The 64978-nt window shown below is 44.9% G+C and overlaps 2 protein-coding genes across 3 annotated transcripts; one reads left to right on the forward strand and one right to left on the reverse strand.

Moving 5' to 3' along the window:
* Nucleotides 1-328: 328 nt before the first annotated feature.
* On the forward strand, nucleotides 329-21407 carry GSN (gelsolin). Of its 2 annotated transcripts, none has more exons than XM_069032068.1 (17): nucleotides 329-351; nucleotides 12686-12887; nucleotides 13428-13582; nucleotides 14412-14573; nucleotides 14778-14927; nucleotides 15185-15274; nucleotides 16186-16318; nucleotides 16537-16625; nucleotides 16946-17161; nucleotides 17745-17878; nucleotides 18368-18458; nucleotides 18618-18788; nucleotides 19415-19589; nucleotides 19860-19984; nucleotides 20150-20227; nucleotides 20658-20718; nucleotides 20955-21407. In XM_069032068.1, exons 2-17 carry the CDS (start codon nucleotides 12695-12697, stop codon nucleotides 21122-21124), a joined length of 2193 nt encoding a protein of 730 aa, XP_068888169.1. In that variant the 5' UTR covers nucleotides 329-351; nucleotides 12686-12694; the 3' UTR covers nucleotides 21125-21407. The 2 variants fall into 2 exon arrangements, with proteins under 2 accessions (XP_068888169.1, XP_068888167.1); XM_069032066.1 differs by lacking the exon at nucleotides 329-351 and adding an exon at nucleotides 11333-11557.
* Nucleotides 21408-23066: 1659 nt separating this feature from the next.
* On the reverse strand, nucleotides 23067-31730 carry STOM (stomatin). Its single transcript, XM_069032069.1, has 7 exons — nucleotides 31564-31730; nucleotides 28214-28317; nucleotides 27296-27368; nucleotides 26292-26374; nucleotides 24304-24507; nucleotides 23680-23814; nucleotides 23067-23261 (listed from the first exon to the last, which is right to left on the reverse strand). The coding sequence occupies exons 1-7, from the start codon at nucleotides 31610-31612 to the stop codon at nucleotides 23067-23069; spliced, it is 843 nt and encodes a 280-aa protein (XP_068888170.1). The 5' UTR covers nucleotides 31613-31730.
* Between the last annotated feature and the right edge of the window lie 33248 nt (nucleotides 31731-64978).

Raw genomic sequence — 64978 nt, forward strand, 5'->3', positions numbered from 1 at the left:
ATGGCAGGACTGGGGGAACACGCGGGTGGCTGAGGGGCTGGGCAGGTCCAGGGGGGGCGCGGGCGGTACCAGCATCATGTCTGGCCTCACCGCTGGTTAACTGGTGGTGCCAGGTTAACTGAGCCCAGGGTACCTATGCCGGGGTACCCGTGCCCAGGTGAGCCATGCCCGTGTCCCGGTGCCCGTGTCCCGGCGGTCCCGCAGCCGCGCCCAGGGAGGCGGGCGGCGGAGCGGAGGCGGGGGAGCTCCGGGTCCCGCCCCTGGGGCTGCCCGGCTCTGCCCGGCCCTGCCCTGCCCTGCCCTGCCCGGCCCGGCCCCACAGCTGCCTCTGCCCGCGAGTGCCAGCACCAGGTAGGGCCGGCAGCGGCTGCCGGCGTTTTCCCGGCTCCTCGCCGCACGGCCGGGCGGAGGGAACTGGGCTCGGAGGGAGGGGGCCGGGGTCCCGGGTCCCGTCCCGGGGCGTTTCCTGCGGCATCTGCGAGGATCTGCCGGGCTGTGCCGGGCTCCGCGGGAGCGCTGCCGCCGAGGAGCAGTTCCCGTCCGGCGGGCACCGGCGGGGCCGGGGAGCGGAGGAGCCCCCCGCAAGTCCGGTGCGCCTGGGAACGCCGGTGAAAGCAGTGCGAGTGGTGATGGGAACAGTGGGGGCTTGTTTGTTTTGTTCTTTGCCTGGGGGAAGAATGTTTGAAAGCTCTGTTTGAATAGAAATTCAAAAAATGTAGACACTGAAAACATATTTAAAATGTTTCCTAGGAAGAGTGTTAAAAAAAAAAAGTTATGGGGATGACTTGTTTCAAGGAGGCCTCATTAGTAAGTAGATCCCTCTTGGAATAAAACTGCTTTGAATGTTATTTGCTTTTGGATGTAAAAAATCCGACTTTGCTAACAAGGATGATACTAGCATTGTTTCCCCTTAAGTCTCTTATTTTTCTTACTGATAATTACAATTTCCATTTTCCACTACCAACTCTGCATGATGCAAGTTTATCAGCAAAAAAAAAAAATTCCTTTATTTCCTTTGTGGGAGTAGAGCATGGCTCAGCTCAGGGTGTCCTGCTCTGGAGTCAGAGGGGGTGGGGGTTCCTTAAATGTCTCTCCTCCTTTGGGTTTCTCAAACTATTTTACGGAATACCTTATAGCATCCATCTGGAAAAATGAAGCAAAACCTGAGTGCTGAGGAATGAGTCTCTCACAGGCTATTGCAACTGGTTTATTTTGTCCACGAGACAGTTTATTCCATAGTTTCTACCACAGAGAGGTGGGAGATGGAAGCTTAGCCTGTGCAGGAGCAGAGAGAAGCAGAAGTCAGCCCTGTTTAATATCTGCTCCATGGGATGGGTGCTGCTGGCATCGCCACCGCCTCCCTGCCCGCCCCACTGCCTGGGCTTGGTGTGGTTTCAGGCTCTGGTTGAACTCTGTCCATCTCCAGAGCGGATAATGGGAATGCTGGCCCATGCTCAGGCACCATCCCAGGGTGTCAGTGCTCATCTGTACCATCATCAGACTTGCTGGAGTGGTGGGAAGTCCAGCTCCGAGGATTTCACTGGAATTCAGCATGAAGACAGGGTGGGAATTTTAGTTACACCTCGTTGGTGACAAGGGTGGATGGTGAGCGTCTGAAATGTTAAATGTTTAAGGACAGGGAGAGATTTTTCCAGTGGTTATTTGAGAGTTTAGATGAGTTTTAGTGAGAGCTGAGTACCTGCAGTGTCCCCAGAGGAATGACTCCGGCTCTTGGCAGAGTGGAGGTTTTCTCTGGCTGGATGAAATTCCCGTGCTATGGGGAAAACAGTGGGGAAATTGAACCAGCCATAAATCTTTGGCTGCTTCTGAATGTCGAAAGGGTGACAAAGCAAAAATGCTACTGGTACTGCTAGTTTAACTTTGATTTTACAGGCAAAAATCCAACATGTTTGTGAATTTGTTCCTTTCATCACCAAAGCAGCGATGGGAGCACTCTGCAATCCAGGTTCATGGCTCTGATAATGTTACCAGGGGGATTGCTGCCAGTTCTGGCTAAAAGGCTGCCTGATGTGTTCCAGTACAGGGCTGTTTTTGTAATGCTTTATATAATTTTGGGAGTGCTGCAGCCACGTCCTGAGGTGGTGGTGTGGGCAGCAGTGTCACTGAGCCTCTGTGCCAGGGAAGGGGTAGGGACCTTCCTCTGGAACAAGGAGCAGCAGGTTCAACTGCTGACCCAGACTGAGCCAATGCTTTCCCCCATCCCAAATTCAGATAAAATAACTTTTTGTTGTAGCTTGGATGTTTTACAGAATTCTGGTGGGAACCAAACTATTTTTAAAATAGCCCTGTGACGTATGTAGTGCTCAGGATTGCTATCTGCTTTCAGCTCACTTACAAATACAAGCTTCCATTTTAATCCCAGTCCCAGACATTAGTGTTGCTACCGAGTGGCATGTATGGGAAAGAGGATTTGGGGCAGAAATGTGCCACTTCACAAAACAACTATTGCCCTGTTTTACTTTGGAATCTGGAGACCTAAAGAAACTTTTTTTTGTTCTTTAAGCTGAGGTGATCAAGTGTTGCAGCTTGGTTGCAGTAAAGAAGAACATGGTTAAACACAGATACGAAGTAGCTTGGGCACGTAACTACTGCCTAGAGAGAAGCTCTTGATTTCTGTTCCCTTCCACAGCACTCCGGAATTATCATGTGAATAATCAAGTTCTGAGTGTGTCTCTGCCTCTGCCTGATTATTATCAAATGTTTTTCTGAAAAGGCAGAAGAGTCTGATACAGACAATTTGTCTGTAACGAGATGTGTATTATTTGTGTTGGTTAGTGATTGTCTGGTTCTCCGGGCCGGGTATTTGATATGTCTTCTAACAATTTCAGCTGAAAAGAAAATTGTACATATTGATATTTCGTATGTTTACTTCTAATCTCTTTTGGATCCTTTTAAACTCAAGACTCAAAAGATGTCTTGTGCAGTGGCTTTCAGAGGTCACTGAGGTTTTGCATTAGGAAGAAAACCTCAAGTTTTTTTGTGAAGCTTTTGTGCAGCTCTTTTGTGTACCTCTGTCACTTCATTTGTTCTGCTTCTCACAGCATTAGTTCAAGTGTGTGTCTTTTCAGTCTCTTGATCATTAATTAATCACTTCAGACACTAAGAAGCCTGAGGGAATCGGAAAGAAATGCTCTGGATGATTAATCCTTTTCCCTTAAAAGCACTAAACTTGCTGGAGTTCTCAGCTCTGAGCCATGCCGGAACTATTTTTCCTGTGTCAGACACAAGCTCCCTAGGTGGGGATAGTGCACAGCTATTGAGCTGAACACTGGGGTTTGGCAGTTCGGGAAGTGTTTTACTGCAGGAGGCTCCACAAAGCAGTGGGAGAAGGGAATGCAGCCGGAGACAGCCCCGGGCCACAGGAGAGCTGTCACGCTGGTTCAGCACTGTCTCACAGCAGATGTTTGCACAAAGAGAATGGAAAAGTGCTCAGGCAGTTTTCCTCAGGCCTGTCCTTGTGACTTTGGCAGTCGGGAAGTGTCGTGATCAGGGATTTCTGACTTGAAGGTTCGTTCGGATATTTCAGTGAGGAGGACAAAGGTAAATGAACCGGTGGTGGGAATGTCTGAGCGCTATGTGTGCCCCAGGTCTGGATTTCAGAGGTTTTGCCTCTGCCTCATCTCTGCTTCCCAGGAAGTCGCAGACGTTGGCAGATTTTCAATATTTACACTGCGTCCTACACCCTGATAGCAAACTGCACCAACTGCCAGAGCAGATTCATCAGGCCGCTTATCAGCTGTCAGACACTGCTGGGTGCCTCTGTTTGCCCCTGCAGCAGTGTGTTCCTACCCTCCAGATCCAGCTGCACTGCTGGAACGTGCCCATGGCACAGGGAAATGCTGGGAATGCTTCCCTTGGCCAGCACAGGGCCGGCTGTGTCCATCAGTGTGTGCACCCTGCTGATCCAGGGGTGTATCCAGGGCGCTGGAATGGAGCTGCCTGTTAATGTGGCACTGATAAATCCCATCACAGACGAAATCAGGCCAGACAGCGTCCATTCAATGTCAGCCCCGTACTTCACACCTGCTCAGGGAAGGAAAGTGTGGTCGGAGAAGTTAGGAAAGGCAGTAACAGCCTGTCTCAGCAGGATGGCCAGGTATTTATCTCTGATTATCCACTAATGATGCATTTGCAAGGTTAAATAGAGCTCTGACATTAGTGGAGTTAAACAGAGCTCTGGGGTGCTTTGCACTGCTGGGCTGTCTGGAAATGCCAGCGTGGAATGGCCGTGCTGGATCAGGACGCGCAGGGAGCCTGGAGGTGCCGCTGGCATTGGGAGTGGTTGATTTGGTTGATATTCTGGCGATCTCCCACTGCCCTCTGGAGAACGACCTTTATTTTACTTGGTTCCGTTTTCCCAGCTTTGAGACTTGGTGAGCAGTTGTGTTCTCAGTCAGGATATTCCAGGTTGTCAGGTTTTTGTGATCAAAATTTGGGATGTGATGGTGTCTGGATGGAAGGTTTAGATGGTATGGACTGAAGATTTATATATTTTTTTCCTTTTGCCTGTTTCAAAGTGTTTTTTTTCTGACTATAGACTGTGGTTTTGGTCTTTCCTTTGCTCTTTTTTGTTCCTCATTCACCTCCCACTGAGAACCTGGAGAGCTGGAACCGATCTCAGCTGAGGTCCCAGGACAACTGGAGTGGGAGAAACAACTGTTTGTCTGTATTAGGGCAGTCAGGCAGTGGGACACCGTCCAAACCCAAAGTTTAAACATATGTTATTTATTCAGTGTTTCCACATGCAGTAAAAGTACAGCTACAATTCAAAACAGCATCTTTAAAACACTGGAGGAAATGAATCATCCCGGGATCTCTCAAGATGGACGGAGGCTGCTGCAGTGGGCACCGACACCGTGAGGACTTTCCCTTCTCTCAGGCTCTCTGCTCTGACAATGCTTGTGGTTCCTCCACACCAAAGCCTGAATCCTGCTTGAAATGAGATAAAATTAAACCCTCTCCTGTTAATCACTTAGCTCCGAGGAAGAAGGGATGGTTCTGGCGTGTGTTTATAGCATTGCCCTCTTGTGGCTGTGCCGGCGGGATGGGAGCCGAGTGCTCCGGGCATTCCTGCTGCCAGGGCTGTGCTGCTCCCACGGGTTGTGTTCTCTGGGTCTGGAGCTGGGAACAGCCTGAGTGAGAAGATCTGCATCTTCAGCCACAGTCATTAACACCTGGCCACACCTGCATGTGTCAGGAGAACTGGGACAGGATGGAGAGGGGGACTGATAACTCCATAACTCCGTTTCCACACTGATACACCTGGAAGTTGGTGTTTGTGAAGGAAGCCACATCATGGGAAATGGGGAAATGGGGGAGTCCTGTCTCCCCCTGAAGAGGAGGGTGGTGGAGATGTGCAGAAGCTGCCAGCACTTGTGTGTGCTGGGGCAGGACTGGAGGAAGCTTTGGGTCACACAGGTCTGTGACTGTTCCCTGCCAGCAGGTGAGCACGGGAGCCTGGAACCTTTTCTGAGCTAGAAGGATTGATTCTGAATGTCTATTAAGTGAACTGATTTTTATTAATCCTGAGTTGCTTTGTGTCTCATGTGGGTTTTTGATGTGGAAAGTTGAATTCTGCGTGGAGCTGATGTGGAAGGCAGGAACTGAAGGACTCCCACTGGCCCCATGGTGACACCAGACCTGCTGTGCCATGTCATTGTGACAATAGCAAAATTAATTTATGTGCTTTTTACTCACTTATACTCAACCCTAACGCCTTCCTGTACCTCTCCTGCCCTTGTCCTATGTGTAGCAATGACTCCAAGTCCTTTCACCCCATTGCCTGGGCCTGATACTGCACGAGGAGTGCAAGGCCACGCTCTGTGCTTCCCTTTTGGACTTGGTTTAGGCCATCTCTCCTGGTTTCCAGCCTTTCTCTGGCAATAATGTATTACTCCATTCCTCTTTGGGTTATGGATCACGGATTGAACAACTTCTGTGCTGCAGAGGAATGTATCAGCTTGTTCTCTGGGGAAAAAGAGTTTGCATAAAGTTGCAGATGATTTCCCCTGAACAGGCAGGACCTGGAGACTGGAGGAAGAACATCTGTGTCATTTCCCTGCAGCTGACCACAGGCATGTCTTCACTGCCTCCCTTAATGTGTTCTGGCTGTCACCAGCAGTTCTCTCTCTGGAACATAATTTGGGGAGGTAGCCATATTTTAATGTGCTGGTTTATGTCTTATGTGTTACATAAGCACTCCTTAAATATTTTTTCAGCACTGAACAATGATCTGTGTTGGAGCATAATTCAGGATTTATTTTTGCTCCCCAGTGAATGACAGTGGTCGGTGGTTTCCACTGATCCAGCCTTCCCTGTGCTGTGTGTGTTTAAGTGCATGATTCAGCTCTCACTTATGCTCAAGGCAGGACTCTTAACCAGCTGATTTTATCAGCAGATTTTCCCTGGGTGTGTTTCAGATGGCAAACCTGTCTAATCTCCAAAGCTTTCTCCCATGGAAGTAATATTCTCCCCAGTTTACATCACTGCAACTGAGAAGAAACTCAGGTTTTTGTGTTGAAGTTTTCAGCCTGGGTGCATCGGGCTGAAAGCTCTGTGTTTACTAAATGGGTTGTATTCAAAAGGTACAGAGACCAGAATAGAACTGATGTGACTCATAGTGCAAACAAACAGCTGGAAAAAGTGAACAATACTCAAATCTTCTGGGCCTTCTAATTTGCTAAAGTGGTTTAGTAGGAATCTTAACATGCAAAAAAACTACTTGCCAGTCGTACAGCTAATGCTGGACTTTGTGTCCTGGACTCTTGATCTGAGTTAGGCAACTCAGTTCGAATTTTTATGGATTTGTGGCTTTTCTGTTAAGATGTAGCTGCTGGGAATGCCATTAACTGTGCTGATTCTCATACAGGGAGCTGAAATAGTTCATGGAGTCACCATGGCTGGGGCAGGGGAGGCTCTCCCATGCCAGTTTTTTCTTATCCCAAATAACCTTTGTTTGCTGGCTTCTTCAAGGGATGGAAAGAAAGGGGTTGGGTTTAGTTTTGTGTATATATGAATTTAGGGCTGTCTGGAGACTGAAAACTGAGCTAATCCATCACTTTAGATATTTTCCAGTGCCTGTCCCCTTGGTAACAAAGCTGAAGTCCTGGCAGAGTTATTTTCAATGGTTTACTGAAGAATTATTGATATTCTATACTGGTTTGGCAGGGAAGCTGAAGGAATAAACAAGCATTTCCATTTTCAGGGTGTGCTGTCATCGCTGTGGATCCTGTGCTAAACTTCCTCTGTGTTCAGCAGCATCATGTCCTGAGTTTTGGATTGTCAGAACTTGAGTGATCCTGTGCTGTTCATTCTCACAATCTTTGTTAATTCATCAGAGTTTTTACGGGTCAGCAGCAGATCAGAGAAGAAAGAAATGGCTACGTGGGTAATCAGGCAGTGTGGATTGTGTTCAATGTGCATAAAGAGCTGAACCTGAAGCAAGCAAATAACTTTACTGGGGTTTTTGTTTGTGTGATCTCTTCAGTGTCACTATTTCAGACCTGGAGAATGCAGCCCTTGCTCTGGGGTGTTACTGTGGCAAGCACAACCTGTAGATTTCCTGGGATTGATCATGCCAGGAGGATTATACTCCTTTGCCTCTTGCAAAACAAGGATTTAGGGTTTTCCTGTTGTTGCAGCAGAAATACAGTGGTGATTTACCTCTTCTAGCACTTGGTATAGGAGGTCTGGAATGCTGTAAGATAAGGGAGGCTTTCTTATTTTGAGGATGTATATTGTTATTTATTTGGAGCAGTTCACATTCTCCAGACAATGTTTGGCAAATAAATAAAAGGAACGAGAGAGTTAGTTGGGTGGAAATGCAAACGTTTGCCCCCAAGGTACAATAAGGATTGGTGCACAAGGGGCATTTTTGCAGCATGACTGTAATGTGGATACAGACTCTACTCAGATTTACTGTTCTCCTCATATTTAAGAAATTCAGTCTGCATTTGCAAGTTATTTTGATATTCTGCAAGTGTCATCTGTTAAAATAAAAAATACAGCCTTTGCCATGTAGAAAGGCATGAATTGGTCCAGCAGTGAGCAGCAGGTGGTTTGGATGCTCTGTGGTGAAATGTCATGTTGGCTGCAGCCCTTCCTGTGTGGGGTTTGTTTATGCAGCAAATTTAGACAAATTATGTGAACCCATCATGAGTTGACACCAGAGCTGCAAATGAGCACAATCACATGGGGATGTGGCCTAGCCTTGTTTCTGTCTCATTTAATTCAGCCAAGCTTTCCTGAGCAGCCCTGTGCAGGTAAGTCCTGACTATATTTGTGGGTATATTCAGGTGTGAATTGCCACAAATTATTACAAGTTAACTGGGCCTCGCAAAAAATGCTGTGCTCATTTTTCTCTTGTTAGTGGCTAGTTACTGAATGAAATAAAGATTTTCCTTCTTTCCCTGCTGTGAGTATTGGATGATATTATCTTGTAGAAAGTTACTTTAGATACATCATTAAGCTTTAGATGGTGGTAGGTGTGAAGATGTGAGAGTGTATTTGATGTGGAGGAACCACACATTAATTATTCCCTGCAACGGATTTTGCAGTGTGATGAGGTAGAGTAAGAGATTCCAGGCTCAATGTGCACAGGTTACTCCTGAAGGGAACAGGACATTCCTCTCAGTATGGTTGTGCGGGTGGTGCAGAACCGGGCAGCTCCTTGGCAGAAATTCGGAGGAGGGTAAAGACAAACGGCCAAAGTGCTGCTGGTGTCAGTCTGTGAGGGCAGAGGTGACTGTGACAGATGAGGGGGAGGCACAGCCACAGGGATGAATAAGCAGAGCTGGGTTGGATACAGGACAGACAAGAGCTGAGGCCCAGATCGGAGGTGGTGGAAGCAGCAGCAGCCGCCAGGGCTTGCACAGCACGGGGAGGGTGCACAGCAGTGTCAGGATTGCTGAGCAGGGGGACTGGGGGCCTCTCTGCCTTTTCTGGCCTTTCCCCTGAAGCAAACAGCTTCCAGCTTCGAGGAGATCATTTCACACTTCCCTGGAGCAGCAGCTCCAGGCTGCCATTGGTCTGTGACTTTTGCTTCCCTCGCATTCCGAGTGTCGCCTTTCCTGTTGGGTGCCCAGGAGCAAATCCCTGGGATTGTTCCTGCAGGCCAGACTCCATCCCAGGGCATTCCCAGGCTGGCCTGTCCTGGTGGTGTGACTGCACATCTGGAGACCATAATGAACTTGCTGTCTTCCAATGGTTGCTCAAATCGTTGGACCAATTTTCCTAAGTTCTCGGTTTTATCACTGTGCAGCCAAGTGTCATTTAGCTGATCCATCTGCACTGAAATCCTGTATTCCAACCCCTTTCCTTGTTTTCCTTAAACAATTTTCCTTTGCACAAGATGTTGGCTGTGTGTAGCACCCTTTCTGGGACTGAGCTGGACACTTTTATTATCAGCAGCTTGAAGAGTGCCTATTTGCCATGTCTCCATCAGGAGACACCCTTTTCAGTAGGGCCCTGGCGATCTCAGCTGGCAAATGCCCTCAGAACAATGTCCAGAGCAAACATTTCTGGGGCTTGATTTAACAATGCAACACTTGCTGCCAGCAGTGATAACCCAAACCAGCTGTTGGGGTAGATTTACACCTATTCCCTCCGGGAATGGCTCCGATTAATTAATTTTACGAAAGAGCACTATAATATACAATTTATGCACTGTAGCCCTCTTTCCATTTTTTGCCTGTATTTACGTACTGCAGCTCATTGGCAATGCAAGCTTGGACTTACAAAATGCCAAATTAATTAGAAGACTAAATAAATTGTTTTTCAAAAATATTGTATCTGCATATATCTGCAGATTACATTATCTCCTACAGTGGGATGTTAACAAAGAAGATTATCCCGGGTCTTTTTGCCTTCAGTCTGTGAGGTTTGCCCAGGTGTGGCACTATACAGGTATTTAATTTAGTAACAAAAAGTCCAGAGTATTTTTCCATTTGGAAAGGACCCATCTCTTTCTAATGTTATGCAACCCAGTTATTTTGGTTTGGGTTTGCTGCAGCTGCCAAAGCCTTTCCCAGCTGCCTTCCTTGGAGTCAAGGTCCCAACATGTTTTCCACTGACTTAGACCTCTGACACTCTGAACTTCCTTCACAGAGATCAGAAATACCAGCAGGACTAGCACATTGTTTTTATTGTCTGTTTCAGTTTGAGAATTTCCAGTGAAATTTTCAAAGGTACATTGCCAAGGTGACATTTCAAATTAAAATGCATCAGCTTGGATAAGAGAGCAGCAGAGTGTCCTCAGGAGAGAGGGATAGAAAATATCCTCATGGAGAGTGGAGAAAGCACAAAGCAGCGTCTGCTCTTTCCTTCGTGGAAGTTTTGTTGTGGACTTCTGTGGGTGGAGAGTTTGGCCCCTTATTTAAGCATCTTTTGAGAGATTCTGGCAGTGGGAAGCTCAGCCTGTCAGTAATTCTCCCCTGGGTGTGTTGAGAGCAAAAGTGCCCAGGAGCACAACCCCACATTGTGTGGCTGCTCTGTTCCTGAGGGCCACAGGGAAAGCTTCCTGCACAGCTCGCTCACTGCAAACACTTGGGAAATGTGATAGATGAACTTGCTGAAGTGTGAGACGGTTGGGAGAATAATCTCTTTATTGGTGGCAGATCGTTGGGATGCTACAGTCGCCCTGTTGTAATTCCTTTGGGCTGAGTAGGTTTGATGGCTGTTGTGTTCCTGTCACAGGGTGTTGCTACACCCTCAGAAATACCTCGTCGTGAAATTATTGAATTACTGAATGAGCTTTTGTTCTGTCACCTACCAGACTCTGAATGCTCTGTTGTGAACCTGGGAGCTGAAATCCATCAGTGCATCCCCAACCTCCCCAGAGCTGCTACTCTGACAGTGGCGTGTGTGGAGGTTCATTCAGGTGCAAAGCAGGGGCTGAACTCTGCTCCTCTGACAAGTTCAGGGAGCTGAGGGTGCATTCCCCCATCCTCAGGTTGCTCAGTTGAATCCTTGTCCTCTCCAAAGTCTCTTTCCCTGCATCCACTGCCAGCTGGAGCAGCCGTGCTGTTCCTCTGTGTCTCATCAACTTCCCAGCTCTCAGCTGACAAAATGTTGCCTCTGTTGCTGATGTCTCTTAATTTCTCCCTGTGAGTGGATGTTTGGCCTGTGTGACCCCCACTGCGCTGTCGGTAATGGATAGCACATTGTGTGGAGTGAGTGCCTGCTGGGCTGCAGGCTCTCCGAGAGGCTGGAGGAGGCTCTGGGATTCCAGCAGGATTGTTTGCACAAACACGTTACGCCCCTGTGCTGCCGAGGGGGTGGGTGTGTTTGTCCCCGATAAAAGATTGGCTTCTGCCCTTCATCTTCCCCAGCAGCGAGAGGAGCAGGGAGCTGGGACTCCCCACAGCCTCTGCGGGAGAAGGGAGAAGCCCATTCGCTCGTAGAAATGGGCAGAAAGGACTTCAACTATCTTTTCCTCACCATTTTCTGCACAATGGCTCTGAAGCTGAGCTGTGTCAGCTCCATGTCTGTGGCAGGGCTTGGATATGTTGTTACAGCAGCTGTTGTGCTTTCAGCTGTGGTAAGTGATTAACATCACAATTAAACACTGAAAAACTTCTGGTTTCCAACTACTTACAGGAGTCACTCTCCTTTAACTCTTTGTCAGGGTTTTGTCCAGGTTTTAGTGGGAATTTCGGAGGATTCAGTCTGACTGGAATCTTGATGATAAAGTTAATTATTTTCCATCTTTGATACTTTATTTCAGCTTAGGAATCACTTTGGTACCTAACTTACTATTTTGCTTTCTAGTTTGTAACATTCTTTGTTTCTGCCTTGAAAGCTGAGCATATTTTACTTTTGTCCATCAGCTGCTGTGAACCATCTTCTTTGTCAAAGTACTGAATGCTTCTGCTATAATATTGCGATGTTTTCTTCCCTGCTACCTGATAGCAGTCAAAGGTGTGGTGTGATCGATGGACAGACTTCATTGTCAATACACCAGAAATGTTCTATTTCCTTTCAGAATTATCAAAGTGAATTCTTTTACAAGAGAGGAAACTGTTCATTATGTTTGTTTAAAAAAAAAGGATATTGCACCATGTTAATATATTGCATAAGTACGGCAAGAAACGTATTAAACCAAAATTGCAATGTCCTTAGGACAGGATGTTGTGTAAGTTAGTGTAATTCCTGCAAGGGAGCAGTCAAAGTAACAGGTAAGAATGGAAGAGCTTTGAGAAACCTGTTAATTACCTAAATCTTCGATGATACTCACAGCATTTTCCATTTGGGTTTAGAAAACCTGTAAATCATGTTTGTGCAGGATGTACAACATGTGGAGTTAAAAGGGGATTCTTTCCGACAGCCTGGAATGTCAAACTTCATTTATGTGCCATACTGAAAAGTTATAAATTAGTAAGGAAAATATAGAGATTAAAATCCAGAGAGAGAGACAATAGAGTCTAGAAGAGGAAAAGTCAGGAATAAACCAGGAATTGGAGGTGATTGGAAGCGAAAATAAGCTGAGCAATAGAGAGCGATTCTTTCCACACCCAGCCTTTTTTTCCCCTTCAAAACTCAGTGCACGAGAAAAAAGGAATCTTTCCACTTTTTGCTTGGCACAACAGATTAAGAGATGAGAAGCAACTTAAATTAAATCCTTCCTTGTGTCCTGCACGCTGAACAGCATCCTCTGTCTCGCCCCCAGCCTGTCACCATGGTGGAACACGCAGAGTTTTTGAAGGCTGGGAAGGAACCCGGCCTTCAGATCTGGAGGGTTGAGAAATTTGATTTGGTCCCAGTGCCAAAAAACCTGTATGGAGACTTCTTCACTGGAGATTCCTACCTGGTGCTGAACACCATCAAGCAGCGCAGCGGGAACCTCCAGTACGACCTGCATTTCTGGTTGGGTGAGTGCTGGGAGTGTCCCTGTGGAACTGAGAGCCCAGAGTGACCCCTGAGCCTGACTGCACCACCATGGCCAGTTTATGTTACCCAAGGAAATAAAAAGCAGAACAGTGAGAATGCAGTTCTGGCTGTAAATAGCCCTACTCACCTCAGATATTTGCATGGTCTCTGCAATAGAGAGTACAGCCACCTCTGTTTGTGAAAACAGCTGTTCCTGGGCAATAGGACAGGTAAGTCCCTGTTCTCCAGAGGTTCACAGGGAAGACAAGATCTCAGGGGAAAGGGCTGGCTGAAATAATTTCTGCCTGAAAGGAGGGAGGTCAGGTGTGTTCCTCCTGATCAGGGAGTGGGATTTTTCCCTCTCCTAACTGCCCTCTGCAGTCCATGTCACAGAGTACCATGCCAAGGCTTTCCCCACAGGCTGCAAACCCCGGGCTCTTTGACAATATCACAGTTAAACCTGCTTTCTCCGTGTGTGTTTGCACAGTTGAATGCAGAGGCAGACCCTGCATTCCCTCCCAGTGTCTCTCTCAATGTTTCAGGTGATGAAAGCTCTCAGGATGAGCGTGGGGCTGCTGCCATCTTCACTGTTCAGATGGATGAGCACCTGCAGGGAAAGGCTGTGCAGCACCGTGAGGTGCAGGGCCACGAGTCCCCCACCTTCCTGGGCTACTTCAAATCCGGCATCAAATACAAGGTGGGTGACAACAGAACCTCGTCTGCAAGAAATGGTATCTTGCCCAATTCCCAGGAGAGTGAGAATTGCCTTTTTTCCAGTTGTTCAAAACCCATTCTCAGCCAGATGTTTTCATGAGTTAGAACTGCACAGGGTGGAGAACAGCAGATCCCAGTGGGAGAGATTTGGCTGAATTAATATTACACAAGAAAAGCCCCAGAAAGTTTTAGGAATCAAGGTTTGTTTTTCTTCGAGAGGCAGAGGAAAGAACAGTCCCAAGGCACCTGGAATGAATTTAAGAAGCAGCAAAGTTAATGGGAAACGCCTACCCGGGAGATTTGATTTCTCCCCACTTGCATAACAGTTTGACCTTGCAGTCTCTGTGCTGAGCCCACCCTCTCAGCATGTGCAATGTTTTGGTAAAGGAGATGAACAGTAGTGGGAGTTACTCCTCCCTGCCATCACAATAAAGTGGGATAGAAGTGAAAACATGCAGTCGAGCAATTGTATCTGTTAGGAATCCAAAGGCCCAAGCAAAGTGATATCAGGTCACATGCTTGCAAAGTGCTCACATTGCCTCACGTCTGAGACTTTCCTGATCTTTCTGTTTTATTTCGCACTCATTTGTTGTTATTTTCATTCATTTAAGCGTAGTTGTGCTTTTTTTGAGGATAACTGACATGGGTCCTGTTGCCTGCACTGATAAATAATTCCCAGTGTCTCTTTATCAGCAGAGAAAGTGAATCTTGAGCTTGGGATAATTTCTGGTAGGCAGGACATGTTATGCAGATGGGAATACACTCTTCCCTCCAGTCCTAGAGTGAATCCTTGCTCCTGTGTTTCCCCTCAGGCTGGTGGTGTGGCTTCTGGCTTCAGACACGTGGTTCCCAACGAGGTCACTGTGCAGAGGCTGCTGCAGGTCAAAGGCAGGCGAACGGTCCGGGCCACAGAGGTCCCTGTGAGCTGGGACAGCTTCAACACAGGGGACTGTTTCATCCTGGACCTGGGCAGTGTGAGTACCATGTCAGAGGCAGGTTTGGCAGAATCCCGGGGGCAGGAGGTGTCTGACATTTTACGGAAGGTTTTTTCCTCACTCAGTTGAAGCCATCTCAGTGCTGAGCATCCTGAAACACTGACACTGTTCAGTCCCAGCTGAGTCCTGTCTCATCTAGAGAGGAATTGTCAAGCTCTGACAGCGCCTTTCTCTTTCCCCCAGAACATCTTCCAATGGTGTGGCTCCGACAGCAACCGCCAGGAGCGGCTGAAGGCCACGGTGCTGGCCAAGGGAATCCGGGACAACGAGCGCAACGGGCGCGCCAAGGTCTACGTGTCAGAGGAGGGATCCGAGCGGGAGGAAATGCTCCAGGTTATTCCCTTTGTCCATTTGTCAGTGCTGGAGTGGGAATTGCGGTGTGTGGAGGAAAGGGGAGGTGTGTCTGTACATGTGAAGTGCTTGTAGTGTAAATACAGCTCAATGAAGACCTGGTCCCCTGCCCCACTAGGACATCAGAGTGTATTTACATGGTTGGTATGGAATTCTCTTCTACTCATTCTCTTGACTGGAGGACCTGGGAAGGAAGATCCTCTTGGACTGGCTGGTAATGATTTTTCTCTCCCTCACAGGTCCTGGGACCAAAGCCCAGTTTGCCAGCAGGGGCTTCTGACGAGACCAAAACCGACACAGCCAACAGGAAGCTGGCAAAGCTCTACAAGGTAACAAGGAACCCTGACATAACCCTGGGGAGAATGGACTGATCTTTGTGAAATTAGATGGAGGTGGAATAGCAGAGAGGAGCTGAGCTGCTCTGAGTCCTACTCTTGCCTCACTCTGCTTCTTAACAAGTTTTGTGTATGAACCTGGGGTGCTTACACCACATGTCCATGTACTTTCTGTTGTGTTTGTCACCACTTTTGACTAGTGAGACAGCTGGGACTTTCAGGAATTTTTGAGAGAAAGGTGGAGTGTGAAACAAATGAGGGAAAAAGGGAGTTTTCCTTTTTTGCTGTCAGGCATTGTGTTATGAAGGTGACAGGAAAGAACCAGAAACAGTGGGCCTGAGAAGCAGGACCTGCCCCTTTCTAACACTCAGATGAAGCAATGACTTGGAAGGTGCCACTTGACATCAGCTGTGTGAGTTGGAGAAGAATGTCCAAGACTTTTTGGAAGGAATCTTCTCTAAGCAGCCTCTGATATCCATGGGGTGAATATCTGCCAGGATGGTTTGTTATGTGGCACTTTATGCATTAGTCAGTAGAGGAACTCAGACTTTTAACCCCACTTGATACAGGGAGGCTGGTCTCAGTTACCCTCCAGTCCCTGTGTGCAGTTGGTTTGCTTTAGAAGATACTTCCTTTGTGCTGAGGATATTTACCATTTTGGACCAATCTCTGGTTGGTCCCAGCAGTATCTGCTTTGCTAGAAATACTTGAAATCTTCAGTGTAAGTGTTATGTTTTTGCTATACTGTTGCTGTGTCAGAGGTATCCTGTTTGAAAACAATAGTGCCTGCAGCAGCCAGTGCATTCAAATGGATTTCCCTTCCCCTCCCTGAGTTCTGAGCTATGGCCACGGAGCAGGAGGAAGCACAGGGTTCCTTATGTGACCTCCATGCTGTGTTGTCACAGGTCTCCAATGGGGCTGGGAACATGGCAGTGTCCCTGGTGGCAGATGAGAACCCCTTCTCCCAGGCAGCCCTGAGTACTGATGACTGCTTCATCCTGGACCATGGCACAGATGGAAAGATCTTTGTTTGGAAAGGTACCAGAGAGAACCAGGGAGAAAATAATTAATATCATAAGTAGAAAGGCAGTTGCTCTCTCTCAGCCATCACAACAGGCACGAAAGAGATTGAACAATTGCCATTTGCTATTTGGCATCTGGAAGGCTGGGCCTTCTACTTTTGCAAAAGGAACTTGGGACAGTTTCTCCTCTGGGTAAAAAAAATCAGACCCCTTTTCTCTCTATTTTCTTTAAAGGCAAAGGTGCCAACTCTGAAGAGAAGAAGGCAGCACTGAAAACAGCCTCAGAGTTCATTGACAAGATGGGCTATCCCAAACACACCCAGGTAAGGACCTGTAGCAGCCCCAAGCACTGGGGTCACTTTTCTGCCCCACGGGCCAGGGGCTGCAGAGCAGGGATGGCTCAGGTGACTTGGCCCTGTCAGTCTCTCAAGTAGCTCCTGTTGTGGGTGATCTGCTCTGTTTTGGGAGATTCTGCAGTGGTGCTCCTGGCCTAAACCAGCATTTACCCCACTACAGCTGATAGTTAAAGTTTCTTCCTCTTGGACACTCTTTTACCTTTTCCATGACCCCTCCAAAGAGGAAAAAAGGAGTAGATAAACCTGCTGTTCTTAGGGAGATGCTTCTAAAGGCTCATTCATTTCAGATCCAAGTCCTCCCTGAAAGTGGTGAGACACCTTTGTTCAAGCAATTCTTCAAGAACTGGCGAGACAAGGACCAGACAGAAGGGCTGGGGCAGCCTCACGTTTCTGGCCACGTTGCCAAGATCGAGCAGGTCCCTTTCGACGCAGCCACCCTGCACAGCTCCAAGGCCATGGCTGCCCAGCACGGCATGGAGGATGATGGCTCTGGCAAGAAACAGGTCAGCAGTGGCACAATCACTTTGGGAAGGTTTCCAAACTTTTCTTTGCTACTTAATGGCATTGCTGCAAGAGCAGCGAGACAAGTGGGGGCTGGAGAGTCATCAACACTGAGGTCTTGTAACTGCTGGGGGAATTTCTGACACCAGAAATACCATCAGGGTCTTGAAAGCCCTGCAGGTAAGGGATTGATTCTGACTCCACGATTTCCCAGCACTGTGGACATGGATTTATTCCTCCTCCTCCTGGTTACTCTCCCTGTTGCCATCACGTGTGTGAGGGGTGAATGTCTTGGAGCACCTGGGTTCATGACTTTGAGCACAGAAGCAGGGCTGGAGTTGAGCTTGAACGGGCTGGGGGCTGTCCAGAAGCCCGCAGAGGTCCCGGCCGAGGTTTGCCTGATTAAACCCGCCCCGGAACGCCTCAAAGCTGCGTTCGGGACGAGCTGCTGGAGCCGGTGGGAATTGTCCTGCCAGGTTCCGGCAGGGGGCGCGGCAGCACCGCCAGCTCCGGGATGCGGAATTCAGGGATAACGCGCGCCGGGAATGGGCTCGTTCCGCAGCGCCTCTGCTTCTCTCCCGCCAGATCTGGAGAATAGAAGGCTCCGAGAAGGTGCCGGTGGACCCCGCCACGTACGGGCAGTTTTACGGAGGGGACAGCTACATCATCCTGTACGATTACCAGCACGACGGGAAGCAGGGACAGATCATTTACACCTGGTAAGGGACTTATCCTGGGGCAAGATAGGAAACCCTGGGGCTGCGAGTCCACTTGGAAAGTCGGTCGCTGCTGGTTCCCTCTTTCAGAGGAACCTTGGGAGATAAAATTTCACCCTGGATAACTTTCCCTTGCTAACAAAACAATACCAGAGGTCTGGGATGTTTCATTTGAAGTAGAACAATGGAGGGAACAACTGTGTGAGCTTTTTTTAGTTTTTCCTTTTTCCCCCACTGGTAGTTACTCCCTTCTTTGGATCAAGCTGTGCTTATCTAGGAAAGTGCTGCTTATCTAGGAAAGGTTCTTATCTCCCCCTGTACTCGATGTGCTACAATAGAGGATAAGGAGTTTCTCCTTTGTATTGAATGAAGTGCTGCAGAGATTGGGTAACACAGGATTTCCTTACCTCCTCTTGATCTCTGTAAGGTGTGTGTGGGAGGGGGGAGAGAGAAAGGCTTAGAATAAAGCTGGGATTTGGCCTTGTTCTTCAGGCAGGGTGCCGACTCCACACAGGATGAGATTGCAACCTCTGCTTTCCTCACAGTGCAGCTGGATGAGGAGCTGGGAGGCAGCCCTGTGCAGGTAAAGAGACAAACCCAGCAGGGATAAAGAATGTATATATAGTAACACCTGGCTCAGCTGGGTGCTCTGTGAATATTCCAGCTCGACAGTGGGTTGTAAAAGCCATTTCTGGTACATCTTGTGCTCCTCAAAACTGACAGCAAGTTTCTTTTTCTCCAGAAACGAGTAGTGCAAGGGAAAGAGCCCCCTCACCTGATGAGCATGTTTGGTGGAAAGCCCTTGATTGTTTACAAGGGTGGAACCTCTCGGGAAGGAGGCCAGACAGCCCCTGCGGCAACGCGGCTGTTCCAGGTCCGCTCCAGCACCTCCGGAGCCACCAGAGCAGTGGAGGTATGTGGAGGGAGAGTCAGCCTTGGTGATGTGTGGACAGCCCATGATGGAAACATGATCCAGTTGAAGAGTTCAGTTCCCTCTATGGAAGTGGAACTTGGGCCAGGACACAGGTTCAGAGCCCACTGCTCTGAGAGAAAACACACACAAACCCCTCTGTGCAACAACAAGGGGGAAATTAAATCCTAGTGAGGAGAGGGCAGTGGTTTGTGGCTGCAGTAACTTCCCAAGTTTCTAGCTTCAAGAGGCCTGTCCTTGTTGACACAGAGGAGTTGGTGTTAATGATTGATCAGCATTGGCAGCAGGGACTGCTCTGCCATGGGCTCCCTGGTGAGCTCCTAAAGCTGCTGCCATAACCACGAGGACTGGCACAGTGACAGCCAGACACTCCTGCCATAGGTCGTGTGTACCTGTAATCACACACTGAAACAGTTATTTACTCTTCCTGTGTGGAAAATCTAACTCATCGCTGGGATACAGGGAAGGTACAACGCATCTGACAGCCTGACCATGCTCACATGGAGTATCTTGTTTGCTGTTTATTCAACTATAGGCTCTGGTTTGAAGTAACAGGCTCTGTGTAGAGGATGGTTACATCTGACACCTGCAATGTTCCTTCTTTTCAGCTGGATCCTACAGCCAGCCAGCTGAACTCCAATGATGCCTTTGTCCTGAAAACTCCCACTGCTGCCTACCTGTGGGTTGGCCAAGGAGCCAGCAATGCTGAGAAATCAGGAGCACAGGAGCTGCTGAAGATACTGGGAGCTCGCCCAGTACAGGTTGCTGAGGGCAGAGAGCCAGGTGAGGGGCCACGGTGGAGTCTGGGATCGTTTCTGTGTAGCTGCACATCCTCAGCAATTATTTCATGGATATTTTGTCTCCCAGAACAAGATGTGGACATGGGCACAGAGGGGCTTCTCCAGGGTATTCTCGTCGTGTAACAGTGCTTTCACGTCTGTAGGCCCTTGGGACTTTCTGAGCCAGAATAATGCTTCAAGTCCTACCCAAACTACAACCCCGATGTGGGTTCCATGAACAGGAGAAGCACCAGTCTCTCTTTCTGTTTTGCAGACAATTTCTGGGCAGCCTTGGGTGGCAAAGCTCCGTACCGCACCTCGCCCCGGCTCAAGGACAAGAAGATGGACACTCACCCCCCGCGTCTCTTCGCATGCTCCAACAAGAGCGGGCGCTTCACCGTGAGTGTCTGGGGGCATTTGTTCAACATCCACCTGGCAGGGCTGGGAGAAGCTCAGGCCCAGCTGCTCTGAGCGCCCCACCAGGGCTTACACCTGATCTTTCTTCATGTCAGTTAAGGTAGTGATTCTTGAAGCCCATGCTCATCTTAACCCTCTGTTTTCCAGATTGAAGAAGTTCCTGGAGATCTGACTCAGGATGACCTTGCCACAGATGATGTGATGCTCCTCGACACGTGGGATCAGGTGCGTCACATTCCCAGGGGAACAAGAGGAGCAAAGAGCAGGCACAGATTGGCTCCACATGGAGACCTGAACCACAATAGCTAGAAGTGCTGCTGTATTACAGATTCAGCACAAATCAGCCACAAGGCAACTCGGAGATGAATTTTGATGTTTTATGGAGAAATGTTCAAACATCTGCTACTTTCCCCTGATGTTAAGCTGGCGTAGAATTTGTTCAAGGATCTACAATTCATGGAGATAAAATGCAGGCAAAAAAAATTCTCATTATTGACCAATAGCTTTGGTCATGTTGGTCAACAACCCAGGCACACCAATATGAGAATTTTCTGTTTTGCGTCACACTCTGTTCACTGAGGCTTCGTCTAAATTATCCCTTCATAAAGAGATTGGTTGTTGCTGAAGTAATTAATATGCGTATTTTTATCTTTAGGTCTTTGTATGGATTGGGAAAGATGCCCAAGAAGAAGAAAAGACTGAGGCACTGAAATCTGGTAATGTCACGTTTTCCTCTCTGAGCTATCCCTTTCTCATTTTCCCACTGTCTGATCATGACTCAGGCAATTTATATTCTAACAGGCATAGATAAAACCACAGGGTACAAAGTTTCAGTGGGTATTTTTGTTTAAATGGCCAGTGTGAAGCTGCCTCTCTGGCAGCCGTTTAGGCCCAGTTTAGCTGCTGCTCTGCAGGCCTGGTGCTCAGTGAGATCCCCTCTCTGTGTCCCCAGCCAAGCGCTACATTGACACAGACCCATCCACGCGGGACAAGAGGACCCCCGTGACCATCGTCAAACAGGGCTTCGAGCCTCCCACCTTCTCGGGATGGTTCCTGGGCTGGGACGACGACTACTGGGCTGTGGATCCCCTGCAGAGAGCAATGGCAGACGTGGATGTGTGAGGAATGTGTTTGAAACAGAGCAAGTTCAGTGCCTTCAAGAGCTCCTTCCTCCAGCAGGATGTATGTTAACGAGGAAATGATGTTAATAGCCAATTAGTTGTGCAATAATTTCCGAAAACAATCATGACCAGTCATTGACCCTACTCCTTGCTTTGATTATATTTAATGCAATAAAGCTTGTATGTAATATGGGAAGAACACAAATGGTGGGGTTTGTTACAAAGAAGAAAACATTAAACGGCAGCTGTAGATCCCACGTTTGAACACATCTTAGAAATCAAAACCTTCTTTGTGCCATCTTTTGCACATGGACTTTTTACTAAATGGTTACAGAAATTATTTTGAGGAGTTTGGGACTGCTTTGCTTTTCTCTCCTCAGAATTACACGCATTTGAGACCCTGACAAACAGTATTTTACTCTTTTAGAAAGTCACTCATTAGTAAACAGCATGTTTTTTATTCAGGATGAGAGCAAAAAGCATCTTGTGGTGTCAACAAGAAGTCACTGGGGTGGCACCTGCAGCAGCAACAGCAGGAGTTACAGAGACTCATCTTCCCTAAGGATTAACCTGGAGCTGTGCAGTTGCTCTGTTTCCCACTCCAAGGTCCTGAGTACAGCAAAGCTAATTATTCCAGCTTTGTTAACTGATTCCCCCCTTCCCAGCCAGAAGTTAAGCTCAGTTTACATGAGCTGCCACCCTGACAAACACAGAGTATATTGCTTTGGTGATGCAGAGGAAAACCTGCCCAGCAGCCAGGCAGAAAAGCAACAGCACTTGGGCATCTCCTGCCAGTGACAAAGGCACTGCGTGTCGAGGCACAGGTGACCAGGCCTAAACCACCAGAAAATACAGAGCTGATCGGAGCAGAAAGGGCATAAAAAACAACTTATGGAGTTTATGCTGGCCAGTGGGAGAAGGGCACTTACATCATTGATCTTGGCTGTTCTGTTTCATTGCTACCTCCCAGAATTTTAAGATGCTAGACTCAGTGTTGGTGGCAGCCTGGAGAGCCTCCCCCCAGGCAAACTCCAATTCTTCTCATTTTAATCTGTAATTACACCTAATACAGAGGTACAAACCAGGAGGTTTAACAGCTTGGGTTATGTGAGCTGAGGCTCACCTGCTTTGGGGATGAAGCGTAAGGCCTTACTGACTCAACAACCACTCCAGGTCTGCACAGAGCAGCACCAACAGGTGAAGCACCAGTGCAGCATCTTCTGTTAACACCACCCCTCCCTGCTCGTTACAGACATCCTACTTCTTAGAGAAATAACGTTTTAGACCTGGATAAAATGCAGCACTTTGGCTTTTAAAAATTCTTTTTAAGAGAAACAGATACAGGCAGAGCCTTTTCAGTGCTTTGAAGTAGCATAACTATGCAGACACAGCCCCGTAACAACAGCAGCCCATCAGTGACCACAGGCACGCTGTATCCATAACTACAGCATGGTTGTGCCATTCCTAGGTGGCAGAACAGACAGAAAGTTCCACTAATAACTCTTTCTCATGAATGGGGACTGGTTTAGAGAGCATGAGCCTGATTTTCAGGAGTCCCCAGGACACTATTCCACTTCCCTTGCAGGGCTACAGACCCATTTTGTAGAAGGAATAGTTCCAAATGTTGGATCATCTCTACCACAACCTGGTTTTCTATTCTATTTGAAAAGGAGGTTTTGGATTAGAGGTGTCCCATCCAGGACAGTATGGATAAATCTTATTTAAGATCACAACCTGCTTGTACTCCTTCTGAGAGGTTTTCAACTTCAAATATTGCAATTGTCCACATTCACAAACATTACATACAAGTTCTATAACACACTTAGTAAAACAAAAAGGTTCCTCAGCAAACCCACTTTGCTAACACCGCCACAAGCTACACTACAGAGGGAATTCAGTGCTGCAAACATGGGCTGACCCCGAGCTCGCCCCTCCCACCCTCCCTACTCTTTCCCACCTAGGAGGCCCTGCAGGATGTTTATGGGCAGGGGGAAGACGATGGTGGAATTCTTCTCGGCAGCGATGGTGGTCAAGGTCTGCAGGTAGCGGAGCTGGAGAGCAGCGGGAGACTCGGTGATCACCATGGACGCCTCCTTCAGGGCCCTGGACGCGTTCATCTCCCCCTCGGCCGCGATCACCTGCGGAGGCAAAACCAGCGAATCTGAATCCATCCTGCACAGCAAGGACGGGAATCCACAGGGGGATTTCAGTGCTCAGGCAGGCACCAAAGCCACTGCCCAATGCTCTGGTAAGTGACCTGCCCTAGGCACGTGCTTTCACCAAGCACAAGCTACTCCTGGTTGCTCCTGCTTTCCTCCCATCCAGAATGCAGGACCACAAAAGCTGGCATCAGGTCTTGAGAATGCAATGCAAGTATTTATTCTACCTTCAAAAGCTTTTGTGCTTCTTCCAGCACTGCCTCTCGAAACCAGAGGCACTCCCCACAGCTGAAAACACTTCAAGCTGTACTTTTTTGTATCTACAAGGGCTTGAGAGGGAATGGTGTATTTCTTACTGGGGAAAACCCAAATCCAGCCCCTGGGCTGCTGTCATTACCTTGGCTCTCGCCTCCCGGGCAGCCTCTGCTTCTGCAGCCATGGCTCTCTGCAGCTGGACAGGTAACTTCACATCCTTGATCTCCACACGTTCCACCTTAATGCCCCAATCGTCTGTTGCATCATCAAGTGTGACCTGCAGAAGGCAGGACAGGTAAGTGAAGCCATGCACCTGGCTCAAACTAATGCCCAAATTTGAACAATGACCAATAAACCAAATGAATTATCTTCAAATTCTCAGACTTTCAAGGCTTTCGTATTTCTAGCATGATCTGATAGCTGTAAGAGCACAACTGTTTCAAACTAACAAAAACCCCCAGAGCTTGATTAATATATTGAAAGAATTCTGTGGCACAGTTTCCTTCAACAGCGAAGTACTGACACAAGGATCCAGGGAAGCCCTCCTCTTCTGTATCCCTTGTTGCCACTTACTAGCCCCACTGGCCATTACTGCTTTAGTTCCTCACTCTTATTTTACAGAGTGGCCTCCCAAGAGATCTTAGCTTTGCCTACAGCTCCAAATCACAGCTTATCACTTAGAGGTGAAATAAATCCACACCCTTCATTTATCCATGGGATTGCTACTTAACCTGCTGTTTGATGGATTGCTCCAAACTGCTCATACCTGCATGCTGTGTGCAATTTCCTCACGATCAGAGAGGATCTCAGAGAGGTTTTTGGTGCCCAGGACATTCCTCAGGGTGGTCTGTGCCAGGAGCCGGGTGGCTGAGTCAGCGTTGGTGATGTTTGCCACGGCCAGGGTGGCATTCTGCACCCTGTAATAAACCACTCCATCCACATTGACTGTCACTGAGTCCTTGGTCAGGATCTGAAAAGCAGTGGGGAAAGTACAGAATATTCCATAAATACAAGGTTAATTATTATGACAATCACGTATTTGTTTTACTACACCAAGTCCTGGTTTTCCACTGTCTTGAAAACAAAAGTCCTCATACACATATGCTGCATGTGAGTGTGTCCCAGTGTTCACTAACCTCCCCGTACAGCTCTACAAAGCTGAGACTAAATATGGAATTAGAAACTTCTCAGTGAAAAATACATTCCATTAGCTTTGCCCTAATGTTATTTTTAACCCACTTCCTCGAATTCACAGAGGGATCTGCAAGTCATACCAGTGACAGGAAAAAGAAAAAAAGCAGAAATTTTTTACTCTGAAATTTGTCTTCACCTGGGAAGGTTTAACCAGTGATTCTGGCAAGGAATCACACCCAGGCAGGTCTCTGTGCTGCATTTCAGTGAGGTTATACCAGGGCTGCATGAGGCAGCCTGACAGCAGGGCCATGGGGACTGTGCTGCAGAACTGCAGCCTCCTGGGACAGAAGGGTGGCACTGCACAGGGGAGCTCAGAGAGCCAGGGCCATGCCCAGAGCTGCCCTCGTTCCGTGGTACACAATTACTGTTGTGTTACTTGACAGGAGAGAGGGGCATGTGAGTTACTCAACCTCCAAGGCTTACCTGCCCTGTCCCTTCCCAAACTACCTCTTTTAGCAAGCTTTTCATAACACAGAAGCTCAAGAATGAGTAACGTGCACAGAAATCATATTGTACAAATAAAAATGGATTTCTGCCTCTATGTACAGAACACAAACAAACCTAAATCCATAAGCGTAATTTAATCAAGTCAAAAGAAAAACCGGATTACTGATGGCCTCACTAATGGCACATCAGCAGCTGCAAGCACATTCTGCCTGCCAGTGATTAGGTTTCTCCCAATTACCCTTTAGAGTGTACCAAGACAGCTGCCATTTGTCTCAATCTACAACTAACGATGAGCAACAAACCCATGAGCGGATCTGACAGGAGACAGAGGCACGACACAGGCTGCATGAAGCATCTCTGCCTTGCAAAATACACAGATACATGAGGGATACAGTTAGAACCATCAGGATACAATTGCTCACTAACTTATTTTTAGAGGGACAGTTGGGTTTTATTCTTTTGTTATCTATCGAGTTGGCAGCACTGAGTTCAGCTGGCCTAATGCTCTGGAGATATTCTGCTACAAAGTTATGATGTCCAAGGAAAATCAGACTAGAAATCAAAGTAATTTTTTTGTTCTTTAGGACCTGCCATGAGTGGTACCACTTTCTTCATGTTCCTGTGCAGGGCAGGGCACAGAAGCCACGTGCACAAAAACCCAGCAAAGGGAGCTGACCACTCATTCCCCCAGCTGCTATAAATTGCATTTGATGTATATACCAATTTCATCCCATTACTTGAGCCAGTTTATACATGTAGATAAATTGGCACAGGACAGATCACTGCTGCGCCTGGAAATCTTCCAGATTTCACAGAAGCAATTAGGGAATGTTGTATGAAGCCCAGCAGCTTTCGTTCCAAACCCCTCCCATTCCAGCTCTCAGGCAGTATTCAATTATCTCATTTGGTCCTCAGAGCATCATCTGTTTTCTTTCAGTGCTCTTCTCTTACTGGATGACATTTCTAAAGGATATATGTATTCTTCACAATACATTGCACCTGCAATCTGTGTTTAAACAGCGTGTTACCCAATACTGAGAGGGGAGAAGGAAAACCAAAGTGCACTAAATTCTGCAAGTACTTTAGTAGATGCAAAGGCAAATGCAAACTCACCTCCTGAGGAGGGATATCAAAAGAGATGGTTCTCATATCAACTTTGATGAAGCTGTCTGTGCAAGGCAGGACAAAAAACAAACCTGTGCCAAGAAATCCATTCAAGAAGATGTGAAAATGGGTCATTAAAGCAGATGAAACTTGTTACTGCAATAAACTGACATCCAACTGTTGTGGCTGTGCAGCTCTTTGTGAGGAGCTCAGCAGCACAACACTTGTTATTGGCTTCCAAACCAAGGTAAGATTCTCAAAAACACATGCTGAGAAACTTCAATTTATCAGGGTATCACTTACTTAGAGATTTTTAACATTTGAAAAAAACCAACCCCAGAACTGTTAACAGCTACTTTTAAAAATGTCCCCCACATAGTTACTTGTGGGGCCTAATTCTGGCAAGCATCAGCCTCCTTCCATTCTGGTGGCTCACTGAGATTCTTCAGCTTTACAGCAATGGGGAATATTGCAAAGCCTGGGTGAAAACGAAGCAAGAAGCTATTGCCCCTTTCTGTCACTGTGAGCAGCAGAAGCAACAGCTGAAAATAACATTCTTCCAGATCTCAGAGTTTCTAATATACACAGGCAACTTCTCAAAACTATCAAATACTCTACTGGCTTCTGTTACTTTTGAAGGACATCAGGGCTTCCAGACTCATTTGGTTGAACCGATACCTCAAACTTCTTTTTTCAAATAACCCATTCAATGCCCTTATTCCTCCCTTTGCATTTAGTGCTTTTGATTCTGCCTTCAGATCATACATTAACAAAGGAGAGCTTTGAGAGGGTAAAATTAAGTTTGCTGCCTTCTCAGTCCACAGTATGAATCAGAACATTCTGAGCTGGAAGAGACCCATGAGGCTCATCAAGTCCAACTGCTGTTGTAACATATCCTCTTACTGGAAGTTACAGAGTTCTTGAGAAATCCACTTGCCACTTTAATGCAATGTCTCTACACAATTACTGTTTTGCTGATGACTAATTAGAACAAATTGCTGTGCAGGACATACCTGGTCCCTTTGCTCCCCCTTTTAGGATGCGTCCAAGTCTGAAGATGATGGCCCGCTCATACTCCTTGATAATCTGTAACAGATTGTTGGATGTCATGCAGGGGTTTCCAGAAGTCACATGATGGATTCCAAATTAGCTACACATCAGTCTAAGACAGTCTTGACTCTCAAATTTAACACACATTTCTCTACTGGCTGCTTTTGAGAATTTTAGCCTAAACTTTAATGTCAAAAAGCAAAGAGCAAAAGGAAAAATCAGGACAACAGTCCACAAGAAATATTCCTCAGACTCTCAACAGGACAGCACCTGGGCAGGTCCAAGCACCAGCAGCAGCCATCAGGAATATCCTGGCAACACCACAACAAAGTGCAGTATTTATGACCCAGCAGGGATTTTTCCAGCTCCAATTCTGATGCTACACATCAGCCAAGCCAGGAGGAAAAACTCCTGTCTGGAAATTGAAAAGATCAACCTCAGAGTGACCACAGATGACAGTTTGTGTCTTCAAATGTGTCACATGCAACCACATAATTACAGATGTATATTTACATACTTCATATTTAGACGTGATATGCACAAAGAGATCTCCTTAAAAAAATAAAATATCAGTTCTCTAAGAGTAGTTACGGGTTCTTGCAATTATTCTGATCCTTCAAATGAGTTTATTTACTAATGACAACTGGGCAGATGTAGTAAAGATGTTAATGCAGGAATTATTTTGATCAAATATTGTAATAGCACTTTTATTTTTGGTTTGAAGATGAATGCACTGAAGTGCTATCTACTGTCTGCTATAGCTCAAGAAAGAACAGAGTTGGATTAATTTGTGTTTAGAACAAGTAAATCCAATTGAGAACAATAACAGCCACTCTGCATTACTTAAAATTTTAATCCAACTTAGCAGTGAACGATTTTACCTTTATGCACATCCATATCGAGATAGGAAATGTAAGAACAGTGAAAACAAGTGAGGTGATCACCAGGATCCATCCACACACACCAAGGCCAGTATCAGCATCATCTACAAAAGAGCAGAAATTTTCATTATTTTAACCCCAAGAGTGCCTGTTAAAGTGTCTAAATTGCATATTTATGTTATATACTATTCCTTGAAATAAGTCTCTGTTAGCACTACTCCTTTGGCCAAATGCATTAGGTTTAGTTCAGAAATCAAATTAAAAGCCAAATTCTGCTTTGATTTTCACCAGTCTCTCTAAGCTGTGCAAGATAGCTGAGGGCAGAATGCTGTCCCAGTAGCATTTTTGCAGAAGTGTACCAACATTTAAGTTTCAATTCTCAAACACTTTTCTCTTCCCCAGTTTTTTCTAGTAGAGGGACTCACAGGCTGCAGTGGAAATGCTGTTCCTTTGTTTCCTGAGAAGGCAGAGGAACCTCCCTTAAGGAGTAAAACGCTAATACCCCGAGGCCTGCCAGCTCTGGGACAGCATGGTTAGAATTGGGGTTCTGTTCCAACCATCGGGTGCAGATCTAAGAAAACCACAATCCTCAGACCTGTTGGACCTGGGAAGTTGGATAAGATGAGGTATAAGATTAGCTGGATGTGAAATAAAGCCTCCATAAAGAATCTTGGCCAGAAACTCCTCATGCCTTATTTCTGTGTCAGGAGAAGACACCAGCTGAAGGTGTCTCTGGGATCAAATAACGAGCTGCTGGTTTCAAATGCTACCCAGCTAAAGCCATGACAAAATGTGGATTGGGAGGCATTCACAGAGCTACAGGAAGTTTCTTATCTTCCCAGCTAAGACTCGTAATGGGTTGCCAGGAGCCTGCTGCCAAGCAGGGATGTCCCAGGGTAGCACTCAGCACTCACAAACATCACATTCCTACCCTGGACAAACTGAATTTCATGTAGAAGTCACACCTCAAATGATGTAAAATTTCAAGACTGCAAAGAGGATACTTTATTCAGCACCAGTGTCCCACGATGGGGTGTATTTCACAATACAAGAAGGGAGAGAGATGCTGTCTCGTGGAAAACTGTATGAAATACAAGAAACATGCCTGGCATTTGTGGAATGAGCTAGTTCTGAACCATCTCATCATGGCACATGGCATCATTGGACAACTTCATCAATAGGCAATTCTTGCTCGATTTCTCAGTGAGGCTCATTGACACTGGATCCTGAGAGCAGCCAGTTCAAAGCACTCGAGTGGGACTGACAGAGGTGGTGCAGAGGTAACACTGAAGCTCCTGCAGGTGATTCCTATCCCTGCCCACCCCAGAGGCTGAAAATAAAGACTTTACCCCACACTAAGTGATGGCTGACAGTATCCCTAAATATGCCACTGGAATTTTCTCCTGACCTAAAAGGCAGGCTAGCCCAAAACTTGGATTTATAGCCTGCTGTGGTGGGCAAATCAAGGCAGGCTATGAAAAAAAAGCAAAAGTTCTTGAGCAACCTCTTTAAGAAGTAAACCACAAGGAGAAAGACTATTAAAAAAATAAAAATCGTAACTGAATCAGGCTTCAATGCCTTGAAGGCTGACTGGAACAGTTACCATTAGTTTAGCAAGAAATTATCACTTGGATCATCAAACTGTATTAAGAATTTATAATATACACTTAGTGCTGGAGGCTAAGGTGAAAGTGCAAAGTTTTCATTACCGCTTGAGGTGTGGCACATGCTTCATTTGTGATTTATTTTCTTCTGAAAAGACTCCACAATCCAAACAAGCATATTACTGTCAAACAGCAAAAATGTGCCCTGACTGAAAACAAAACACCAATTTCAATGTGAACTAGATGTCTTCAGAGGTTCTTCTCAGAGCATTTCACATGGGAAACAGCCAAAATTGCGACATCTAATAACCAAACCCAGGTCTAATGCCATTTACTCCATCCTTTATTGTGATCACATGCGAGCTGCAGGAGAAACCACCTCAGCAGCATGTTTGGGAAAGGCTCGCAGAGACAAGATTGGAACCGATGTGACCATGGCAAGGTATTAATAACTAACAGAGTTACAGCATGAAATACAGATCCTCTCCAAGGATACCAGAACCAGCATGTGCCATTGGGCATGAGGCCCAAAGAGATCCACAGTTATTTATACAACAACTCAAATTACCCAGCCAAAGGCTTCGTACACAAAGCAACATATAAATACATTTCCTTCTCCGGTTGCAAACGAGAAAGGCGTAAAATAAGTAGTGACTTTTCCGTTGTTTCTGAACAATGGAAGTAAAAGGAAAACATTCCAGCTTCCAGTGAGTGAAACTGTCAGTGTGCTATCTCAGTGTATCATCTCTAAAATGTCCTGACCCATGTCACATACTCACACCTCCTAACTGGAAGGTCAAAACTCACATCCGTAACGATACCAAGAAGTAAAAATTCAGCACAACTCATTGCCCCACCTGAGGACTTCAACCACTTCCTGCAGTCACACCTATACAGGATTTGGCTGCAGTGAAAAGCCACAGTATTGTCAAAAACCAATCCCTAAGTCCTCCTTGTTCTCGTTTACTGGTGCAGCGCCCCAGGGGTTACTTCTGTTGACTATGCTTGTCATTATTTGCATAGTTTTCCCGTTAGTGATCTGAGCTGCCGCACAGGGAAGGAAACCACACGCCGAAGAAACGCACCCGAGTTACGCCACCGGGGCAGCTCATGATGATGCTCTGACACGTTCCCGAGGCCCGTGTGAGGAGCTGCCGGGAATCACCACCTGCGGCCCCGTTACCCGAAGGGGCAGCAGGGTCAGCACCCGTTAGCCAGGGCTGAGGCTCATCATCCCCCGTTAACCGGGACTGGGGACTCGGCATCCCCCGTTATCCAGGGCTGGGAGTTCAACATCCCCCGTTAACCGGGGCAGCGGGTTCAGCATCCCCCGTCAGCCGGGGCTGGGGACTCAGATCCCCGTTATCCGGGGCGGCGGGCTCGGCATCCCCTGTTAGCTAGGGCTGGGGGCTCAGCGCTCCCCGATAGCCGGGGCAGCGGGCTCGGAACGACCCCCGGGCTGCGCTCGCTCCGGGGCCGGCAGTGACCGCTCGGCAGCCGGGGCTCAGGGAAGCGGAGGCTGCCCGGGAGGCGAGGCACGACCGCTCCTCGCTCCTACCGCGGGCTTCACTTCGGTGAAGCATCATCAAACTTTTCTCCGAGACTAAATAAAGCAATGATTGAAACCGAAACAAAAAAGCGGAGAGAGAGACACGAAGGCGCCCCCCGCACACGGAGCCCGCGAGGAGCGGCCGCTGCGGGGCCGTTTGGAGACAGCCCCCTGCCCGCTCCCCCTGCGGCAGTTACCTGGCGCCCGCCGGGACTTGGGCGGGTACCCCGCTTCGTGGTCTGCCATGGTCCCCGCGTCCCTTCAGAGGCGCCTCAGAGCCCGTTCCGCGTCCCCTCAGAGCCCGTTCCGCGTCCCCTCAGAGCCACCTCGGCGCTCCCCGGCAGCCACCGCCGTCCCCTCGCGCCTCCCTCAGCGCCGCCGCCACGCGCCTCCCCCGCCCCGCCCCGCCCCGCCCGCGCGCGCGGGGTGTGGCCGCGCGCGACCGCCCCCGCCGCCAGGGGGCTCCACGGGCGCGGAGGGCGTGAGGGGAGCGCCATGGAGGGACAGCGCAGCGCCGGGCTCGGGGGCGGCGGACGGGCAGCAGGCGGGACAGGGAAGGCAGGAAAGGCAGGAAAGGCAGGAAAGGCAGGAAAGGCAGGAAAAAGGGGACGGCACGGAGTGTGCGACCGGCCCGGCGGGCAGCCATCGCCTGAGGTGAGTGAGCCCCGGGCATCCCCTCCCGAGGGGAGCAGCGAGGAAAGTTCCAGGTGCCCCGGCCTCGTGTGTAGTTTAAAGTGAGGATGGAACAACTGTTCCATGAGGTTTCATTGCTTTTCTTCCTCACACTTTCTTCCTCTCGCGTGGAGAGTTTGGATCTTTCATCCCTTTTGGAAGAGGCCACAGTAGTTGGCTGCTTTCGTACAAGGTCCGTCCACAGAGACAAGGTCTATGCAGAAGCATGCGTCACACACACAGACGTTGCACACCGGATTGTAAAGGTTGTTAAATTTGATAAGAGTTCCAAGGTTGAATTCTATATTAGTACAAGTTGTGAGGACTGTAAATGATTCCTGGATATTCTTTAACCTTTATTTCTCTATGGGATGTTGGCAGTTAGTGGGCACATGCAAATGCACATCTATCACGTTGCACTTCGTACTGACGAGTGTAATTGCTTTTTCTTCATAAAACACATTGCAGCCTATGAACAAAAATGGTATTGGACTTCTAACATAGATTTATTTTCGGTGTTGATGTTATTCTGTATTAAACTGTTCCTTTGAAGAGCCTAAATGGACAGCCTGAATCTTGCTGTCCATTATGTGCCAGAGGAGCAAAGATTTTGGTTTGGTAGCACAATTGACTGAGGCATGAGGTAGGAGTGGAGCTGCATGCTGAACGTAGTCCTGGTTCTTGATGTCTGGTTCTTGAAGTTGTTGAAGTGACAAGAACAGCACTGGAGAACGACCAGCACTTTCTCCAGTGAGTGTAAGACACCTCATGAACGCTCTTCCTGTTGCCGCTGTGAACTCCTCTGCCACACTTGTGCCAGTTGATTTCAGACTGATCCAGATGAGCAGTACATGAAACTAAAGACTAAATCTGTCTCAAGATCCCCGAGTGACCTTTAAAAATTCCTTCTGTCTGTTATCTTTACTCGCATGTTTGCTATCAATACATTTATGAGTGCTGACACCTGCTGTTCTCGTATTAGTAATTCCTCAAGCTTTTTGTCCTGTTCTCTGCAATTTCGTGAGTTTGCCTATGCTCAGTATTCAACACACAGGGCTAATTTTTTAAATAGGTGGAAGGGAGAGCCTTTGAGCTGTCCAAATGATAAATAATCATTCTGTGCAGACTCAAGTTGTCGCCTGCACACAGCTCTCAAATGCTATGAAGAAACTTAGAATGCAATGTGATATTTGACCGTGAGTAGTAAGTATCATGATGCTGTAATTGAATTAGAATCCGTGAGATTCCATGGGCTGGTTCACCTCAGGATCTTCTGGCAAATAGGCTGGTTTAGAGTGTATCAGCATTGATAAGGAAGGAAGGATGTGCTGGAAATGGGAGGGACAGGCTCTGTGAAAAGAGTAGATAAGCTGTGAGGAACCCCCGTCATCCACAGCAAATTTGGCACTAGAAAAATCTGAGCTGGTGCCAGTAATAGAATAATGGTTCTATGATTCTATAGGTGCTTTGAAAATTTATACAAATTGCTCATTAAAAGATGTGCAGCATGGGTTTACCTTATTTCAGCAAGGAAGAGGAAGCACCTGTTCATTTCCCTTCTCTAAAGTAAAAAATAAGCAATTAAGACCTTTGTCCTCCATAAACGGGGAACCTTGCTTCAGCAATATCTCAGCAGCACTCTGTGTACTGATGTGCAAATTTATGTTGGCATTTTGCTTAAAGAAGAGGAAGCTTCTCTCTAATTTTAGATGGGCCTGCCTTCCATTAATTTTATTCTTTGGCTGTTTGCCAGGGAAGTTGGACAAGCCCCTGGCTGAGGTGGGCAAGGACACCGCTGTCCTGTGGGGCATTGCTGCCATCTGCTGCCATTGGGGTGCTCTTCCACAGGGCATTTATAGGACCTTAACCAGCGGGAGAGCTTCCCTTCCCCCCCCTCTCCCCTTCCCTTCTCCTCTCCTTCTTTGCTAAATAATAACATCAGAATATCTTCTAGTTTTTGGTTCAATGACTCAAGGAAATAAAGAACTTGATTTCTCTCCGCCTAGAAGAAAACAGTGGACCTGAAAATTGATTTATTAATCTCTAGGTCTTATGAAGAGGAGAATTTAATTGGATTTTGGCTTTATTATTTCCATGTCAGTGTCATTTCAAATGTGGGAGTTCCTGGCAGCAGGAACTCATTGGTAGTGCTCTGTAGTGAAGCCTCATTTATTTAACCTTTCCTTGAATTCCAAGTTGTCTGGTGGGCAGTTAATTAAAAGGAGGATTTGTGTGAGGTGTATCAGCCTTAAAAACGGAGGCAATACTCTACGCTCAGGATATTTATTCACCAGATGTGCTTTATCAATGCGGTTTTTCTGTAGTGTACCAAGCTGCCGTTAGATGTCAGCAGGATATTGAGCACAGCCTCCCCTGACAGCCGTGTTTGAAGCTTGTATTGAGTGCACTGATTTTTGTCACCTCAGTGTTTTTTAAAAACACTTACAGTAAAGTAAATGGTAGTCCCTAATGATTATGGAATAATAGCAAAGGCTATTCCTGAAACTGTCTTTGATTCTTACCTTAAAAAGATCCTGGGTGTGGAATGTTCAGCTTCAGAATTCTGTTTGGAGCTGGTTTACTACACTAAATTTTATGTGAAACCTCAGTTTTACTCACGGTCTTCTAAATCCATGAAGTGCTGTGTGCTGTCAGCTTCCCACAGGGACTAGACATGGCAGTTTGGTAGTGAGGTGTGATGGTGTGCCTTGTTTTAGTGTGTTTTTCCCAGTTTACAATACATTTTAAGCAGCTCTTGCGATTGTTTTCCATTGCTGTTTGCCATTCCGAGTTTTGAAGGGTGAATTTAAGTGTGTCGGGACATCTGCTGGGTTCCTGCTATATATGTGTTTAAATATTTTGTTGAAGTTTTAGTTCTCTGGAGAACTTTTTCACTTGCCCTTATACATTTGCAGTAGGTCTGTCCCCATATATTTTGGCTTTAATCTTAAAAGCGCTGCTTTGGATCAGTTTCCCCTAAAACATCTAAAAGTAATCAAACCCAGAATGCAAGTTCCACAAACATTTCCCACGCTATAAAAGCCTGCATTTCATTTAGTTGCCTATTTTTATCTCATGGGACTGTTTGTTTTCAGTGGAAATAGATTATGTACATGTTGGATAATAATCCCAAAATAGGAATCAAAAAAAAAAATCAGTTTTCTTTAAACAGAGTAATTTCTTCCACATAAAAAGATTCATAGTTTAAAATAGCTTTGAGTCTGGGAGGTTCGTTATTTTTATGTTGTTTACACTTAGAGAATACATATGAAAGACCATTTGAAGCAAAGCTTGTCCTGAGGGAATCCTGAGTTTTGGTGGTTGCTTGTACATGTATTTAACAGGAGAAACCAAGGGTCTCAGCAGTCTGCCTCCCCCATGGCGTGCTGCTGCTGGGGGCATTTGAGCTTTGAAGCAAATCATTATGCATACATATGCATACATATTTTTTTCCTGATTTAGGATGCTTTCATTATTACAAATATCAAGAAAATCTGGTCAAATTTTCAGCAAATACTTTTACTGCCAAACTATCTATGAGTATTACGAGTATTTTAGAAATCTAGGAAATTCTACACAATGAACTCCTTTGAATTCTCCCATACATCCTGTTAAGGGATAGTTGGGTCCACAAATACAAATCAAAGTCAAATTAAACTGTCCTTGCTGATGGTATTTGCTTACAGAGAATATTTTGGAAATAATTCTTTCTTTCTGAAGTGTTTCTTATGGTTCAGAGAGGCAGAGGCCTGAGTTTCCAAGACTTTTAGCAGTCTAAGAGCTCCTCCAGCCCTGGAACCAGGTTGGGGGAGGGGAAAAGAAGAAAAAGGGTGTTGCAGTTGTAAATTTCCAAGTTTCCCAGAGCCCTCCAGTCAGTTTCTTGAAGGAGAAGCCTTCCTCCTATTGCCTATGCTGGTCGTGTGCACAGAGCTTTTACTTTCCAGTTTACTTGTCATTTCTGGGCTTACCCAGGATCCATCTGGGCAGCCAGGGCTCTTTTTGATTTTTCAATATAATGATTTCTTTACTTCTCTAGGTTTGGCAAAAGAGAAAATTTGTGTCTGACAAAACAGAAAAAGCCTGAGGTAACACACACAAACCCAGCACATGTGCTAGAACAAGTCCAAGTCATCAAGGTGCCTCAAAGCAGCAGTGGAATGTCACTTTGCTATTCCAGAAACCCAGGCTCAGAAGGAATCCTCTTGCATATGTCACTGAAATTACAAGTTTGTCTCTCACTTAGATAGCCTGGGGGTTTTAGCACTTGTAACTGCTCCATCCCTGGAATTAAGGAGCAGAGCTACATTCCAGAACACTGGCATGCTTGAAAGATTTAGTTGTGGAATAAGAGATTATGTTACTGAAAAAACAAACAAAAAAAAAGATACTGAAGGGCTGCACATTTCAGTCTATTTAATAGTTCTATATTTTAAACCAGAATAACTGTGTGAGACACTGAAAGCAGTTCTGGACAAACAATACAACCTAAATCTGATGATAAAAGTAACAAAGCTCTGGGGCCTTTGTAATAAGAATGTATTTTATTGCAAATACATTTCTGGCAGCAGTGATTGAACTGTACTGGATGCAGAAAAAGAACTAAAGGAAATGTTAAGAAAATGAAGTCAAACATTTGTATTCATGTTTATTGACAACAAAATTGGCTCTGAGCTAGGGGTCAGGGGCAGTAGACTCTGGTGAATCATATGTTCGTGTCAGAATATTCCTGAAATGTCCCAGCCCTGTGTTCATCATTTGCATGACATTATTTTTTTCCATAGTCAGGGTTCCTAGGAGGCTCAGATTTCTGTAACAACCTTTGACAGGAGATTTTAAGTGCAAATGGGAGTTGACTGGCACACAGAGATTTTACTGGATGACCCAAACCCCACAATTTTCCCTGTTGTTTCCCTGTCCATGGCAGCTGTTCTTCCCTTGCCTTTTTATAGAATCATAGAATCATTTAGGTTGGAAAAGACCTCTAAGATTGTCAAGTCCAACTGTTACATGAAATGAAAGAGCTAATTGGTGTTTTTGAAAATCTAGTATTAAGTAAAGCTGAAAGTTTAAGAACAGGTTTGATAGAGAAACCGAGAGCCCCATGATGTGTTTCTATGGAAACTCCAGTTTAAGGTTTTCTCTGATGGATTCTAAAACGAGTACAATCTGCCTCTTTTTTGTGATTGGGTAGACAGAGGAGAAATACAGCAAAATAAGTATTGCAAAGTGATCTTTGGAAAGATAGTTAATGAAGTGCTTCAGGATGAAAACTGCTGTATAAATGAAAGGTGACATTTCTGTCTTAATCACTGCCTTTAATGATGAGATTTTTAGGGCAGATTGCTGGAGAGAAGCTGCAGCTCAGCAGTCAACGTATGGGTGTAAGTTTCCATTCAGCTGCTGTTGTTGAAATATTTAATTGTTTTTGCTGAGTCTGAGAGCATTAACTTCTTGCTTAGAGTTGGTCATAGGACGTAGGCATTTCCTGTGCACATCTCAGGGCATTTCCAGTCCTGACTCATCACATTTCTGACTTCCTCATTCTCTGCTATGTCCATCCTGCCCTGCTGAGCCATGTCCCTCCAGTCCCAGATTCCCCACAGCTCTGCCAGTGGCTTCTTTGTTTCTCTGGTTGTTGTGGAATTCCAGAATAGTTTGAGTTGGAAGGGAACTTAAAGCCCATCAATGGACCACTGGACTAGGTGGCTCCAAACCCCATCCAGCCTGGCCTTGAACACTTCCAGGGATAGAGCAGTCACAGCTTCTCTGGGCAACTGGTGCCAGGGCCTCCCCACCCTCACAGGGAAGAATTTCTTCCCAATATCCCATCCAACCCTGCCCTCTGTTCGTGGGAAGCCATTCCCCCTTGTCCTGTCTCTCCCTGGTGCTGCAGCACCCCTTGCACAAGCCCTGTGCCAAGGGTTGTGCTAACGAGGCCAAGACTGTACGATTTATTCATCGTATCGTAAGCGGAACGTGCTGGTCAGAGATGAAAGCTGTGATTCACTGAGCCCTTGTGCTATTTCTGTCCATGCTTTTATTCACTTGATTTCTCTTTCTTAATCAACACAGATCAGTTCACAGCCTTAGAATTCATTATGCACCATCTATTCATCCTCACTTTCTACCAGATCTTTCAGTAGTTCACGGCAGAGACTGATTCTCACTTAATCAAGTTTTAGTTCAGAAGTCAGTGGCACCTTGTGCTGGCTGTGATTAATTCCCTCACAATTCCATGAGCCATATAAATGGCTTCATTGGGAACATAGCATATGCTCATGTTTATAATTGGTTGAGACTGAAATATCTTCATCTTTGTCTTCTAATATTGACTTTTAGAGCAAATGAAGTAACACATGTATTTTTACTTGTCTCTAATGAGTGCAGGAACTTAGACTGTTTTACACCAAGTATAGATTCACTTCTGAATTGATGCTTTGAATTGAAGAGTAATATGGAAAACAACAGCAATTTGTTTCCAATTTAAGGAATTTTCTTTCTTCCCACCTCCTTGGAAAGCTCAGAGCTACCTGCAGTTTCTTTCCTTTTGATTTGGCTCTTCAATCTTTTGTTGAACTATTTCCCGTGTTTGCTGCTACTCTCCTTGGGGGAAATACTGTTGCACAAGTAAAATGTGGGATATAATGTAAAGAACACTGTTTCCAACAGCAGCTAGCAGGCAACCCTAAAGTTCAGGATTTTTCATTCTGACACAAGTGCTTGATACTGGAAATGAAATATTTCTGCTTTGGCTCGTTTGATTTATTCCTTTAAATAGATTGAGTGGAATGCACCAGGTGTTTGGAGCTTTACCACAAAATAAGAGGAGAAATTAATAAGGGTTTAGATAATTTTAAAGATAGTGAGAGTGGTTTAATGGGAGAAAAATTTACTGTCTCCATTGTACAAAACCAAACAGAAACAGGCTGGTGCCAGCAGCTGAACAATGTAAAATAATGACTGGCTTTGGCTCTGTGAGGCTGTTCAAACCAAATGACTGAAATTATCCCAATGACGTGTTCCCAGTTCAAGAGATAAAAATGAATTCATGAGTATCGTGCATTTCTGGCCTTTGTTATTCCACTCTCTTTTCACTTCTGGCTGCATTCTCCCCAGAATTTGGGATAGCAGTGCAGGGTTCTGGAAAGATAAATTGCTGTCAGAGGGCTTGAAAAGGATTAATTATCACCATGCCAAGTTAGAAGAGATGTTTTTTCCTTCCTTGATTTATAACATGGTTGCAGAGAGCAGCAGTTGCTGCTCTGAGCAAAATCTCCAACCCCAGAGAGGTCAGCTCTGTTCTGCCCATTTTGCAGGTGGTTGAAGAGGAGTTCACATGGATTTCAGACACGTTCTATAGATTACTAACAAGACTGTACTAAACAGAATCACTGAGCTTAACATCCATCTGAGCTTCACTCTGAGCAGCTCAGACTCCCTGTTTTGTGTCAAAAGGACACTCCTTAGCATCCAAATCTTCTGTGTTCAGCTCTGTATTTTAGGAATTGCAGCCACACTATCAATATGGTTAACTCCAAGTAATTCCAAATACATTGTGTACAATATTCTACAGCAGAACAGGAGAGCTGCAACAAACTGTTTATCCCCTAGGGCCAGCAGTAACATTATTTGAAAAGAAAACAGAAATGATTAAACCATTATGGCCTCTGACTTTCTCACTTGGTTGACAAGATCTAGTTGGTTAGAAGGTTAGATAAATTTGATGACTATGTTTAAATTACAAGATATGATGATACACTTTTCAAGAGGATGTTGCTATATTTAGTAAATCTCTCTAATAAAGCACTGCTTGTAGAAGCTTTTACTCAAGCTTTCTTTAGAGCTGTCAAGACAATCTTTAGTCAGTGACTTTTACTGCTTGTCTCTATGCAGTGTTTGTTGTGCAGCTGATTATCTGATCATATAACAGTTTCTGTTGTGCTTTGTGAAAGAAATATTTTATTTTTATTTCTACTGTTTCAGCAGGACAATTTCATATTGAGTGCATCTGTTCTTATTAGTCATAGCTAACGCAGCTCGAGGGAGCCCCACAAAGCTATATAGATTTTTAAAAAACTTTTGTGACAGATATATTGCTTTATGAGCCCCCACTGGGCTGATTTTTGCTATTTTCTGAAACTTACTTAGTAGAAAGCCTTTTTTAGGATTATTACTGTTAATTATTTTCCTTAAAGTAATAAGATGGTATTTTCATTTACAACATGAAAGAAGTTTGGTGTATACATAAAACGTCGTAATCTGACTTCAGTGCTATTTTGGTATCTCTTTTTTTTTTTGGTTGAACTAGATGAATTAGAAGCAATTATTTTGTGCAGTGTGGATGTTCCTGTAAAGTGTATGGGGTTTTTGTGTATAGTCTCTTTCCTTGCATTTAACTCAAAACAGTTTCCAAACACTGGGCAGGGCCTGGTTTTAGGAAGAAATCTCTAAGGAACACCACAAACCAGGAGGGAATTGTGCTGTAATTTCAATAACTGTAAGTGCTTACTGACAGTCCGTATAGAGGTGCAATTAAAACATTCCAAATGGTAGCATAAAACAATCCCTGACATCCTCTGCTCCATAAGAACCTGTGGCATCTCTGGCCTCTGCCTTGTCTGGGTTCTGCTCATGGAGAGTTTCCCTGGGCCTCAGTGAATTCCCCTGCTGTGTGTCAGAAGATGTGCCCACAGTGCTGGTGTGGTGAGGCTGGTGCTCACACACCATGCCTGTGTCACAGACCGTGAGGTGATGTGAGATCCAGTAAATGGATGTGGCTGAGAGGGGCAGGAGAGCCCTCTGGAGCCCTCTGGGTCATCTGTGCCTCACATCCCTCGGATGTGAGATTTTCCTCCCTGGATTGTTCCTCTTGATAAGCAGCTGCTGCAATGCACCCCAGCGGTCGATGAAACTGTTCCACTGTAGCTCACAGAGTGCATTAAATCTGCAAAGTACTGCTGAATTCTCTGGCTGACAGTCTGAAATTACACCACGCTGTATTTTTACTTTAATGTGCCTACACCTCCAGGAATAGTGCTGTGATTAACAGTATGGTGGATATGGTGTGTGACCCTCTCAGTGCTCCATGCTCCCAACACAAGTCCATTAATTTGCTGATGGTTTGGTCCTTACTGATACTCCACCTGTTTCTGTTCTGTTTTGCTGCTGTCTCCAGGGAGTGGGCAGTGGTATGAATGTCTCTCCTCATACAGCAGCTGAAGATGCATTTCCTTCAAAGCCTGCAATCGATTTCCTAAATTACTATTTTTGCTCAATTTGTGATAGGCTTGAGGTCTCATTCCTTATTGTTGTAAAGCTCTCTGTGACTCTGATCAGACTGGAATCAACACAGACAAGGGGGGAAATCCCACTGCTTGCCTCTCCTTTCATCCACAGGACTGTGTCTTAATGGCTTGCAAGCTTTCTCAGCTGAAGTCATCTCACATTTGGAAGGGATTTATGTTTCTATTTCTTGCTGTATGGATTTGTCCTTTGACTTTTTCATGTAGGTTTAAAATACAATGGAAGTGCCTGAACAGTCTGTCCACAGAGATGCCAGTTACACTGAAGTAATTAAAGCCATGCCAGAGTTTCCACTATAAAATGCATTTCTCCAAGTTTTATTATTCAGCTTCAGTAGTTTGTTCTTGTAAACAAGATGTACACTCGGGCAAATTGTTTTGAAATGTGTTTTAAATGTCCCTCTTGCAAATTTTTGAGCTGTAACACAACTGGGGAGAGACCTGAGCACTTGGCTGGGTTTTGGCTTTCATAAATCACAGAGAAATGTATTATTTTTCCTAGTGAAATGGTGCAACTTGTACCTAATGAGCCTAACTGCTGGTGGGGACATTAGGCTTAACATTTGTTTCTGCTGTGATTTCAGGGAAACATAAAAATGAGAAACTGTTAATGTTATGCGCAGATTAAAAATTCTACCTGGGCCTAGGTAGCTATGGGGCATGACTGAATGTTTCTTTTTTTTTTTCCCCTTAACTTGCAACAACAAAAAAACTTTTGAAAGACTTTATGGCACTAGAGAAGTTACAAAGGCTTGAAGGAGAAAAATAATGTCAGTAGGTTAGATGTTAAAGACTATAATGTTAATGATAAATATAGCCCAATTAAACTGAGCCACAAACTTTTCCAGCAGGTTCTATCCTGCTTTAATGGCTGGGATTTACTGCCAGCAAACTCCATCTCCTTGAGACTGATATAAATAGAGACATAAAATGTCAAGCTTGACAAGTAGCATTTCATATCAGGCGCTGTCTTGCTCATTGTGTTCTCCAGTCACTGATTGTCCTTTAATACCAAATTGTAAACCCACCTTTTCATTCAGCTGCAAGCCAAATGTTCTCTATTATAGTGTAACAACCTCTGCAGTAAAAAAGATTGGGGTTCTGCTGAGCCAAGAATGTGCATATCCCCCTCGTCCCCCATCTCTGGATTTCCATGTTGATTTTATATATAATTTGTCATTAGGGAGATTTCTTCCCATTTCTGTTGGTCTTGGGTGCAGTCATAATTTTTGCTACTGAGAAATTATTTTCTTACTTGCAGTTAAAAAGAGTAGAAGTAAGATCTGTGTCAGTGTATAGTTTTAAACTGTCTTAAAGTTCTAGTGTAATTTAAGTGTGTGCTTACGAGAATTTGAATTTTAAGAGGAGGGGATATCTGCAGCCTGTGTAAATACCCATACGTGTTTGGGATTATCAGAACTCTGTAGAGGGAAACTTTCCAGTCTTTATATTATGGAAAATATGGAGAGAAATTCCATTGAAGGAATTTAATGAATTCAAAGACTCGTGTGAAAATCAGTATTCCAATTATTGTACAAACCAAGGCAGACATAGTGCAATACCTGACATGGCTGAAAGGACAAACAGATGGTTTTAGGAGTAGGTTGGAAGAATGGAAGTACAGAATGCTTGCACTGGAACAGGATTAGGTGACTCAGTTGCTGTCGAAGGTTTGTCAGTGGGAATGCAGTGGAATGGAAGGTCAGGGCATGATCCAGAAACTGCAGACTAGAGCAAGGTGAGGAAGCTGCAAAACCTAGCTCTGCCAGAGGAAACACTCAACATAATTACCATCCCAATTTGTATTACATAACTTCAGAAGACGAGGTCTGCATTTAATTTATGAATGGGATACAATCTAGAAGGATTTGGATGTCTTCTTCCTTTAGTCACTCACGCTGAATATGTAAGTGTGTGCTCATAGTGCCCTGTACCCTCAGCTGAAATGACTGCTGGTTGCTAAAAATAAATTCAAGGACAAGCAGTTGACTTCAGTTAAAAATATAAGCAACGAAGGGGTACAGCTGTACTTGGATAGCATTTGGACTACCGTGGCCTTGATACCTTGTTCATGATGTTATAAAGCTTCATTGTAAGAAACGACTCAAATACTCTTTTTATTTCTTGGGTTTATACTTATATACAGGCTTTGAATGGGAACATTTCCTGAGTGGTAAATTCTTTTTTGCCTTTGTATCTTCTGTCTTCATCTCTGCCATCTCATAAAATGTTCATTATGTTGAGCCCAAAGCGACTGAACTGAGCTTTCATGGGATAATTTGTGCTCCGCAGCAAAGCCCAAGATCCAGGCACTTGCCTGAGCTCATAACTCTCAGCAAACAATTGTAACCTCTGAGGATCTGTAGTGCTCCTCTGAGTTTTTAAAGTGCTTTGAGACTTGTGGATGTAAAACATTGTATAGATGTATTGTTTATCTGGTTTTACAAAGTAAATATTGATGCTCAGAACTACATTGGTATTTTAGAATTAGGCTGTGGTGAATCAAAATGGTAATTTAGCAGTACCTGGGGCTGCAGTTTGTGGTTCCTTTGGGGTGCAAACAGAAGAGGCTCTTAAGATACTTCAACCCAATCCTGTGTATTTGTTTGTTTTGTTTCATCCTTAGTCTCTCTTCATTTTGGGAATTAAGACAGTGAATTACGTTTCCATGTTTCCTATAGTAATTTGCCTAAAATCTTCAACAGCTGATGATGCCAGCCACATTTGGAATTAATGAAATAGAGTAGCACAAAGTTCCTAATATGCTTCCGTGCTTCTTTTTCCTGACTTCTGTTCAGACAGGGGCAGCTCTGAGGTGAAATCAGGCTGCTCAAGGCTCTGTCTTGTCTGGTATTGAAATAAACCCGTTTCGGAATGGTCAGGGGGCGTAGCATGGGGCGAAGTGAAGATTTAAAAGCGAATCATTTCTGGCTGTGGTGTTTCTGTTCCAGAAGGGATCTTCCCGAATCCCCCACAAGAGGGAGTTTCAGCCTTTGCTTTGGGGGAACAAAGGCCGCACCAAAATGGGCCACGAGCGCTGGTGCCCAGACTGGTTTCTTCAGATAATCCCGGTTAAAAGGGCTTCATGCACCGATATCCATTGCCCCAAATCCCAGGCAGAGGCCGGCAGAGGTGTTTCCATCATTGCTGTATTTCAGCTGTGGGGTCTTTTAGGAAGAGCTGTTTCCCTGTGTCTCCATGGCAGGTACTCCGGTGGACTGTTGTCACTGAATTGTACTTGTTGGCCATCTGTGCATTAAAGATGATGGCTCTTCCTGCTGTGCAGCTGAGGAGCCTTTGGAACATGAGTGGGTGTCATTCTCTCATCCCTTAGCTCCCGGTTTGCGCTGTAGCCACTTCTAGGGAACACAGTGTGAGAGGAGAGGCCTCTTGGGCAGAACGTTGGTGTGCAAGGCTGAGGACCCTCACCCAGCATGGTCACTGCTGAGCTTTCACCCTGGAGACAGATGCAGCCCCCAGCTGTTGGTCAGGTGTGTTTTCCATCCTCTGGCCGGAGGGAATTAGTCCCAGGGCTTAGCTTACTCAGAGGGAAACACAAGGATGAATATTGGATGGGTTTGAGCTGACAAGCCAAGTAAATGATGTTGATTGATACTGAAGGGCTGAGCTGTGAGGAAGCCAGGAATGGGTTTGCTCTTCACCCTTTAACTGAAACTGTTCCCCACTTCTGGGTGCTTCCAGCATGCTCAGGAAGGTCAGAAACATAAGGGCAGACTTCGAAAGTTATTCTGAGCAATTGACTATGAAAACAGAGCTGTTATTTATTCTCCTGCTAAAATTATTTGTGCAGAGAGCGAGACAGAGCGCAGTTGTATCATGCCAGCCACCTTCGCTGGTTCTCAGCTGCAAATTAAAGTAAGAAAAACTGGAGCAACTTTAGTTTAAGTGAATTTGAAAAACCTCTCCTCAGGATGAAAATAAGGAATAAAGGCAGACGTCTGTCTCTGCAGATCTTCTCTGAAGCACTAGATCCAAAAAGGGGCCTGTGTTAGTAAAAGCTAACTGCTTTTAATCTATTGTAAGGCTGCACTCTTATGAAAAACCTTCTGGCTGAATGGTACATTCACTTATGTTTAACCAAAAAATCCATTAGAGGCACAGAATAGATCTTCATTTCAGATTGGGTGAAAGGAAGCCAAGGCTGAAACACCACGAATATATGGCAGAAGCTTAAAAAAGCTAAGTTAAAGGAACCAAATTGAGGAATTCAAAGAAATACAAAATTGTTCAAAGGCCAAAGGAAGGCTGTCATGAAAATACGGTATTTCTGATGCCCCATACGTTGTTCTGCAGTCCCTATTTCAAATTATCAAAGTTTTGGGAACACCGCCCAGTGATTAGTTGGGACCTGTGCAAGTTCTCCTGCTTTCTTTTCCGGGGAGAAGGCACTTCTTGGACACATATGGGGAACAGCTCTTTCTAAGGGCCTTTCTCCAGTTCCTCTCTGGAACTCCTGCATCATGAAGGGGGATTTGCTTCCTTAGCACCACCAATAGGCTGCACAGTTTGCTACAAGGAGTAGCTGTGAGTTCAGGAAGGTCTCCATAACAAACACTTCTGTTTTCATGTGGAGACAAACATAATTACTTTCAGCTTAAGTGCCCTTCCTGCTTAAACTACTCACTTAATGTTGATTTAGGAGAATGGGTCTTACATAGCAAATGCAAATGATACTCCTTGAGTATCATCTTGATCCTTGAGATCAAAAGCATATTTCTCTTGGGTGAAAATGAGTGAGGTTTATTACAGGTTAAGTCTCACTGTTGCTACTCCTGTATTAAGTATGAGGTTCTGCTCTGTGGGAAGGATTTGGATCCTCCTCTAAATCCATGGTATGTGTGTTCATGCAGTGGGGTTTGTGGGCATGTTGGACAGGTATGGCCCACCTGAAACCTTTGCTTCTATGGTTTCTTTCAACAGCACAGCATCTTAAATGTTGTTCATGTTCATTTTTTTACAAAGGCAAATTACTTGCCATGTTTATTTGTAATACATCTATCAACAAAAATAAGTGCTCTAAACACATTTAAAAATTTCTCATTTTAAAATATGAGGCATAAGTTCCTGTGAGTGTAGAGAAAAGCCAGCACAGATTCTGTGGTAAATCAGTTTGTGAGATTTGTCTAAAGCATTCTGTAACTCTGCAGTCAGTGCAACTCAACATCTTTTCTCTTTGTTAAAGAGAATGCTCAAATCCATTAGTTAATTCAAGCTGAATAAACTCTGTGGTGTGCCAAATACTATAAAAGGGAATATTGAATTGTTCCTTGGAAAGGCCCCTAGGATCTGTCATGTCCATTCAGTATTTTTTTACTAAGATGCAGATATGCTCCTGTGTCTTTATAAACCATCATAATGTGAGGTTTGTTCCATATGACCAAGTAAGAATATGAGCCTGATGTTTGCTCAGCTGACAGCACTTGGTGAATCCAGTGATTGTGTTGTGAACTGCAAGGTCCTGGAGTTCAGGTTCAGTCTGATGGTGACACAGTTCCTGTGTGCGGGTTTGGGTTTGTGACCTGCTACTGCAGCAGTTCAGAGGAATCCATTACCCTTGGAGTTATTCACAGCACTGCCACTCCAGCTCGGTCATGTGTCATTTCAGAATTACATGAAGCCCTTCCCAGGGAAAGGTGAACATTCAGGAAACCAGGCAGAAGGATGTCACTGGGAATGCTGAAGTTTCAGAGTGTGACATCCCTGGGCAGTGGGGCAGCCCTTGCGTGGGCTGCGATACCCAGCTCTTGGCATCTGCTCGGGAGGGCAGAGAGCAGAGTGCCCAAGCTGCTTTCTCTCACAGTTACAATGTGGGGAATGGCTCGAAGAGGGGCCAGAGAAACATCCCGGGGCTCACATGAAGGCAGATCTTGGCAGAGGCTGTTACACCGAGGCTGTCAAAACCGATCAAGCAGGAGAAGATTGACACATCTGTGCTAAAGGACCTGGAGCAAAAGCAAGCACGGGAGTGCAGGGGGTGTGCCTGGGGTGCTGTGAGGATGGGAGGTGTGCCTGGGGTGCTGTGAGGCCTTCAGAGGTGAATATTCACATTTATCTAACTGATAAGGCCCTATCATGTCATCTGTTGGTAGAACAAATCCATCTTGGCTTAGTGCTCCTTCTTTTGCCCATATTCTGCTCGGCCTGGGTGAGGGCACAAAACTTTTCCTCCAAAACAGGACAAGGAACAACAAGCAGTCAGTCTTTCTGAGGCAGTAATGCAGAGGCACTGGCACATCCCTGGACTCAGCTATTCCACTGGGAGGGGAAAATTGCTCCACAGCCTATCATTGGTAAGCAAAGCTGCAGGGAGACTTTACAGATATGATTTCTCCATATTTAATTTATGCTGCCTGCATTCAGATAGTGAAAGATCATCCAGGGAGCCCTTTTTGCCATTGGAACAGCAATGCCTTTTCTTTCCAGCCTTCTTTGTGCTTTTGGAAACTTCATGCTATTTTCTGTGACTGTGTGCTACCTTTATATAACCCAGGTAATATTTCACAAGCATTTCAATGGACAATGCTGCTGTCAAGGACTGTGGTGCTGCTTCTCACATTATATTGCTAAGCAACATACAATACAGCAGCATGATACCTTCTGCAGTTGGTAAGGAGTCAAGCTCCAATATTCAGTAAAATTATTCTGATCTACTTTTCCATTACACAAGAATCCAGTCATTTCAGCACATAAAGATTTGTATAATTAGTAACAAAATCATACAGAAGTTAGACATTTTTGAGGTTTTTTTAAATTCCAAGAGTTAAATATATATTTTTTAATATTTTTTCCTAATTACCCCCAGAGAAGTTGGTCTTAAGCATTTTGGAGTTGTGTGGCTTTCACTGTCTTTGTCAAGACATGCTTTTATCAAAGTACTGGTTAAGTAAAATGCTTCAGCTTTGAAGCAAGTTTGTTTGCTTACCTGCTTAAAATTACAGATGTGCTGGAATACCTCACTCAGCATGGACCAGCTTGAGGGCAGAGAGAGGATGTCAAACCTCTGTTCAGATCAGCACAGATATCTTCATAACATCTACCTGAAATACAGACTGTAGCATTTGGTAAGGTGGAATCTCAGTTCTCTCATGTATTCCGAACTCTGATCACTTTGTAAATTCACATCTGACATTTCATAGTGGAGATAATTTTTGTCAGCTAATCTCATCTCTATAGAAACAGATGCATATTTTTGTTTATATTGATATTTTAAATAATTCAATAGGACTGTCACTCACAATGTCAACCTCCTTTGGAGGGGTCTCTCTAAAGTATTTCAGTAGACCATGAGAGGAGAATTGTGACATTTGGAGATTTGACAAAGCCTTTCCTCCGAGTCGTTTCCCACTGGCTTTCAGCAGCATTAGCACCAGTTCCACTTGCTGGCCCTGGGTAAGCAAAACTCTCACGTCATTGCTATCAAGGACTGTTTCAACATTTTACTCTCAGCATTAGCCACTGTGATAGGGATCAAAGGAGACTTTGTAGTATTCATCTGGTATCTTAAAGGCTTGGAGCATGAGGTCAAAATCAGAGTTATTGTCAGTAATGAAATCACAAACTGTGTAATATTGAGCAAGGCAGGATCGGCAGAACTGGCGATGTGGAACAGAAATTATTTAGGTGCTTCCAGGAGGGACTGCCAAGAACAGCTGGGTTGATGTGGTGGGAGGGAAGGACTTGGGACTATGAGAAGCTGTTTGTCAAGGAGAAGCTTGATCCCCATGGAGGTGGTCTCCCCTGGCTGGGTGTGGGATGTGTGGGTTGGAAGGCTGCTCCTCCAATAGCCAGAACAGTACCAGGACCTTTCCTTTCCGTGGGTGCCAATGTGCCCACTGTGCTGGGACTGCTTGGGAGGGAGGCAAGGCCTGTGTCTGGGAAACTCACTTCTTCCCCATGGATCTTTGGATCTTTGTTTCCACATCCTAATTTTAAAAAGAGAGACTGAATTTTGGGGAGCTGTGTACCTCTGGAAGGGTACTTAACTTTCCAGGTGGCATATGGAAGAAAATACAGGCTTTGAGGATAATAACAGTAGGTAGGGGGTGAGGCAGAGCAGCTCAGTGTGAGAGAAATGGTCTTCACTGGAACAAGAGCAGAGTAAACAGATTGGCTGATAGTGCTGAATACCAGGCAATTTCCTTTTAAATTAGCAGATGGGAGGGAAAGGAATATAAAAGGAAGTAAAAGAAAAAAAGAAGCTAATGATGAATGTTGAACGGGAACAAAATGTTGCCAAGACATCACGAGAGAATGAAGAATTGATGAAGAAAGGGAAATTAAATTGGTGCTTGATACAGGAGCTCAAAGAGCTTTGAAGCCCCGGCTCCAGTGTCTGAGGAGTACTTTACAGGATCCTGGGACAGATGTGTTTTACTGACGTGCCCCTTGTGGCTGCAGAATTGGACACGGGGAGGATTTTGTGCTGCTGATAAAAAGCCTGCAGCAGAAGAGAAGCCCAAGAGGGGATCTCATAGTCTGTGCAGGCTGAAAGGCATTTCTAAGCATCAGGCAAAGCCAGTTTCATCTGACACTAAAATTATTCTATCAAGTGATGGGAACTGATTATAGAAATTTGTTGTATCTACTTGTCAGAATAAGAAGGGAAACGAGGACACAGCTAAATCAGATAAAAGTAGGCTGCCACAAAGGAGGGGGAAAAAAGTACTTTTAATTCTTCAGCCATTCCAATAATTTCAGTTAGAACAAAGCGGAAGGTTGGAGAGTCTGGAGATGGTAATATTGTCCAGGGAGAGGTGGACACACACATCTGAACAGTCAACAGGATCAGCAGCTGAGTCTAAAGCAGTTACACACTGCAGCAAGTCAGACTTGATACAGAAAATGAGTAAGTTAATGAAAAGGTGAAGAAGCTTGTACACACCTTACTGGAGTTTCTAGAGGAGATGAGCTGTACAGGAAGACTTGTTGTAAAACCCAGGATGTTCCACCAGGAAAGGGGGTCTGGAGTGAGTGGGTAAAGTAAGCAGAGACAGAATGCCTGTATGTGGAAATCCAACTGGATCAATCACACAGAGAGAGGAACTTGTATATTTAATTTGGATTTAAATAGACTAAAATGTTTTTCTTTCATTTCCTGTCTTTGTAGCTGTATTGCCTAAAATGCTGTGAGTGAATGGTAATTCTATTTGACCTTCATCTGTGCTGAGCTAAGAAGTATTTCAGAGTAAATGGAAGAAGCGTCCCTCACCTGAGGGTCGATCTGTGGTGAATGAATGAACCAAGAGGGTGGGATTCCCGAATAACTCTTCTAGATTCCCAAAACACTCTGTAGAAAAGACAAAGGATAAGCCCCACATGGACTAATTTGAGAAGTATCATAGGAGTAAGGAAAGGAAGTGCTAGTGGATAGATGATTGGTTAGTCAGGATTTTTTGTTCATCAGCATAATGAATAGCAGGTCTGAACCTCACAAGGATGCCAAGATGAGCATTTATTTTCTGTCTTTTCACCTTATGTTTCCGCTTCCTGTTGATTACAGTGAAGATTCTCATTTTCTAGCCAAGTCTGAAATGAGATTTGCTGGAAGTACTTCACACCCACACCAATATCTCAACAATTCTGTGGAAACCTTGGGTTAAAAACTGGTTTCTCTGTCAGGTACTTCGATCAATTTCTGAGGGCTTGGCTCAGGCAGAGCTAATTGAGTGAGAGCAGAGACTGTGTTCTCATACTTTTATTCTGCCTAAAGCAAGGGAGAATATTGAAAAAGTGAATGTGAAACCAGAAGTTACTGGACAACAAAAGGGAAGACTGACAGTAATATACCGAAAAGAGACATTATAAGTTGGTTTTTTTTTACCAGAAACAGATTAGAAACCTTAAGAAAGAATAAGCCATCATTTATCTTGGGTTTCACTTTCCATGTGACAGCAACAAACAAAAGTTAGCTCAAAACCTTTGCATTTTGCTGTGGGAATTTCACATAACAAGACCCTGTATGGAGGAATTTAGCCTCAAAAAGCCAGTGAAATGAAGAGGCTGCTTGATCTGGAAGGACAACAATTGGTTGAAGCTCTAAACTGAAAGGGAGAGAAGGAGGAAAAGACAGGAAACAATAAATGAAGGAGAAGAAGGAGCAGGCTCAGAACAGACAAACTGACAGCCTTTGAGGGCTCACACTATGTTTTTAACGCAACAGCTTTGTTCATGTGCCTAAACACTGTCTGGGAGTTTTTCTTCTTTTTAAGTTCCATGTATTTCTGGAGAGAACTTGCAAATGGAAAGGAATCCGGTATTTCTATACTGTAACTATGGAGGTGTGGGAATAATCTACTGCTCTGTGGTAATTGAGATTTCAGAGGATCTGGAATGTCAGTTTTTTCCCTCATTTACACTGAATATGACACTGGTCATACCTGGAAGAGGGAAGAAAAGATGATATTCAATATACAAAAAGATTTATAAATGTTTCAGGAGAGCTACTTTTCCAGCAGACACTGTAAAGGGTTTAGTAGTTTATTTGGATAGTATTTCTTTTAGCCTGGACCTTCACAGAAACATCAGGTAGAATTTCCATCCATGTTTCAAGAGTCTGCATGTGATTTTCCCCCGTTGCTGTGCAGTAAGATCCCTTCAGAGCTACATTCACTATGAATTTAGCTCAGTGCAAGAAGGAAGGATGAGTAAATTTCAATGTAGTCTACACTTGTAAGATACTGACCCAATGTTTGGATATCCTCAGGATCCTGGTTAAATATCCAAATGTCTGTATGAGTATTTCTCTGAATTCCATGGGTACTTTTTGTCCAAGGTTTTATTAATGATACATTGATATTACACCTGTTGCTATTGTATTTCATTTCCATAACATGGCAGCAAAGAGAAATGCACTAAGGCTGTCCATCCACTGAGGCAACACACACTGATCCCTGGGCATCCGGAACATGAGCAAAGCTGTTGCAGAGTTTTTCAAAAGAGCTGAGAAAACAGCAAATGCTTCTTGTTCCTGTTTCTAGGAGACAACTGCAGGAACATAGTGAGGAATCCGTAGAGTCAGCTTGGATGGAATCTCAGCAGACAGCTCAGTAAATTGGGCACAGAACTCTGGGTGTTGCAGGCCTCTTGTTATTTCTGCCCTGGAGTCAGTTTAGTTTTATTTTCCTCCTTTAAACTGCCAGGAGGGTTTTGCTAAAGAAGCCCAAAGACACGTTCCTCAGTCTGAAGTGTACAGTAGCAGGAGGTAATGTTATATTCTAGTGACCCTGAATGAATGTCCTGATGTTATTATTAATTTTTGGGGTCTTTAAAATATTGACTACATTTGATTGTTGGCATTTTTCATGGTAGAATATTTAATATGTCCTCCTTTCATAGCAGTGGTTGTATTTTCTGTAATTACTATGGAACCTGTAACTCTGAAGCATTTTGTTGGTTTTTTTTCTTTAGAATTTTGTTTGTTAATGATTACAAGATTTGGTAGTTTGTGGCAGAGATTTAAATAGAGATAGAAGGCTCAGTCTGTTGGACAAATGGCTTCTGAAGGCAAAGGGGGTTGAGGAAGTACCATGTTCTGGGCACATACCAGACACAGAACTGCTCTTCCACCAGAGAACATTCTGATACACCAAACTCCTAATGGTTCACAGGCACAGAGAGCACTGAGGGAAGGTGTGACAGGAGCCAATTCTTGCACTGATATCCTGGGGAATGTCTTTCACATTGGCTTTTTCTCCAACACTGATCTTGCAGCTTTTCATGCTCCATTTAATCGCTACATCTTTTTTTCTGCACATGCTTTTTCTCTGTGGAGCTCTGTGGAGCTATGTTGAGTTCTGGATGAAATGTTGCCACCTCAGATGTGTGGTTAGAGCATCACCTTCTTCCGAAAATTAAGGTAAAAGCCTGCTGACTTAATAGCAGGAGTGTTTGCACAGATAGAATCTTCATAGCTGGGGCCTCCTGAATATCCCAGTTATATTTGACTTCTCTAAATGAAATGGTTAAATTGGGGAGAATCTCTTGGGGAGATTCTTGCCCCCAGTATGAAGTAACCAAGGCTGCATCATTTCCATTTGTGCCTGTGACATATTCAAGCACATTTCTAAGAGCTGTAGTTCAGCTCAAGCAGCAAAGCAGCACAATAGGGCTTTGGCGTGAACTTTTGGAGTCGGATGATCCCTGCACTTGCTGTCCAGGGCAAGATAAGCTGCATCTCAATGGGAACAGCCCCAGCCATGAGCAGTGACTTTGAAAATGTGCCAGGTAAAGCCAAAGAAACTGAAGCTGGTTACTGGGTATGAATTGTTATTCAGCCCTCACAAAAGAGGAGGCTTTGACAACACCCCCGGTAACCTTGGCAAAGGGTTTTGTTAAGCAGGTCTGTGCCTCGCTGGCTTTTCAACCCGCAGGCATTCATTGCTCCCTCCTACATGGGAATTTGTGTTCCGGGAAGGGCTGGGTGGTGGCGGCAGCTGGGGCATCACGCTGGGCCTTTGCGCTGCTCCCAACAGCCGCCTCCAGCCGCCGCCACGGAACAGAGCCTGCTCCGCTCCGAGGGAAAAGCGACAGAAATTGCCCTCACTCCTTCCTGGAGACAGCCAGCCTCAGAGGTTCTCATGTCTCCTTGTTCAGTCACAGAATCCTGGAGTCATTGAGGGTGGAAAAGACCTTAAAGATCGTCAAGTCCAGCTTGGGTTTCTCCCATAGTGGGACACTGCTGAGGATGATGCGTTATCTTCTGGATGAATGGAATATTATTTTGAAGAATGGAATGCTGTTCTCACAGTGTCTCTTGGCTACCCTTGTTTATACAATATTTCTACTTACTTTTTCCTATAGATCTTTAGGCACCTGGTAGAACAGAAAACAGGTTTTTTTATAGACTCTGCTGACTATGTTCTATTGGTACTATACATAAAGTGGGAAAACCTGGTCCAAACAGACCTACAAAGGAAATCCTTTCCCCTGAAATAAATCCAAGACCAGTTATATCACCACATGTATGCTGCAAACTTAGACTGTATTGCTTAATCTGGAAATAAACAATTACTTCATGATGAAGATTCCATGCTGATCTGTGTGGCTGATAAAAGAGAGATGAGGTGATTTGCCCCAAGCTTTACAGCAAACCAGAAACAAGGGTCATCTTTCTTGTTTACAATTTCATGTTATGGTGTAAAATAAATGCCAATGTGAGTGATGATTCCATCTGTTAGGAAAAGACATAGGAGTTAGGAAGTAGCAGCTCCCAATTCCTCCAGCATAAAATCTGACATATTGAGCACGACTGGAGCCTGGGACATAAAAGATGCTGAAGCAAACATCATACAGCCATTAGGCAATTAGATAGAACTTCTTTTTCCTGTCTCCAAACCAGCTATTGAGGGGAATGCAGAGATGCTCTGATTAGACAGTAACAGAAGACATTTAATTTCCATTTCCATCCAGCAATTTCTAAATTCCTTCCTTGAAGAGTCAGCTTTCCAAAACTCTCCATTTTGTGTTCCACTTAACCTCATGGGTATTGCAGAGAACAAGCTCGCTGGACTTCTCTTTCCACACTCATTAGTTCGGTGCGCTTGGCTCATTTCCTAGGATTTGGTCTTGCACAGCCTCTGACCATTCAGCCATTTGTCTGAAAATCATTTCCCTCTTCACTTCTGCAGTTTTCCTTTCAGTGCCTGAGCAATTAAAATCCTGAGTGATCAAAGCCCTGGTCTTCCAACTGTCCCTTGTTTCTCACAATCATGGCATGAGCTCCTTTGCCTCACTGCATGAGTTGAGCTCAAACAAAGAAGGTATGACAATTGCTCAATTGTTAGGAACTGTGAATAGTCTTAGCCAAAATATTGGCATCATTCTGGCTTACACATTAAGGATTAATTTTTAGGTCTGTAACTAGAGATTAGCAAATCATTTGGATGTCATTAAAATCAAATTGGTTGTCACAAAAAATCACTGAGGTCTAAATAACTATTGCTTTTCACTTTCCCATCTTGATTTCTTCATCTCAGCTATTCTGTAGCATTCCTGAATTATTTCTGACTCTCCACAAGGAAAAATTTCACAGGTGTTTATTCTTTTCTGGCTCTAAATTGTCTCTATTATGTATATGCAGCATCTGTTTCATGGCAGAATACAAATTGTTTCTCTGGATATAATTTGTCTTGACTCAGATGTTCCTTGCAGAACTATGGATTCCTTTACGTCGACAATCCTGATTCTCCAGGCATTTTTAGTCCCTTGTGATCGAGGAGTCAGTGAGTCACTCAGCCTGTGTTTGTATATCCTCATGTCCTGGGGTACAGAATAGACAGATGATACCTGCTCAGGCCTCCTCACCCCAAAACGTCTCTAAATCCCTTCCATACCAATTTTTGACAGGCTGGAGGGGTGCAATGTGTCAGTCAGAAGTTAAGACACCTTGTTCCATCAGACACTGATGCTGGCCCGTGGACATGACCCAGAACAGGTGGAGCACTGCTGACAGGCTGTGCCATGTGCCTGCAGGCACGGAGTAGGTGGTTTTGTGGGGAAGGTGGAAAGAGGGAGGTTTTTTTGTTTTGTCAGTGAGTGGGAGAAGTATTGAAGTTGTAAAGAACATCGGGAGCGTAGGGTGCGAGGGGGGAGAATAGAGGGTTTGCAGCACTGTAATTTCCCCCAGGGCAGAGATCTCAGAACGGTATTTAATAGGGGCTATAGACTGTGCAATACTTAAAACAAATAGATGGAAATGAGTCTTTCTTCTATTAATATGGCCTAGCCCTCAGGAACAGTGCTAAAATGGTTTTGCAAGGCGCAATTACCGCAGAGTCCTGTCAGGCTGCTGTTAATTCCTCCAGGCAGAGCTCCGTGTTTTGCTGCCTTCAGCCAGCCGTTCATTTGTCCGCCCACAGCCCGGAGCCCCCGGCGGCAGCGGGGAGCTCCAGAGCCGCTTCCATGGCTCTGGGAAGGGGGAGCTGCTGAGGCAGGAGCATTGCCCTGGGCCCGAAATAGCAACCCTTGCCTGCCTCAGGGCTCTGGCACCAGCCGCAACAACCCCAAAATGCACTCAGGCTGCTCTAGGTGTTTAGAGCGATTCTTGCCTTGGATTCTGTGAAAAGCATTCTTTTGAAACAAGGTATGTTTTAATGCCTTAGCTGGAGTATTGAGGAAAGAGTTTGAATTGTGGGTTCAAGGTAAAATTGATCCTGAAAGCTAGATTTGAAGAATTATTTCAGGATTGTTGTAGCAGCAATATGAATTTACTTTTCAGAGGCACAGCTTGGTTTAGAGTTGCACTTTGATATATTTTTCTGCTATTTTGTGGACATGTCTTCAGAGAAAATGAAACTTTTATTCCTCAGCCAGGTGATGGAGTCTTCTTCCTCAGCCCTTGTACTGTATCATTTTTCCAAGAAGTTCAAAGTGTGTAAAGCTGGGAGGTTTCAGCTCCTTTCCTGTGAGATAAGATATATTTCAATGTCTCTATCACAGAAGATTGAGGCACAGAGAGCAGTTCTGAATTAGGAGAGGTCTCAAGGAGGTAGTGGCAGACCCAAGGAGCAGAATGAAGGTGACCTGACTTGCAGTGCTGTGATCTGTCTGTCAGCTGATACGGGCTCTGTGGAGAGACTCTGGTGTCATTTGCCATCCGAGTCCAGCCAAGCTGGGGCTCGTCCTTCAGCTCCTTTGCAGGAACTTTTCCAACGCCAGTCTAGCAGCAGTCCTGGCTTGGCAGAGCAGGGAAACGCAGGACAAGGTCCCCAGCCAAAGGCTGCTGCTGCAGCAGCAAGTTCCGAGTGCCCAGCACGGAGTCCCGGAGCTGCCTCCCAGTCAGGCACGGGCAGGGCTATTCATTCTGCAAACAGCCTCCTTCCTCTCCAAGCCAGCCCGAGGGACACGGGGGAATGGCAGAGTTTATTATAAACTGAGTAAAGGAACAGACTATTGCTGGAGGAGATCCAGGGTTATAAAAGATTGGAGCGGAGGGGGGGGAGGAGGAGGGAACAGGACATAATTTCTGTTTGTGCGTGAGGGGGTGCAGACTGGTGGCTTCGGCGAGGCATTCCCCAAACCCTCAGGACCTTTGCCTGGTTTTGGTGGGATTTTGTGCAGTGCATACCGTGCTGTGTCAAAGCCCACTTACTTTTTGTTGTATCAATCATCCTCTTTATGCAGCACCACGACTCGGAGAACGCTTGCAGGTCCTGTTCTGAATGAGCTGCGCTCGCTGCCAGCTCAGCCTAGTTACTGCTGTAACTTAGTCTGGGGGATGGGAGAAAAGGGTTGCTGCTACTTTAAATATAATGCATTAAGAGGATGCTGGAAAAAGGCCTGGATGCTGTAATACCCAGCCATCGAGTTGGAAAAGGAGCCAGATGTAATACAAAAGAAGAAACACAGCCTCTTATGGATGCTGCACTAATTCATAAATCAGGTGAATCAGCTTAGGCAACTGCTGTGTTTTTATGCCTCTGCTGCATGGAGAACTGCATGTTGGATGCTTTTATTTGAAGTAATGGAACCAGATAATCCTTTGGACCAGGACAACTCCAATGGTAAGAAGTAGAAAACATAGAAGAGAGAGAGAAAAAAAGGATAATGAGAGTGTCTGAGTTACCCATCCTGCTAAAGGCACAGGGGTAGGCATGTGTTTGTACTGTCTTCTGCATGGATAAGTGGAAATGAATGTGGGAATGTGCTTCACAAGAGCTTAGAAATCCCTCTGTTTACAGGATCTGGAGACAAACATGTAGTAGACTGATACACTGAGATATTTATTCTACTGGAAGGAGCAGGAAGCAGGCAGAATTAACCTGTCTCCTGAGCAGTCTGTGCAGAGGGAAGAGGGACCTGTGCATTCCACCTTATTCAGTTTGGGGGGCTTTTTGCCACTGAGAAAAGAATGAAACTTTGTGCCGTATGTGCTGTCAAATGTAGCATTTGGGAACAGATTCTTTATCTGCAGAAAGCTTTCCTACAGGCAGTCGCATGAGTAATTTACTTAGGAGGATATATTTAGCCAAGGACCACATAAATTCACCCTGGAATTAAAGTCCATGGTTAAAAATGCAGCTATTCCATGGATTTATAGCATTCCACATGCTGATGTTCTGCTATCCAGTCTATTGGAAAGCACACAAAAAAAGCATAAATTGAGGGAAAAAGTTGTTTGCAAGTCTTATTTCTCTGTTAGTGGAGAGAATTGGCTGCATTAAGGACTACAAAGTATTCATGTTTATGAAAACAATTTCAGATGGTGATTTTTAGAATAAATTGATTCTCAACTGTTTAATAGGCATTCGGCATATTCTGAATGCAGCTTGAAATCCACTAAATATTCCACTTCCTACATAAATATTGTTCAGGAAGTAGTTATGGATTTCCCACAGCATATTCTCTGCTGATAACTAGAGCTTCACGTCTGACACAACTGCAGCGTTAATATCACAGAGACCTAAAACTGTGTGGAAAGAATGTGGTTAAGGGAATGAGGTAACATTTCAACTATGTGAACAGTTGACTGGGCAGATATAAGTGAGCAGCACTGCTTTACTTGGGGCTCTGTGCCCTGCTGAAATCGAATTTAAAATAATCAAGGGCAGATTTCAGTGGTGTTTCAAATTAGGATATTTGCATGAAAAGATTAAGAGGAGAGTCTCACTCTTCTTGCTTCTTTTTTCTATTTCATATGTAGTTATATTAATTCCTCTCTAGAAGAAGAGCATCTACCTCTCATGTCTTATACCTCCTCTTAGACCACTGAGATACAGAATTAAATCTCATTTTCTTTCCAGCAGGAAGTTTTAGGATTTTCAGAGAAGTGCATGTATAGTTTGAGCAGATGTTAACATATATATAAGCAAGTGTTCTTGCCCATCCCAACATTAGAATCTGGCCTTTAGGAGTCACAGAGAGTGTCTGGGTTCTGAGGGGAATACAAGTTTAACTTTATTTTCTCTAATATGTGAAATTTCTCACTGAATTTAGAATGCATATTTGCAGATACATAGGTTCTTATTCTTTTCTTACAGACATCTAAAGTATATTCTGGGACATTGTGTAGAAACTCATTTTCCTACAAAATATTTGAATAAGTCGGCAAACACTGGGAAGGTTCATAAGCTGGGAAATGAGAGATAAGCAAGCACTGCTGGTACCAGGGACCTGGGAAAAAACTTTGCTGCTTCCCCTTCCTAACTGTGTAAATCCCCATCTTTCTTTTGGTTTATTTTTAGTTACTTTGATTTAAACTATCTCATTGTAAACAAATGGGTTGAACCATTTATTGATCAGAAGGTCAGTTCCTCCCCTGTGCTGCTGCTGGAGCTGTGGCACTGCAGGACTGAGCGACTCAGCTGCTGTTCCAAGATTCCAGGCATTATTTTGCATGAATTCAGGAAACAGAAAGTTCTCAGAAATCAGCCAGCAGAGTGCTGTTCAGAAAGATTTGCCCCTTGAGAACATTCCCTTGTTCTGGAAGCAGCCCCTTGGTCCCTTGGATGTCCAGCAGCTCTGGACACGCTGGGAACGGTTGCGTTTATCCCACTGGGCTGCTCATGTGACAAGTCTTAATGGGAGTCACACTGGGGAGTGACCATGGCTTGAAACTCCTGTGCTTGCTGTGAAAGTGCCTTTTTACCTTCAAGAATGCCAAATCAAATCCCCGTTTCTGCCAGCAGAATGAAGTCCATTCTCATCATAATGTTTGATCTACCTGACAGTCCATGTGGGTTAACCATCTGCCTTAAAATTCAGCCTTGGTTCCTTCTGTGTTGCTTACTGCTAGCACAATCAATAGATGATTAATGACAGAAAAGCTGTTCTGAAGAATTTGTGGCAATAATATACTTGAGAGTTGCTTTTTTTGCCTCCTTCAGCCCTTCCATTTGCTTACTAACATGCATGAATTCAGCTCGCAGGACGTTGGTGGAATATTCAAGACTGGGAAGCTGTGTCTCATTTCTTAGCACAGGTTGTTTTTTTCCTAATCAAATTAAGTTGCCAACTTTTCATGGAGATGCCTCGTAGATTTATTATTGCTTGTAGGTGGAACAGGGAATCACCACTCGTTTATGTGGGGGCCTGAAATGAGATTTAAGCTGTGTTGGTTGCCTTGACGTAACAGCCCCTGGGATAAAACCATCACCTGTGGGTGCAGTGGTTACTGGATTTTTCTCTGTGATTTTCCATGGAGCTGCAGTGCTTCAGTTGAGTGCCTTGAACACAGACTGACAGGCTGCTCTTCATTTGGAGATTTGTGAAGAGAGTCCTGTAACTTTTCTCCTCCTTTGCATGGGGTAAAGGCTCACAGAAAGCTACAGGTTCTCATAGGGATTTTTAAAATCATTAAAGCAACCCCCACATTATTTTCCCCTTCTCCCCCACCCATTATTTTCTTTCCATTCTCTGGAATGCAGGCGTGTAGAGAAAGATTATTGTCATTTTATGGTGGCTCACAGCTCTGACTTTTTGAAGTGCTCTTTTTAATGTACTGGCATGGATTTACTTGATTCTTTGCACCAAAAAAAAAAAATATATATTGGAAGAAACTTGCTGAAGAATGTGCTGATTCCAAAACCATAACCCTAAATTACCCATTTCAGAGGGATGACATATCAGAGCTACGGATTTCTCTTTTGTACTATAGCCACTTGCTGCTCCAAGAATAAAAGACAGCTCAGCAGCTTTCTGCAAGCTGGTGAAGATTTATAAGATGTTTTATTTGTGTGCAAACTCTTGAGTACAAATATCTATGAATTATGTATTCATTGTGTCTTCTAATTGCTCAGATCTCAGTTTGTACAGCTCGTCAACACTGGAACCACCTCTGAGTTTATTTTTTTCTGTGTCCTGACAATATTTCTGTATGATTTGGATGTTAATCCTTAAAGAGCATAAGATTTTTATTAGACTTTTTGAACAACCTTGTAGACCAGATCCAAACTACTGGTTTTAGTGGGATCATATTCCCTACACAATAGGTGTGAATCACGGACGCAGATTCTGTGCCACAAAGAAATAAAATTAAACCATTGTGCTTTAGTAACACAATAATTACAGCATATTTTTTTCCAGTCTCTGACATACACATTGAACCAGGTGAATTACTTGGCTGACAGCCAGGCTTGAACTTTGTCTGCTGTTGGTAATTCTTCAGGCACTGTTCTAGGGCAGTAATGATATCCTGGCCTCAATGACACCTTGACATGCCTTAAAAATCACACTGGTAGGGAGGAAAACAGAAACAAGGGCTGGGAACACGGAATTTTGGTACCTTATGTGTGGTAGCAGAGTTGAGTGGGAAAGCTCCAGGGGAATGGGAGATCGAGGATTCAGCAGATTCCTGTGTAATGATCTGTAGATGCATTCTGCAATTTCCAGCTTGGAAATTGAGGTGGGGACAACCATTGCATGCAGCGGCTTCCTCTCTGTCCCTGCTGAAATCAGTAGAAGAGGGCAGAGCCAAAAAATAAATGAGCATCCCACTGGATTATGGGCATTTAACAAGGGAGAACCATCCCTATGGAACCCTGAAGGAACATTCAATGAATGGAACGTAACCATCCATACCTGGAGGTGCTGGAAGCAGTCACAGTCATCTCTTGGTTCTTTGGAACTAAAGAGAAGGGTCTTTTCATAGCCAGGCAAGTTCAAGGCCTCTTTTATATTCCTCCTAAAAGAGAGGAACTTCAAAGCAGAGCGTTGTGAGGGAACCTCCCAGATCCATCTCTTCCGTACAGGACTGCCAGTCTCTCTCAGAACTTTCTACATCAGCCGTGGCTGGAAGGTGAATTCAGCATAGCTGGATGGAATGGAAGAGACATAGACAAGGGATTTCCTGGGAGCAGAGATGATGAGGAGTTCGAAGCATACATTTGATGTATCAAGGTGTTTATAGGTGAGCAGCTTCTAAATTAACGAGATTCTGGTAGTAGCTGACAGGGACTGGAGGAGCCCAGGAGGAAGTGTCCTGTGTTAATGAGATCTGAGCCCTGCATTTTCACACAGTGGCATTTCTGAGCCCTTCAGCCGAGGGTTATTGTGATGCCATGGATGTAACTCAGCTGTTGGCCAGGAGCCTCCTCTTCTGGTGGTGCCCAGAGAGATGGATGGGTGCTGATGCCTCCCATCCCTGGCTAACAAATCCACCCTACAGAGGGATGTGCGGAATAAAGAGCTGCTTACCCTGAGCCACTGCAACGTTCTTTATGATGTCTGATCAGGATGTTTGCCTGGGAGGTTCCTCGGGGCATACACGGGGTTATCCCAGCACTTGGAGCATTATAGGGATAATGTTTGGAGTTAGATGTGCTTCCTCTCTGAGCATCTCCAAGGAACCAGCACATGGAAAAGCTGTAATTGCCAAGCATTCCTCCTGCTGGTAGAGCCTCAGAGGCCCAGCAGATGCCTTGCTCAGTGAGTCAGTTGTCAAAATGATTTTGGCTGCTATGGAGCTTAGTGCAGGATCAGAAAATACCTGCCAAAATGAAGCTTCAGAAAATGTTTGTTTTCCTAGCAGATCTAGATATGTCTCTAGTTTTGTTTTATACCTTTAAACACTTCTCTAGCTGCAGCTGGAGGTTGGTGGGCAGCTGTGGCAGATGTTATAACACGAGCCCTTGTTCTTTGTGCTGGAGCTGCCTGTGTGGGTTTGTTTGCTTAGTGTTGGGTGGGATGGCCTGGCTGAGGGAGCAAAACGATACCTCTGGATGTGGGTCCTGCTCTGAATCCTAGGGAGAAACCCTGATACTTGGTGTTTTGAAAATAGGAAACTAAAATGCAAATGGAGTTCTCTTACTTGGTCCAGAATGAAGAAAAAGAAAAAAAAAGACAGAATAATAATAGTAAAAGTTAGTCCAGAGTTCACAAAATTTTATTGTCTCTCCGACTGGCCCTGTATTTGCAGAAGTGCTGTTAGAGCCTTACTCCTGGCAGGGAGAATATCCCTGAAGAGTTTTTCACAGTCCATGTGTCAGACAGGAATGCAAAGGATCAATTTACAGCCAGAGACAAAGATCTGAAAATGTCCAGGGGGACCTGGGGGAATGTTCCTCACCCCAAATAGTTTCAGTGATTTAAGTGATCCCGCTTGCCTGACTGCAGCGCGTGTCCAGCTTTGCCGAGTTCAGCCCTGAGCAGCAGCAATAAAAACAGAGTCTGTGGCTGCAGCAGAGCTGGGGCACGAGCACCAAACACCGCAAAACCTCCTTGCAGTCACTTCTGCTACAAAGCTAAAGAGAATTCCAGCGAGTTGTGGAAAGCTCAGGAGTGCACTATGGTATTGCAGGGAGAACCCGGGTGCTGTGCGTGTTTCCATGAGTAACTTGCTTTGTTTAGCAGATCATCCTTTATTACTGGGTTGCAGCTGTCAGAAAATACAGGCATTGAGTTGAGGAGTTGTATTTAGAAGGGCCCTCTGGATGGGATGGTCTGGAAGCTACACAAAGCAGTTGGAAGTAGTTTCCAGTTCAGTTTGGCCAGTTTTTGGATAATGGTTGTACTTTCCCTGAAAGTTGGTAGTCATTTTTATTTCATATATTTTTAGAGATATTTGTTTTATTGTAGCTTAAGGTTTCCTGGTAAACTTCAGGCAAAAACAGAGGATGTATTAATCTATTTCATTTGCAACAGGATCTGTGAAGTCAGGCCTTAATCTTAGAAATATATATTGATGTATTCAGCAAGAGATGGCATGAGGGGTTTCTCTGAGTTGTCTGGAAAAGCACCCACACAGTTCATCCTTTTTTTTTGACTCTTACAAGTGTTTGTTGTTTTTAAGACTGAAGAAAAAAAAAAAAGAGAAGATTTAATTATTGTGACTTTTAACCCAAGATGAAGCTGATCACACAAATTCAAGACATAGAAAAAGTAATGAGCATTTAGGATTTGGGGGAAAAAGCAGGTGCATTCAAGTTGCAACCAGTGCTCAGCACACTGAGGGCTGCTGACCCGCCTGCCTGTGCCTCTGCCTAGGAGAGAGGCAGGTTTTATTTTCCCTGCTTATTCATTTTCTGAGTCATTCATCTTGTGCTATAGCTATTGAAAACTGTAACAGAGTCTGGGAAGCGCTTGGCTTTTGAGTGCTGCCTCCTGATTGGACTGGGGAATGCTGCTGTTCGGGAATAATGTGTGAATACCATCTGCTCCGAGGAGCTGGGAGCCTCCGTGGATTCTGCTGGAGAGGCACCTTTAGCCAGGACTCCAGGCAAGGGGAGCAAGCCTGCCTTCCCTCTTTCTTATCCAAACTTTTAGTTGTCACTGGATTTCCTTTCTGTTTCCCTGTGGAACTTTTTTTGTGCTTTGCCCGAGGGCTGAGTTACTTCTCCTGTGGGTTTTGGGGGTGTTTTTCTTTTATTTTTTCCCCTGTGTGGGATTTCTTCTGGGGTTCAGCATGGACACCAACCCAGGAAATAAATCAGGGAGTTTTGCAGCTGTTTATTGCAGCACGAGAGTTAACGTGGAATGTCTGAGTTGCTTTGAGAAACTACTTCCAAAAATTTGACCTGCTCATAAAAAGGTAAGCAAGGAAGGACTTCTGCATTTCGGGACTAACTTTTTACTTGCGGGGGGGGTTTGTTTTGTTAGGAATGAATGTGTCTCATTTGCAATGTACAGTTGCCTTCTAGCAATGCCTGAGATCAAAGACTGGGGTTTGTCTCCGAATTTCTTTAAT

Source organism: Aphelocoma coerulescens, chromosome 17 (genome assembly GCF_041296385.1).
Source record: "Aphelocoma coerulescens isolate FSJ_1873_10779 chromosome 17, UR_Acoe_1.0, whole genome shotgun sequence".
Classification (NCBI taxonomy): Eukaryota; Metazoa; Chordata; class Aves; order Passeriformes; family Corvidae; genus Aphelocoma; species Aphelocoma coerulescens.

Excerpts from the sequence above, each read along its gene's own strand:
- STOM (XM_069032069.1), bottom strand. The coding sequence starts at position 31,612 with ATGGCAGACCACGAAGCGGGGTACCCGCCCAAGTCCCGGCGGGCGCCA. Across the intron at positions 26,375-27,295 it reads AGGGGGAGCAAAGGGACCAG|GTTTGTTTTTTGTCCTGCCT; the intron begins GTATGTCCTGCA and ends TTCTTGGCACAG. Across the intron at positions 23,815-24,303 it reads AAATTGCACACAGCATGCAG|GTCACACTTGATGATGCAAC; the intron begins GTATGAGCAGTT and ends TGCCTTCTGCAG.
- GSN (XM_069032066.1), top strand. The coding sequence starts at position 11,423 with ATGGGCAGAAAGGACTTCAACTATCTTTTCCTCACCATTTTCTGCACA. Across the intron at positions 14,928-15,184 it reads AGCGGGAGGAAATGCTCCAG|GTCCTGGGACCAAAGCCCAG; the intron begins GTTATTCCCTTT and ends TCTCCCTCACAG. Across the intron at positions 15,275-16,185 it reads AGCTGGCAAAGCTCTACAAG|GTCTCCAATGGGGCTGGGAA; the intron begins GTAACAAGGAAC and ends GTGTTGTCACAG.